The following is a 71,557-nucleotide window of genomic DNA, read 5'->3' as shown; positions in this document are numbered from 1 at the left end:
ATTTGCACTGTGCATAATTCGTGGCATGAATCGTTTATGTGTAGTGTTTGGGCGCAGCTATAATTGACCTCCCATACACTAAGGCGATGTGAGGACTGTATCTATAAAGTACTAAAATGTCACAAACTTACCACAGCCTGGTTTCTTCAATTCTCTATGAGTCCACTTGCTCTCGATCCTGGCTTGGCGAGCTCCACATTTACGATATGATTGAACAGATCCTTCCAGAATCCATTCACGTGGTTTAGATTTAGAATAATACGAATAGACACGATTCCGAACACGACAACATATGTACACGAACAAAGTTCACAAAGATCTCATCGGTCTATCCGAATCCAAATAAATCAATGAATAAAATGTTACTCACGTTCTCCGTATTGGAATAGAACGATCTAAATAATCGCGGGCGGGAGGCCTCCCTTCATGAGCCACGGCGCGAGAAAAATAGTGGCGCCAAACACGGCACAAAAACGTCCGTTTATGCTCCAAACAAAACGATTTCTCAACCCGATGTCAATATCTCCAGAATAGACGATATCCACTCTTCCCGCTCATCCAATCCAAGCCTCCTCCCTATCCACACCGACCTGCCAAAAATGCCAGATTTAAAAGTCCGAAAAAAAGTAGAAATTAGAGAAATCCCTCGTCGTTATCGTCTCTCCTCCTAAATTATGTGACCTTTTCCCCGTCAGCCGCAACCGGCTGATCGGTCTCCGCAGCGGGGTCCTGCGCCCCAACACGCTCCCCCCCGTGGTCCAACGCAAGGCCGTTGGCCACCGAATCTGCATTGTTAACGTAGAGGGGGCAAATCTTGCTGATAGGTCTCAGAAACTCCTTCCCACGCGACTCAACCCGCACGCTACGGGCATGTCCGTCTTTACACGGCAGGGTTTCCACGATTCGTCCCAGTGGCCACTTGCCCTTTGGGTTGGTCCAGTCGGCTACTAAAACTATATCTCCAACTTCTGGATCTTGCTTGATATCCAGCCATTTTCCGCGGGTTTGAAGTAAACTAAGGAACTCTCGGTTCCACCGGCGCCATATCTGGGTAACCATCTGTTGAATGTATCTCCAACGATCTCTTGGACTTGCTGCTATATCCTCCAGGACGCGGGGTGCAAGCTGGCCTCCAGCTTGGCCGATCAGAAAGTGGTTTGGTGTCAAAACAACGTCATCATTGGGATCATCACTGCAGTAGGTAAGTGGCCTAGAGTTGAGGATGCCCTCAACCTCCGCTACTACTGTAACTAGCTCCTCATCAGTGAGCTTGGCCTCGCCTACGATGGATTTTAAGGCTTTCTTCGCCGATTTTATAAGAGCTTCAAAGAACCCTCCGTGGTGGGAACCGCCTGGTGGATTGAATCGCCACTCTATCGCTCAATTGGCAGCATCCTCCACGATCTTCGTTTGGTCAAGTCCTCGGACCAACTCACCCAATTCGCGGTTTGCCCCCACGAAGTTGGTTCCGTTGTCAGATATCACAAGTTCAGGTTTTCCCCTCCTAGCAACCATGCGTGAGAAGGCGAGTAGAAAACTGTCTGTGTCCAGACCGTAAGCGATTTCCAGATGCACGGCTCTTGAGGTTGTGCACGTGAAGAGACACAACCAACGTTTGGCGTTAGTTTTTCTCGATATTTTCACTAAATACGGTCCAGCATAATCCACTCCAGTCTTCGCAAAGGCTCTAATACGAACTGTGATTCGATGAGATGGAAGCGGCGCCATCACCTGCTTATACGGCCGTTTACGTTTCATGTTGCAGACCACACATCCTCTGGCATACTTCTTTAACTCCTCCCGTCCATGCACGACCCAGTACTTCTGACGGAGGTCGGCTAAGCTTGCGTTCACACCACGGGCATGTCTACCGTTACAATGAACTCTGCGGACTAGGAGCTGGGCGACGTGACTCTGCCGTGGGACTAGATATGGGTGCCTCACGTGAAAGGGCAAATCTGAGTTTTGTAATCTCCCTCCGACACGAACAAATCCCTCATCGTCTAGGAAGGGAAGAAGCGGCTTCAAGTTTCCTGACGTGCAAGGCTTGTCGCTTCGCAGACTCTTTATGACTGGACTGAGAGTCTCTTGTTGAACCTGTCTGATCCAATATTGCTCAGCTCGGTCTAACTCCCTGAGTTCCAGAACTGGGTAAGATGGTTTCTGTCTTGTCTTCAGGACGTGAACGAATCTCAACACCCAAGCAGTCACACGCACCAATCTGGACATACTTGAGTACCGATGACAGTCGATGATCGATTCATTCACCAAGGTGTTTTCTCCATGACAAGTGGCGAAAGTCTGAACTTTGTTCTTTGGAATTTCATCTTGAGCTTGTTCGGAAAACTCTGGTTGATCAATGTTCTTTGGCGTTGGCCAATTCTTTTCTTCCAATTGGAGAAAGTCCGGTCCATAGGTCCAGAAACTGTCGTGAATCAGATCATGAACTGAGGCGCCTCTAGTCGCCAGGTCCGCTGGATTCTTCTTTCCGGGGACGTGCCTCCATTGCTGGGGACAGGTTTCCTCTTGGATCTCGGCGATTCGATGTGATATGAATGGCTTATAGCGTCTGGACTGGCCGCGAATCCAAAATACCACGTCCATGCTATCTGTCCAAAACATCAGTGTCGTCAGGCCTAACAACTCCTTGCACTTGATGGCCAGACGCAATCCTAGAACAGCACCCATTAGTTCCAAGCGAGGAATGCTCACGGATTTCAAAGGCGTAACCCTTGCCTTAGCGATAATGATACGAACTGTAATGGTACCATCAGAGTAACAATCCCTGACGTACACTACAGCAGCATACGCAAGACTAGACGCATCCGTGAATGTGTGCAACTCTGAAGTCAAGGGCTGTCCTCTGTGATAACATCTAGGAACTTCAAACGATTCGACTTGGGGTAGTTCCTCTAGCCATGTACGAACTGACTTCTCTCGCGTGGAAGGGAATGGATCGTCCCAACCTAAGCCCACTAGCCAGGGGCCTTATTCATGAAGCCTTCGTAAAATTGTTACTAATAACGATTTACGTGGCTCGTAGTAAGACTTTAGTAACTGCCAAGTAAGACACTACGTCTTATTCACAAAGCATTATCATCGATTTATTACCGTATTACTTATTAAACCCTTCGTAGGGAAATATTATCAGGTACGCACTTGAGGTGATCTGTATAGAATTGTTACGTAATCCACTTGAGCTCACCTCATTGACTGTTTGTAATAGGGGCATCGAGTATTTATACAGTAATTGGACGTGCTTACCATCATTTGATGGATATTCGCCACCCTGACAACATCATGGAGAAAACCAATAAGAAGAGGAACACCATTGTCCCACCACCCGAGGAAGGAAAGAAGACCGTTGTCCCACCACCCGAGGAAGGAAAGAGGAAACGGGGTGTGAATTTTTCCCCAAATGAAATTATAAAGTTAGTTGATCTCGTGGAATCGAAGTGGTCCGTGATCAGCAGCAAGTTTTCGGATGTCATTACGCTGAAGCGGAAGTCCGACACGTGGAAAGAAATAACCCTTAAGATCAACAGTGTGGCAAGCGTCCGGAGAACGACCGAAGCAGTTCACCATAAATGGCATGACCTGAAATCGAAGGCAAAACAGAAGGCTGCAAAAATCAATGTACTGACCAAGCGGACCGGGAACAAACCCCTTGGCGATGACGTGTCCGAGTTGACGCAACTCGAGCAAAGGATCGTAGGCCTAATCGGTGTCGAAATGATACAAGGAATCGCTACTGGTATGGACACAGAAGAGCTGGACCTACCTGAAGATGACATGAACCAGCAATACCCGTTTTCCCCGTCTGTCACAGAAGCCGATGATGACGAAATTTCTTATTTCGATCAGAATGCGTCACTCTCACTTCAAAAATCGAAGGTAGGTTGGTCGTCTGCGGGCGCTCCAGTTTCCTGCATTACATTTCGCCCGATTTGTCTACAGATTCAAAAGTGCCATCTTAGGCGCTTGGCTCTTGACGAGATATTTCATCCTTACATAGCATTCAATACTTAATTCTATCAAATGTATTTTCCAGAGAATTCGTAAGGTTACAGCAACCGTCACGCGCCCGAACGATAGCAGCTCAGAAGATGACACCCGATCCCCTTCACCGCCGCCAAGTCCTGTCCGACAACCCAAGAGCTGTCGTCCCACTGCTGGCTCTTCCAAGGCGTCTTCAACTGGTTTGTCTGTCGCAGCAAAGAAGTCATTGCATACATTCCATACCGTTGAATTGCGGAAATCACCCGAGGTAAATAGGTTTTTGATTACTGGAGGCATAAGCAGTGATAAGGGAAGATCGCAACTTTCCAGGTGGCTGCACAACGATCTGTGCAATGCTTTTTCTCATTTGCTTGTGTCGTTATTAGGAAAGAAAACGTATCTCCTGACGTGCCCGTTTCAGTACTGGCCTTCTATATGAGAAGGAAGTAAATAACAACTAAAGACATACTAAGACCTCACTCATGTTTAATGGCTTTTTGCATTTAAGTCTATCAAATGTATTTTCCAGAGAATTCGTAAGGTTAGAGCAACCGTCACGCGCCCGAACGATAGCAGCTCAGAAGATGACACCCGATCCCCTTCACCGCCGCCAAGTCCTGCCCGACAACCCAAGAGCTGTCGTCCCACTGCTGGCTCTTCCAAGGCGTCTTCAACTGGTTTGTCTCTCGCAGATAAGAAGCTTTCACATGCCGTTGAACTAATTGATGTGGAGAAGGAACGGGTCAAAATCGAGAGCAAGCGACTTGACGTGGAAGAACAACGGCTTCATCTGGAAGAAACAAAGGTTCATCTCGCAAAAAAGGCAGTATGGCTATTGGAGGTACTAGTGGATGCTGTTACGGAAACCAGCGAATCCCAGAAAACTGGCTCAAAACCAAAGGAGTACAAGTCCAGGTCATCGGCATTCTCTGTACTTGAAAAAATGGCCAAAGGAGAGTGACCTACATATATCACGCAATTTTAAAGTGATGTTGTTGCTGTATAACTGCTACATTGTTTGTTAGATAGATAGTGAAGTAAGGAATAACTGATAAGATTGTGCTTTCATCAAAATCGTGTTGGTTGTTGGTATGAATTTATACCTTGATCACAGTACATTGTTCTGTACAAACATGATGTTTATTTGTTGATGAAAGAAGATCGTTGGAATTGTAGTTTGGCAGTCTCGCCAGTAATCAAATGCTCTACAACCTTACTGTTTATCGTTGTTGATTGTAACATGATGTTGAAAACGTCTCTTGTTACATGTACCACCATTTTGGTTGTACACATCAATTAAAATGTTTGGGTTAATTGGAAATAAAGTTCTGTTTTAAATACATACTACATATTCCTGAAATGCTGATCTATCAAGCGTGCCCTTTCTCCAACACCTCTTTCTTCGACATCGACATCGAGGATTGGTCTATTGTTGACGTCATCATCGGGATTATCCACATTGGCTGGTGGGTCGTTTGGGACAGGGAGGCCGTGGTTTTCACAGATGTTATGTAGCACAGATGTTGCAATGATCACCGAGCAACACTTCTCGGGGCTTAATCGAAGAGTTCCACCTGCAAAAAAGGCATCTTATAAAAGAAATGAGAATGGGGAAAGTCAGTCGAAATCGAAATGGAACTTGTACTGCAAAGCAGTCTATGCAGCAATGTTATGGGGTGAAATGCTGCAGCACTGCCTGAGAATGGCTATAATAGCCATTTGCAGACAGGTGCTGTCGGTGTCTAGAAACTGGCGATCTCTCCTGATTCACCAATAAGGACATAATTTACCTTCTTTGTGCAAGCACCTCCATCGGTTTTTCCATCTTCCAAAGGTTCGTTCAATGATGTTTCGTACTCGCCTGTGGTGAACGTTGTATTGTCTGTCCGCTGCATCTGCTGGGCGGGAGACTGGGGTCATGAGACAGGGTCTAAGTGGGTAGGCACTGTCACCGAGCAAGTATCCTCCATCATTCAGGCCGCGTTCCATCTTCACCTTTAAATTGCAGTTGGACCAGATAAACGCATCATGGGTGGCACCTGGCCATCGGGCTACTATATTTGAAAATTTCAAATCATAAGTACAAATCCCCTGCACATTAATGGCATGCCACTGTTTCCTGCACACGTATGCATTCTCGTTTACGGATGGACATTTGATCGGAATAAGGGATCCATCTACGCAGCCAATAACGTTCGGAATCCGATGGCGTTCTGTATAAAATCCTTCCTTCTGACGTTCTTGCTCAGCAGCTGTTCGAGGAAATGACTCAAGCCATTTGACATGTCTCCATTGTCCAACTGCAAACTGCCAGTAGCAAAATATCTAAGCGCAACGCAAACTTGGAGAGTTGCTGGAACGGCGTGCGAGCGCAGCGTATACGGGGCAATGTCATCCTGCAACAGGTCGATAACTTCGAGAAGGACCGGCCGAGTCATCCGGTATCGTCTGTACAAATCTACGTCATCATAGACGTCAAGCGGTTGTAGACGATCTCTAAACACACGCTGCCGTCGTAAAGCCCGCCTTGCTTCCAAATTTTCCAACACAATCAACGCCGCAGCCATGCTCCTTGTGTAAAAATGTGTCCAACTATCTAAGCATGGACTGATAACACGCTAAGAAGCCCGAACATCTCACGTAACACTAGTAACGACTTGCGAAATAGATTGAAGTTACGGGTGCTTCGTGAATACCGCGTAATTCGCTAATAACGACCTAGTAATACGTAAGTGCTTACTAGGCCCTAAGAAGGCTTCATGAATAAGGCCCCAGGCCTCTTGTAAAACCATCTTGGCGCGGATAACATATGGCGCCAAAAGCTGCAGCGGGTCGAAAAGTCTAGCTACCAGACTAAGTGCGGTTCTTTTGGTGACGATTATCACCTCCACTGCCTTGTGTTTGTACCCGATGACATCCTTCTCGGCGTTCCACAACACTCCTAACGGCTTCTGACACGGGAGATCTGACTCCTCCAAGTCTACTATTCCCGGTGACCGACTCTCCTCTGGAACATCTTTCAAAACCTCAATGTTGTTACTCATCCATTTTCGGATTGCGAAACCGGCTTTACCAAGCAATTCTGTGAGCTCCCTCCTCATAGCTTTGGCAATTGGTACGTGGTCGACGGACGGCAATGCATCGTCCATGTTCAGACTTCTGCGACATGCTTCCGCAGCTAATGGGTACTCCGAGCTGTGTTTCTCCGCATGAGTGCGTATTACCAATTGGGCTAAAAACGGTGACGCCCGATCCCCAAATGGTAGTCTGGTGGACTCGAAGGTCTTGTCCTGCCAAAGGATCCGATGGTATCTGCAGTCCACAGGGTCTAGTAGTACCTGGCTGAACATCTCTTTGATGTCACCCATGAGCGCAATGGCTCCTTGCCTAAATGTGATCAGGATATCTAGTATTTCTTGCTGTAGCTTGGGACCCGGAAGCATCTGGTCATTGAGGCTGGTTCCAGCGTAAACCGCTTCTCCATCGTAAACAACTCTAACCTTTGTTGTCTCGCGGTCTTCCTTAACTACGCCAAAGTGAGGAAGATACCACCCTGGGGTATACTTATTCTCATCCAAGATCTCCTTGATATATCCTTTTCTTACGTTATCCTCAAACACATCCTGGTATTGGACTGCCACATTCGGCCGTCTTCTCAAACTAGCCTCAAGACTCCTTAACCTTTTCTCGGTTGCTGAGCGATTGTCAGGCAACTTAGGTCGATCCTCTTTCCAGGGGATGCTGACTTGGTATCTCCCCTCCGATCTTATAAATTTCAGTGACTCTGAGGCCTTAGCAGTCGCCAATCTCTCCTCGGGGGTTTCATCCGCTTGGGTTTTCCCTTCAAGAGCGTCGATGTTCCACAATCGGCGCATTGCCTCATCAGTTTCGATATCACTCGATGTGTCTATTGCGATGGATTGAGCACAGTAAGTTTCCGATGACGATGTCGAGAACTATGACGTCGATGTTAGCGGGCCGACGCAAGTCCAACCTAGTGGCGTTTTGCGGGCCACAGGTTGCCCTGGCTTCCCAAATCTTTCCTCCAAGGTCATGGTTAGCTCTAGATGGTTCGAACCGATGAGAATGTCGACCTTTCGCTCTCCTGCAACCTTGGGGAACTCGATCCCACTGAGATGACTCCAATTTTCCTGGATTCTGGTCCAATCGGGTGCTTTTAATCCCTCGCACACCGAGTCGAGCGTGCGAGCTCCAATCGTTGCCCTCATCTCCCTGTCTAGACTTTCTTTGTCGAACGATACAAGTCCACTTGGGATGATGCTTTCCGAATTGGTTAACGTGGATAGGATTAGATTTGCATCCTCTATTGGTAGCCCTAACGATTTGGCTACATCAGTTCTAATGTAGGACGAATCAGATCCATCGTCCAGGAACGCTTGGAGTTTTCGTTTGTGTCCTCCTTTTGAGAGTATGTATATGGGTAGAACGCGTATTCCAACCCTGGTCGGGATCACTTTACCCGAGCTATCAACTCCGAATGCGCTGTTCACCTTGTCGAAGTTGGTCGATGATGGTGCTGTTGTCGGGTGTAGGCTTCTATGGGTTTTGGTACACCCTTCCGTGTCACATTTTCTCGTCGATTTGCAGTCTCTGCCTTGGTGTCCTATGTACAGACACCTGAAGCAGATCTTGTGCTCTTTAGCCATTGCCCAACGATCTTGAACTCCTGCAGCGTGCCACTTCTCGCACTTTGCTATCCCGTGTTTACCCCGACAAAGGGGGCAGATGAATGGCGGCTTTGACGTGGACGATTCTTGTTGGTTGGCGCTGGCAGAATTGGACTTCTGGCTCTTCGATAGTTTAGTTGAGTCGTTTGAACTCGTGGCATGACCCTGACTCCTATTATGACTCCCGACGCCTTTCTTCTGGCGGAAGTCTTCTGACTTTTGACTTTTCAATGGTTCTTTTAGCTCGGCCTTCTCAAGTCGAATGGCTACTTGCTTATCTAGCCATCTCACAAAGGTATCAAGTCCATCCTCTTCTTCAGCAAGTTGGCGGCGATTCTGATACTGTATGAGCAGGGTACTGGGAATCCTCTGTAGAGTAATTGTGAATAAGGCTGATGGGCCAACTAGTTCGCGTTCCTGGCCAGCATCCTTCAACTTCGCTACTGCGTCAAATAACTGGTTTGAAAAGTCAGCAAGGCCTTTCAAATCTTCTTCTTTCAGGGGTTGTATGGCCATGATAGCTTCGATGTGTCGTTGTAATAGACGCTTTTGTCCACCATATCTGGTTTTCAGTTTTTCAAGCGCCATCTCATATTGGATATCCGAGTATCCTAGTCTCTTAACTAGATCTAGTGGGTCTCCCGACAAGTTATTCTTCAGCATAATCATTTTAAAGCGGACGGGCACTTTTGCACGATTCACAAAAATGTCAAACTGCTCCCACCAGTCATGGAATTGATCTTTAGCTCCAGAAAACTTAGGGAACGATGGCTTTGCCACTCCTTGGAAGAACTTTCTAAGCTCACCACCTTCATCAAATCTCGGTGTAAAAGGATCGGAGTGGTTAGGGAGATCCTCATCTATGGGTTGATATGAAGCATCCAAGGTCGCAGGGGTAGCCTCAACTTTAGGTCTCTGCCTTGTCATCACTTGGGTGGACGTCTTTGGCCTTGTCCCAGCCCTAGGGTTGGTCATCTCCATCTTTATCCTAGGGGTAATAGGTTCTGGCTTGACCTTCAGAGGTTTCCTAGCATCTAGCGATCGCATGACTCGGTCTTCTAGTTCTACGTCTCGCCTGACGAGGTCCTCTTCTACTGCACGTCTGATTCGGTCGGCCTTATCGGCAGCAATTTTGACTTTTTCTTCAGCTGCGATCCTGAGTCTGTTCTCCTCAGTTGTAATTTCATCAAGCACTTTCTGCCGTGCCACTTCACGTGTTCTGATGAGCGTCTCCTTTTCTATCCGTTTGAGGAGTTTCTCCTCTGCCGCGATGTCCTGTAGTGCTTGTTGTCTGGCTATTTTCCGAGCCTTTTTCTCGGCCTCTTCTTTGGCCCGCTGCTCGGTTAGTTTCTCCATCTGTTCATGCTGTCTTGTCTGCATCTCTGCGATTTTCCTCTTCATTTGAGCTTCCTCCTTCTTCATCGTTGTCTCTAAATCAGGGGTCTCGTCCTCGGATGACTCCCCCCATGCAGGAGTGTGTAGGACTCTACTTCTTATGGGGCTAAGCTCTGGCTGTTTTACCCTCGTCCGTGTTCCTAGGGTTCTGACTGGGTCAAAGGATAGACTCACTGCAATCTTATCTTGGCAGTCCTCTATCTTCTCCTTTGCTACTTCAACAGTTTCGATGGTTTCCTCCACTTCACCCGGATACAGCTTCTCTCCCTCGTCTAATATCCTTTCTTTTACTCTAAGCAGCTCTTTGAAGGATTGATCAAGATGCGCATCCAGCTTTTTTAAGATGGGCCTGCTGTTCTCATCATGAATGATCCTATCTGTCTTGTCGCAATATCTCTCAATGTCCCGCTCTATGCCCTGGCGCTCCCGCACAAGTCTATCCATTAGACACGATGAAGCAGTCGATGGTGCCGGTGGCGATCGGGTACCGCTATGAAATTGTCCCAAGACGTAATCCTTCAGGTGAGCAGGTAACTTTGGGGCCCTCTGTGACCTCCTAGTTCCTGGGAATGCATCAGCCATAACGTCTCTGTCTCGATTTCTATATTAAAACAGCAATCTAGGTTTGGGATTTATTTTTTGATGCAGGTAGTCAGTACCAATCTGACTATCTAGACAGCCTGTACTTTGATACACTGTACATATGAATAGACAGAGTTCTAGATACAAAATGAAAGTAACTAATCAACTAATATCTAACGACGATGTACATGAATGTAATTCAATGTGCCGATACGCACACGATACACTGCACTGCTCTAGGTAAATATCCTAGACTTACTGCAGGTAGAGCTCTCTGAATCTGTTTTGACCAACTGTCAAAGCTCTCCTGATGCTGAAGTGATACAGGCGCAATCCTAGTCTTGATGTAACGTGAATGTTGTCACCACTGATGAGTCCGGGCCTCACGTTTACCAGGATTGACCTATCATGGCGCATGACACATATCCGGTTGTCTCTGTGCGATGCCAGCCTCATGAGGTGATTAAAAGATCCGCCTATTCCTGTCGAACTCTGTTTTGGGGCAATTCCAATTTCGACGGCGTTCTACAACTAGAAATAACACGATTACCCCAATAGTGGTCCGATCCAATAAATCTACGCACAGGTCGCACACCAGTCTTGCTAATTGATGTGGGTCGCACCTTCCTGACAGGTCATTCGATCCCAGATCCAACAGAAGAACGTCCGGCTCTGTCCTGTTAATCTGCTGCGAAATGAAAATATTCCCTTGACGGTTAGCACTAAGTCCGCCTACACCCGCTACAAATACGTGGCTTCCTGGCTGCAGTCCAAAACTAGCGGCAAAGTCAGCCTGTCCTCTAAGAACTGTATGAAGTCATTGGGGCACTAAATACCTCTCGCAGTATCTTTGTACAAACGAGTGTCCAGTAATCAGGGTGTTCATTTCACTCTCTGCTGCAACTGAGTGTCTATACTATAACTCCAGCACACACTAAAGAGTCTATTTCTTCAATTTAGTGAACGATACAAAATGTCTATGTTTCCTAACATCTATCCAAATACTGCAAATCCTTAGATTCCACCTGCATTGGTACCAATCCAATTAGGTCTGGCAGTGATAACCGTATCAGGTCGGAGAGACCATTTTAATGTTTGGGCGCAGCTATAATTGACCTCCCATACACTAAGGCGATGTGAGGACTGTATCTATAAAGTACTAAAATGTCACAAACTTACCACAGCCTGGTTTCTTCAATTCTCTATGAGTCCACTTGCTCTCGATCCTGGCTTGGCGAGCTCCACATTTACGATATGATTGAACAGATCCTTCCAGAATCCATTCACGTGGTTTAGATTTAGAATGATACGAATATACACGATTCCGAACACGACAACATATGTACACGAACAAAGTTCACAAAGATCTCATCGGTCTATCCGAATCCAAATAAATCAATGAATAAAATGTTACTCACGTTCTCCGTATTGGAATAGAACGATCTAAATAATCGCGGGCGGGAGGCCTCCCTTCATGAGCCACGGCGCGAGAAAAATAGTGGCGCCAAACACGGCACAAAAACGTCCGTTTATGCTCCAAACAAAACGATTTCTCAACCCGATGTCAATATCTCCAGAATAGACGATATCCACTCTTCCCGCTCATCCAATCCAAGCCTCCTCCCTATCCACAACGACCTGCCAAAAATGCCAGATTTAAAAGTCCGAAAAAAAGTAGAAATTAGAGAAATCCCTCGTCGTTATCGTCTCTCCTCCTAAATTATGTGACCTTTTCCCCGTCAGCCGCAACCGGCTGATCGGTCTCCGCAGCGGGGTCCTGCGCCCCAACATGTAGCTAGGCTTTAAGTGGGGGCTACTCGCAGGAGCTTTGGGGGTCACACTGGTGGTCTTCAGGTGATAAACATGAAGTTAGGGGACGGTGTCGTGTTTATTCAGCAACATAACTGCCTGGGACAAGAGCGAACAGTAGTTGTTCTGATATACTGTTGTAACTGTGAGAAGAAGAAACCCCAAATTGGCGTCTTTGTGTAGCTTAATCAACTGACAAAGCCGACTCCCTGCACACATGTATGGAGAGCACTTCTAAAGGGGACAAGTTTACAGCAAGTGTCAAATGCCTGACCCAGGAAACTAAGTTGACACATCTACTAGTTAAAAGTGCATTTATTTGAAAAATGTACAGCTTACATGTAATGTCGTTATTAACTTTAACATTATTTAATGGAACACAATTGGACATGATAACAAAGATTGAATACATTATAGATATGTGTATAGTAAAACTAACTAAAAGAAGAAAGTAGTCCCGGCTTTTTCTTAACGGTATGTTTACATATATTTAAAGGTTTAATATGTGCACTATATAACAGCTTCACTGATTGAACTACTATTGGTGACATGCATGCTTAACTCATGGTGATAAATTATTAATGACAATTCATTTATGTTAATACTAAATACTACACCTGCATTGGTTGATTAAGACCGTACAATACTTATGTACTTTTCATAACTTCGTCGGGATGCAGTCATTGACAGTCAATATTTTAAATGACATTTATGACGTGGAAGAGCTACTTGAATAGCGCGTTTTTCGCAAGCCTTTTACTTTTTTCCATTGCGCAAATAACCTCACTATTTGCGTATCGCAAAAAACGAAGCCTCGCAAAAATGAACCACTTGACAGTGTTATCTATTGCAGTATGATCGATGTCACTTACTGCATTACTGTAACTTTTGCTGATGTCACGAATAACTGCTATTAGCGAAAATAACAATCGAAATTCGTTTTCAGAACCTTCTGTGAATCACAAAAATTAAAAAAGCGCGAACATTTTGAAAATAAGCATTCACACTTGTAATTTTTTTTAGCACCGTCGTTTTTAATTACAGTAGGACCTCTCTATTTTACGGCATTGCAACTGAGCATAACTTTTCCATTAAGCACATAATCACAATAGAATATCTGACCCTAGAGAGAGATGCCTTGGCCCTGGTTGCAGACACTGAGCCAGAAACATGATAAAGGTAGAAAAATTCTTCGAGGAAAGCGACAGTGCATTCTGTTATCCCGAACCATCAGCAACAAGTTGGTGAAGAAAGAAAAATCGGTTGGGTAAATTTTTAACAAATTGACTTTTTCGAAATTTCCACTCCAGTATTTGAGAAATTCGGTGAAAAATAGCGTTGATATTCACTTTTCAACTAAACACGTATATAATGAACATGTCTCTTCATTTTTTTGGAATTTGGGAGAATTAAATGGACTGTTGCCATGGTAACCAATTTTGATATAAAAAATTGATAATTCAAGCCCTTGCTTTATAATAATAATAATAATAATAATAATTTATTGAATTAAAAGTGCAACATTAATGAAAATACATTTTCTATGCACTGTACATAAAATATAGACACGGAGATAAAAGAGACTAATCAAAACTATTTATAAAAATATGTGTTTTCAGTTTTTTCTTAAAAATGGGTGTCTCTGTGAGGCAGCGCATTTCCGGCAGGGAGTTCCACAGTCACAGCGTTATATAACAAATGTGGAAAACATTTTGATAAAGGCCTATACTTCACGTCCTTGGCAAGGACAAAGACAATAAACTCTTTGGACAGCGCCTTAGACAAACTGTTAAGCAATATAACGCTGCTCAGCTTTAGGAGGTAAAAAATGACGTTATCATACATAAAGATTTAATTGTTCCACATGTTGTCCGGCTGATTGCAATAAATGAAATTTTACCAAAAAATCACATCTTTTCATTATTTTGAAAATTGACATTGGTTACCACGACAACAGTTCATTTTCCCCCTCCTAAGACAAAACATTGATGATATATATGTACTAGATGTTTATACCTGGTACCAGAGGAAGACAGTTGTTGAAAAGTGAATATTAACCCATTTTCACCGAATTTCTCAAATTCTGAAGTAGAAATTTCGAAAAACTTATTTTTAAAAACATTTTCCCAAGGGATTTTTTTCTTTCTTCGCTGATTTCATACTAATGGTTTGGGATAACAGAATGCACTCTCACTTTTCTTGAAGAACGTTTTTACCTTTTTCATGTTTCAGGCTAATTACCACTCTATGACCAAAATCAGTGTGAAATATTTGAGAGGTTATCCTCCTGGTAGGTGTTGGATAAGATAGGTTCCACTAAAGTTCGAGGGATTTAGGGGGTTAATGGATCCAAAATCGCAATCATTCGTCCCCAGGTGTAACTCATGCTGCCCTCTATACTGATATTTATGACTGGCGCTAGTGTCTGTCTAGTTTATGAGGCGGTTTTTAAATTTTGGGTTGGCTTCAATACCGATACATTCTCTTTAATGCACTGCTGATTGCAGTTTTTATTCCAGGGATACCGTTAGGTGAAGTTGCGGTCCTGTTGGAAGCAATTTTCCATATGAAAAAAAACAATGTATTTCACGCTTGTGCCTTTCCTCATATTTTGATGCAGATGTGACTCCAAGCCATATCATTTCACATCTTAGTTGATTTTTAGGACAGCCTGAGACGTGCCAACAATATTTTCTTCTTTTCTGGGCTGGCCATGACAATTCGCAGCTTATTCCAGTTGACATTTTCAGATTCCATATGCTGCAATGATGATAGTAGTCAGTCATGAATTTTGGGAAGAAATTTATGTTGTTCCTTAATAAGAGTTATTTACATCAGATTTATATCCTGGTGTTCAGGGCCCAGTTGTTCAAAGCAAGGTTAGTCATGTTAGTAAAGCGCCTACCGCTAAGTTTTAGTGACCGCTACTTAAAACTTAGCCGAACCCTTTGGGTGCCGCTGAAACTGGGCGGAACCCCACGGTTGCCTATAAACCTAAGACCTAAGACTCTATATTGCCCCACTTTTACGCACTTGCTTTCAGGGATCGCCCCCCCCCCCCGTCCATCTGACAAAATAGATATTTAATGGACCAATGTTCTACTTGAAAAGACAATCCTCATTAGTCCTTAACCCCCCCCCCCCCCTCACATAGTGATTGTGAAACGCATTGATGTCTATGAACGAACCATTACCGTTAATCTTCTTTTTAACTCTGTCGGTTTCCTTAATGCCTCGCCAGCAGAGTGAATGTTGTCGACGTGTTGCTTTCTCGTTGTCAACTTGAGCTAAAATGGAAATAATAACCGTTAATCTAATGACACCTTGCGATGGGCCCTACGATCAGTACATTTCTCTCCTTCCCTCGAAACTAAGCAAGCGGGTGGAAAGGGAGCCAACCTCATCGCTGATAAATGAGTCCAATGGAAGATTTGATTTATGATGATGATTCTGACGACCATAATAAGACTATTGCCCAGTTAGGGGCCCATGAATATTCTGAGCTGGCCAATTTCAACGTCACCTGAAAATCTTCATTGTAGACGATTCTTGGCTTGGTGGCCATCTGTACCAAATCGGTAAATGAGGGAGAACGTAGTTCTCTCACTGGTGATTCGTCATGGCCAGGCTCGTCATAATCCGGAACAGGCTCATCATAATCTGGAACGGGCTCGGTGACCATTGATAGAGAAGGCCTCCCCAACGAAGCAGGTGAAGATATAGAAGACATCGCTCCTGAGGTAGATGATGTTCCCTCTCCTGGGGCAGGCAAAGGCCTCAGGTCTAGGGTAGGTGAAGGCAAAGGATGGCTCCGCCCTCTGGGAGGAGAGGGCAACTCTTCGTAATCGACGGCCGGTTCGGCAGATATTGGTATTTCCACGGAGATCTGTAAGTCAAAGCAAATAGGCACTCAATGTTTGAGGAAAGCAAGCACAATCATTTTACCTCGAATCAGTATTTGGGAAGTCTTAAATAGCAGTTGCTTCTACAGTATAGCTTTAGTAAAACACCCAAGTTGTTTATATTCATATCCATCTATAAATTAGCCAAATAGAACTAAGACCAACACCGAAATATGGGGATCACTAAATTTTTTTGGTCTCTCCGAAGAAAAATATTGATTCCTAAAATTACAATGCCGAGCATTTAAAATTATCTTTGGTTTCGATACTCAGATCAATCAAGACGAAATCTAAAGGAAATCCTACCGGCATATCAAGTTTGTGCTCCAGAGCAAGTATTCATAAACGTACCTGAGAAAAACCATTAATACCCGTCTACCAACTTAAGCCAAGTGTCATGGATGACTGGAATTCAATATGCGACCTGGCAGTCAATTTCCTAATTAGATTTAAGACACCTCATTAGGTGTTTGCAATGTATGATACTCAAACCATATAAGAAAAGTGACTAGAGTTTAAGTATCTTTAAAGTAAGACCTTTTATAAATACAGGAGCCCAAACCTAGACTACCGAGGCAGTCTATTAGTCATCTTACACATAGTCTTGTAATGGGAGGGTCAAGGCTAAATCCAATGTGTCAGGAGTGTGCCCGAATCGTGAGGACAAGACTAAATGATTATTAGCTTTTAATGGGCGAGCTCACTTTTCCTTCATCCTGCTTGTGGCTGTTATTTAAACCAGCATTATCATAATTTCCCTCGTGAGTTTTGACAACGATTGCCTGCTTCTGTTCTGTGACGGTTGTATCGACCAGCACTGCATCATGTTCGGTCGGCGACTTCCCGAGACAATCAACCTCTTTTTCATCAAAACTAGGGTTGGTAATACCGAATGATGAGTCAGTTTGTGAATTGGTACCAAGGGCGAATTGCTCGGTTGGGAAAGAAACTGGAAAAAACGCAATTGTAGTAGTGAAACACTAAATGAAACGGCCAGGGGCCATTGTGCTCACCGTATAGATATTTGGTGCTTTGGAATTCATCCAGGTTAAGAAACATTGTACATGTATAGTATATAGGTCAAACCAAAGTCGGTATGACATGTGATGTATCGTTGCTTGGAGTAAGCACCATAAGAATATCATCAAAAACAAGTCACTAATAAACGAGATATTGCACTTTTTACCTATTTCAGTTTTGGCCTCCTGGTGGCCAAGTTGAGTACCATATCAGATCAGATCACCTAAATTCGGTGTCCGAGGTTACATGACGTAGGGAGTCATGTGTACGAAATTTCAAGTTCATAGCTTTAGTGGTTAAGAAACGTGCCATAGTTACAATCAAACGACCAATTTACGCCATTTGACCTCTGTGACCTTGAAAAGCAGGTCAGATCAAAAACTCATATGATATGTGATGTATCCTTGCTAGGAGAACCTACCATAAAAATGTTATTGAAAACGAATCACTAATAAGCGAGATATCACACTTTCTAGGTTTTCACTTTCGGCCCCCTGGTGGCCAAGTCGATAATCAGACCGGATTGAAATTCAGGGTCAGAGGTCAGCTGACCTAGGGGGTCCTTTGTACAAAGTCTCAAGCTCATAGCCTTAGGGGTTAACAAACGTTCCACAGTTCCGCTCAAATGGCCAATTTACGCCATTTGAACTCTGTGACCTTGACAAGTAGGTCAAATCAAAACCCGTATCATATGTGATGTATCCTTGCTAAGAGTATCTACCATAAAATTTTTACCAAAAACTAATCAGTAATAAGCGAGATATGGCACTATTCAAACTTTTGGTTTTGGCTCCCTGGTGGCCAAGTTAAGAATCAGACCGGACCGAAAATCAGTGCCACAGGTCATCTAACCTAGGGGGTTATGTATACCAAGTTTAAAGTTCATAGCTTTAGTGGTTAAGAAACGTGCCGTATTTACACACAAACGGCCAATTCACACCATTTGACCTCTGTGACCTTAAAAAGTACGCCACATCGACCTGATTTTTTGTCAACATGTAGAGCTACGTAACAGGTGTCTACATACCACATTTAAAGACTATTGGACTAATAAAGACAAAACGTGCCACTATCGGTGAAATTTTAGAGTTTGACCTCTGTGACCTTGAAAAGTAGGTCAAATCAAAAACTCGTATGATATGTGATGTATCCTTGCTAGGGGTACCCACCATAAAATTTTTGTCAAAAACAAATCAGTAATAAATGAGATATTGCACATTTTAACTTTTTGGCTTTAGCCCCCTGGTGGCAAAGTCAAGAATCAGACCGGAGCGAAATTCAGTGTCAGGGTACATATGACCTTGAGCATGATGTATACAAAGTTTCAGGTTCATAGCACAAGCGGTTAAGAAACGTGCCACAGGATACAACGGACGACGACGACGACGACAACGGACACAGAGCTATCGTATAGACTCCCCTACGGTGAGCCAAAAATGCAAGTACATCATCTATATGATGTACTTTTTCACCATATACCTGGGCCTAGAGTTTGGCGCCGCAATTTTTGTGATTTTCATGTGGCGGAATTTTACACTAGAGTTCGCTTGAAAATGGATTACAAATATTTGATATTTTGGCAATAACATCTAAACTAGCTTGATCAATTAGTTTTAGATACAGTTGGCCTAAAGGTTATAGGCATAGGGCGAATATTTGCTGAACTGGATTTGCCTTCGACATACCCTTTCTGCTGCGTTGACCGGAAGCCACTCCATACTCGTTTTGATGAACCTAAAATCAAAATATCGGAATGATTGTAACAGCATTGACACCTCACCGTGACCCCGTCCGGCCAACTTTATTTTTTAAGGTGTTTACAGTTGTTTTAAAGCCATTTTCATGGCCAAAACGCCATTGGTGGTTATGATTGATAGTTCCAAAATAAGCATCCGGCAAAATTGGGATTCGGAGAAACGTTGTGTTTTCTCCTTCTGCTTAAAACTCACCTTCAATAAATAAGCGATCTGATCTATTGTCATTTGTTCGTTATAATTACCAAAAGAAGCGATGAACGCTTGCATGTCGTCTCTCACCTTCAGAACGGTCAAAACACCGTATTTTAGGTAATAAAGACTGTTCTCACCATTAAGGGTAAACATGCTCTCATATCGCAGATCTAATACTTAACAACTAATATGTGCGTGTAATGAATGAAAAATAAGAAATATGAACAGCATGAATTTAACCCTCGAAGCTTCAAGATACTGGTAAAGAAAATGTAAAGCATAATGTTACCTGGGAGGAATGTGACTTCGATGTCTTGGACGATTTCTCCAAACGTTTCTTGCACCAGATTTTCTGAAGCTAAAATTTGAGAGAAAAAAGTACAATTAAAACGTATACATGTACAGGTACTTTCATCAATACCAACAGGTATTGTCACAATTTCAGTCCTGGCCCATTAGGGCTGCCGCTCTGAATTTCAATAATGGCTGCCATATTGCATGAATTGTTGCATTTGAGACTTGCTAGGCAGGAACAAGGGGAGCAGTACAGTCAGTCGTCTCCACTCTCTTAACATTCATTAGTAAAAAGCAACTGATGGTCTGGTAGCTATTCTTGCACCTACAGTAAAATCAGCAAAAATAACAGTAAAACCAACCCTTTATTTATTGTTTTAGGTAAAAAATGTAGTAAGAAGTAACCATTAAAATGGTTACGGATTACTTATTTCGATAGTCTTAACAACTAATTTCCCAGTCGATACAAAATGAACTACCAGAATAGTAAACAAATAGGTTAATCAATTGATATTAAGCATGTAGATGAATATTACGAACAATTAGGGATCCGGAACCGAGACCGATTTGTCTTAAAATTCAACTGACTGCAGTATAGAGCAAACACATGTATAGCTACCATGCGTTTTGGATGCAATAAGCATGTACGGCCGCCAGGATTAATCTGAAAGCTTCTGGTCGGCCGAATCAGACAGGAACAACTGACAATTGGCTTGCATCCTGGGCCCCCACTTTAAAAAAGACCGTGCGCTGATCGCTTATCATTCACTCCTTCAGGACCGTGGGTAGAGGTTATCATACTAGTCCGTCGGTTAATGTATGCCAATATACATTAGAAGGCTTCCTGGATGAGGAGTTATCACTTGGCATGCTTGGTAGGAACGATACCACAGGACAGACGTTAAGATATTCCCCTACCTGTTTGTTCATTAAGCAGTGAACAATGAAGATAAAGAGGCCCTGAAAGAAAGAAAGAATAAGCAGACTCGTCAATTTTGTTCGTGAACGTTTGATGTGATTGTTTCTCTTTATCAGTTTAATACAGGACTTTTCAGTGATAAGTTGAATTCATCGCTAAAAATATTCATGTTTCTCACATGAAAAGGTAGCTAAGCAGAATAGGCCAAGCTGTGATACTCTACACTTAGGACATACTTAAGACTTTACTGATGCGATCAGAAATGCTCACCTGAAGAGAGTTGAATATCGTGAATAAATACTGGAATATGATGGTGGAGTTGTTGACCGCGAAGACACCAAACACCCACGTCAGGCCAAGGAGAGGAACCAAAATGAACAATGCTCGTACACCCGCTCTGGAAATAAAGAAAATTACTACCATCAGAGACCGTTCATATAAATGTAGAATGTATGCATGCACAATCTTCCGATTTTCAGTACCTCCTCCCCTTGTGCGCATGAGTATACAAGGGGAAGGTCGCAAGTCTGTACTGGTGTTTATTTAATGGCACAGATGATGTCGTCATGGAAACACGAGTAGGCAAAATGTGCATCAAATTTACAAATGCCCCTACAATGTGTAGGTACAACAATAGTAGATGAACTGACCCTATCATGCCAACAAAAAACTGCTAAAACTATCTTGAAAGCCACAAGAAGTGCACAAAACTGTTTTATGCTATCATGGTCATTCCACCTCGGCATTCCTCCGTCAAATATCCGAACTTCGTCAAAATGACTGTACCACGGTATTGGCAATTGATTCAACAATCCTATTTGATATACTGAAACGAAGTACTCACTTTGCCCTCTTTGCTCTAGTTTTGTCCTCTATAACTTTCGTTTTAAACATTGCTCTCAGGGCGAGGAAAAGGAAAATGAAATTAACCTGGAATTAGAAAAAAGAAGAAATTGGAACTGAAGTCGGAAACGATACACGAATGTGCCGAGTCTATCCGGATATACGCCGATATGAATTGAAACTCTCCATTATTATGGATGGTGCCCATGCGGATATTTCGTTTTCTGCTTTCCAATGTTAAAACCAGTTTAAACGTCATTCTATCCAATCATTCACTTCTTTATTTGCAGCAAAAATCATCTACATGTAGATGATTTATGAGTAAATGGTGATTTTATTTGCAGCTTTTTCAATTTTTTCCGATGGGCTTAATCGTTTTTGCTGCAAAATGCCAGCTTGTCCTAGCAATGAGCCTTATTCACGTATTGATAAGGTTTTCTTCATTTGACTCAGTTCATTCATGGCACTCAGGCGGGATGGTAGCGAATTCCACAGCTTCGGCCCAGCCACTGAAAAGGCAAAAGAGCCCACCGCCCTCCGAGACCGGCCCTCCTGACACATGCCTTGATTGCCAGACCAATTTTAGCATTTAAAATATTTTAAACCCTATCACAATATTGACTATAGGCACCATGATTTTTGCTAGAACTTGAAATCCTAAAGCAATTAGAACTCTTTCAAAATGAAGTGAATGCCAATTTCATGTGTAGATGTCTGTACTTTGTTCTCTAGAGAACAGCCTCCAGGGTTTTAAATGGACATTTACTTCATTTTGAAGGAGTTTTAATAGCTTTAGGTTTTCGAGATACAGCCGAAATCAACCCTTAATGGCAAGAGCAAAAAGCAATAGGTTCCCATCCAATTAACCATATAAACACAACTTACTACTATGATTCCTAAGGCTGGGCCTACAAACGTCCACAGCAGGCCATCTACCAAAGATAACCAACAGCTGGAAGAAAATTACAACAATGAACAATCATGCAACACTTAAAGGTACGAACACAACAGTTAAAAATACAATGACATGATGAAGGGCCAACTTTGGCATAAGATATGTTGGTTTTTCATTTTGAGAACGGCTTCCAGCTGGACCGCAACTTCTCCAAACGGGATAGATGAAAAATCACTGGCCTGTAATGAACAATGCACTAGAACGGGGTGGAACATTAGGCCTGCCTTAAATTCGCGAATCGTGTCCAAATCCGCCTTGCGGCAACACTGGCGAAATCATTATCAAATTTCATCATTAGTGTGCCACTACAAGTGGCGGCGCATGGTGTCAAACAGTGGTATTATCCTCCAATCCTCATGCCTAAGTTGTCCCTTTAAACAATGATCGATCATGCAACATTGAGAAGAAAAACAATTTCAACGAAGACCATTAGAAGAGAATCGCTACCAGTGGACTGAGGGTCGCGTCAGCGAATGAAAAACCGCATCCCTCTATTGGACACCTGCTATTATGAAGTATATCCCGCGAGACAAGCTGCAACAAAAACATGAAAACCACAAATATATCATCGCAATCAACGGAAGTGTCGGGCTGACCAAGTGCAACTTGCTACAAATAACAATACATCATCAATGGAAATGTGCTTAGAAACGACTGAGTGCAGCTGGCGAAAAATTGCAGTGATAGATCAGCGAAAGTTCTGTATCTAGGTGCAACTGAGTACAACTTGCTACAAATTAATAATAATAATGATGTTGAGTTCTAATGTAGCACTTTTCCATGTTTCCCTGTTCAAAGCGCTTTTGGGATACCATACCCAGGTCTCCACAGAAATCAATCAGGGGCCGTTTCAAATTACAATGCATGATCAACGGAAGTTCTTTAGTGAGTTTTCGCAAATCCCCCGAAACGCCTACGTGAACGCCTATCTCATTGTTCGACCTCCTGATAACAAAGTAGAACAATGGGAGTGGCGCTCACGTGGACGTTTCGGGGGATTTGCGAAAACTCCCTAGATGATAAAGTCTGGTAAAAAGGGAACCACACTTACTAGTCTTCATTCCCATAACCATTTGTCTGCGTTATACCGAGCGAGATGCCCACCACTGCAGCTGGGACACCTGCAAATAAGAATGCATACAACGTGACGTACGGCAAGGAATGCAAATATACCCTCGTCTCATTGATATGAGACAGTTTCTAAATGTTCAAGTCAGTTCCGTAAATGAGCACATTAGGCGTTCGATTCCATTTAACATGCTCAATTCGGAGAGACAATGGGCTGGCGATACAATAAACCTTCTGATTATTAGTTCGGCAGTCAAACCACTATGCCACTGATTTCTTTTTTAACTATTTCACCTTTTATATAATTACTAATTACGTATTGAAGACATCAAGCTATTGCATGGATATGTCCATCATGATGTTTATTTTGCTGCTAGTACCTTTTACATTTCAAGGTTGCGCTTGACATCACCGACAAGATCCTGAAAACTGCATTGGAATCGATAGGCCAGCATAGTTAAGGAGATATTGAAGAAACTTGGTATTGATGTTATTACTGCATAGTCAAGACTGCATATAAAATGAAGGAAAATACCGTTTAGCTGTAATCTAAGCGTTAGGTAACTTACCCCATCCCGCAATGATGTACCACTTGGCCCTACTACTCCCGACATCAAACACCTTCACCAAGAGGATGTAGAGCTCTACACCTTCAATCAGCATGAACATGAACACGGCCAGAAAGAAGAAGTGGAGCAAGGCGGCAACCACTTTGCAGACAGCCTAAAAAGAGGTTTTGTGATAAGCAAGTCATTGCTTTTTTCTAATATGAGAAAGACTGCAATCACTTTGCAGACAACCTAAAAAGAGGTAGGCGATGAGCCAAGAGTGTTTCAATCTGAGAAAGGCGGCAACCACTTTGCAGACAACCTAAAAAGAGGTTGGCGATGAGCCAAGAGTTTTTCAATACGAGAAAGACTGCAACCACTTTGCAGACAACCTAAAAAGAGGTTGGCGATGAGCCAGGTGTTTTTCAATCTGAGAACGGCGGCAACCACTTTGCAGACGACCTAAAATGAGGTCGGCGATGAGCAAGTTATTGCTTTTCTAATATGAGAAAGACTGCAACCACTTTGCAGACAACCTAAAAATAGGTTGGCGATGAGCCAGGTGTTTTTCAACCTGAGAAAGGCGGCAACCACTTTGCAGACAACCTAAAAAAAGGTTGGCGATGAGCCAGGAGTTTTTCAATCTGAGAAAGGCGGCAATCATTTTGCAGACGACCTAAAAAAGCAGTTGGCGATGAGCCAGCAGGTATTGTTTTTTACACCTGATAACGGCTGCAAACACTTTGCACACAAACAGGTCGTCAGCAACCACTGCACGCGCACAGTCAGTGGACATAGAAGACGCTGGACTTACGGCAGTCATGTTTTATAATGCAGACGACGCATACGCACCAATTCGACTCTACTTCATGCATAGGGGAGTTGATCTGATTTGATTGACGTCACGTTAGCAACAACTAAGAATCTATTATCTTCTTAACTACCAATATTAAAACTACGAGGGTGTTTGAAAGTTGAAATCATCACCAAATGTATTCCAAAGCAACCACTGAAACCAAAGTACCCGTTGAAACCGAAGTAACCATTGAAACTTTATCAAATCATTCAGTTTTGATTTGGCTCCGTGTTTTACTGACATTTAAATGTGGCTTCTGAATGAGTAGTTGACGTATATTTCTCATTCCAGCTAAAAGAGGGCTATACATTTGTTTACTAAAAGACGAACCTGTATTTGTGTTTGCTCCACTCCAGCCAGGAAAGTCGTATCAGCTAAGATGATGGCAACGCATAGGTTCAGGTGGATGATCGACCGATCGGATTTGATTTTTCTGGAAATGTTATGATAAAAATCAATGGATCAAATCTCAAAAAAAGCATTCAAATGCTCGTTCCCACCTAAACCGTCTATGCTTTAGGAACATACCTTTAAAATAGGTTATCCAAAGGCATTTTCATAACCTCAGTTTACAGTCCATTTATTTCACACAATTTCATTTTTTGTAGTGTATGCAATGTTTTTGGCCCTCGCAATGTATTGATCCGAAACTATTGCAATTTCACAATCAGTGGTAGACTAACCAATCAAAGTTTTTCAATAAAGATTTAATGTTACTTACTTCCAATAGATGGCGTAGAGGGTGACGGTAACCACCAAACAGGCAATTGAGATGCCACATCCAATCTGTGTCAAGTAACTTAACGGCACTGTCAAAGCTTTATCCTTGAAATGATACGAAGAATATCCAGTTACGAAGAAAGCATCACTTTTGCTTGAACAATGTAAGCACATAACGTGCAATAACCATATGCATTGACCATGGAAAAATGTATTTCTTACCATGGCTAAAGGAGATTATCGTGTAAAAACGGTGGTCATAATGAATAACTACCATGGAAAACCTAATCTCGTCTAAGTTTACTGAGTACATCGATTCATGGACAATAATGGCGATTTGAAATAGACCTTTAGTAGTGAAAATAGACATGCATTTTGGAATCGTAAGTAATGATGGTCATGTATTACCAGTTGGTAAGCATCAACCAAACTATTTAGATAGCCATCCGTTAAAGAGCTGTCAATGAGTACTTACAGGTGGAAATACCTGGTTATAAATGATTTCATTTTTTAGGTAAATCATGTTTCAGGATATTTTCGTAAAATATTCCAGTGCTCAAGTAACGTCAAGGGGATATTCTGGTCTATTTCGAACAACAAGAAAATGGGATTAGGATTTGTTGGTGTTTTCACAAAACATGCACATTAGCGGAAACTGTTACTGTGTTCCTTCAGAAACTGCAAAATCCGACGTATCTCAAAGTACTTACGTACTTTGCCTGAATCCGGATCGGACAAATTATGACATAGAAAGAGTCATTTGGAGAAAAATACTTACAATATTGGTCAGACTCATTAAGATGGCAAAGTTGGTGAGATGGTTGCACTCACAGGTGGTTGAATCTGCCGTAGACGTTACTGCTACGCAGCCATCTGACGACCAAGCGCCTCCAGGTGTGCCCCTGTAATCGTAGTCCCAGTAACTGCATGTTCCGTTCGTGTAATTCACAGACTGAAAAATTGATAGCGGCAATCATGATAGATTAGAAGAAATCAAAATATCTGAGAATAGCAAAACATGAACGAAGATTCATCTTTGTGAAAGTGAGAATAATCGAAGGAAAGATATTAAACTTTTTTTGTATTGCAAACTGTGAGTTGGAGAGCATAGTGATCATCAGATTGACAAAATGTGACTCGCTCTACCAAAACTAGGCGCTTGTCGCATCTGAACTTGACAGGTTGATACGGACTTGTTGTTCATTTCCCTATTGTAGACATTTTGTGAAATCTATTACAAACTGATTTGGTTACATTTCACCAAAGGTCTACAATAGGGAAATGAACAACAAGTCCGTATCAACCTGTCAAGTTCAGATGCGACAAGCGCCTAGTTTTGGTAGAGCGGGTCACAAATTCCCAGACGGTTTTTTTTATAAACTATTAATACCTGATAACACACACGAAGCTTGCCACTGTTTTTAATGGCATTCTGACCAACAGAAATGGCATGAGGGTCGAATGAATTCTTGACTCACCGTTTTCGAGTGTTGGAAAACAAGGGTAATCGGTGGATCAAATATAGAGGCCGCTATAGCAGGTTCTATAGATAAAGCCAGGGTGTCTGAGTTCACGAATTTCCTAAATAGGAAAGATAAGTTAATTTATGGATTAACTAAGGCAGAGCAATGAAGAAAGGTGAAGTGTGTTTTCAGTGTCTAACTTACAAATAATTATTTTGAATAAAGGTATTGCAAATAATCACACTTAGAATTATAATACCCATTTCGCCTATTACCCATTTCGCCTACACCCATTTCGCCTACCCCCATTTCGCCTACACCCATTTCGCCTATTCACCATTTCGCCTACCCCCACTTCGCCTATTCACCATTACGCCTACTCACCATTTCGCCTACTAAAAAGGAAAAGAGTGGTGTGCGCTGGACATTTGAACAATTTTACGAATTGTTGAGCTTGGTTTTTTTCCTTCATATTATAGCATATTTCCCAGTTAAACTTTACCACACTTTATCATTCCAACCCGGCCTCTTGAGACAAGACCACCATTGATTTTTTAAGCCGCCTTGCATCAAAATATGCTTCGGGTTGTGAATCTGAAATTTGGATATGACATTCCAGACAGTCAGGCGAGTAAATGGTGAAATTTTATTAAAACTGGTGGTTGTCCACGAATTTTTTTTCTTCAAATTGGACAAATTTGAGAGACCATGATATTTCCACTGTTTTCAGCCAAATCATGACCCTACTCATGACCCTACTCAGTTCGTCCGATAGTATTTATTTGGTATTTAGTTGGATAAACTGCATCTTTCTAAAAGCGTTACAAAATTCTCGCACCAATAGACATTTCAAATTAGACTAGAAGGCTGAAACATCTCTTGAATTTGAAGTCACTATCATAAAACATTCGAAATGATGTAGGCAAAATGGGTAATAGGCGAAATGGTGAATAGGCGAAATGGGTGTAGGCGAAATGGTGAGTAGGCGAAATGGTGAGTAGGCGAAATGGTGAGTAGGCGAAATGGGTGTAGGCGAAATGGTGAGTAGGCGAAATGGTGAGTAGGCGAAACGGGTAAATTTTGTAGGCGAAATGGGTGTAGGCGAAATGGGGATGAACCTCAGTCATAGCAGTAAAAAAACATCAAATCTTGTTGACTGAATTAGCAATTCACGATATACATGTATATAATTGCAATTTCGAAATGAAATTCCCAGCAGAATACCAATTTGATTAAACGATTACTAAAGTATGCTACAAAAAATAAAGTTCCCTTTCGTTTATCTGAGAAACAGCTGACAAACGGTGCTTTCAAAAATACTTGAAACCAAATAGAAGCCCGAAGTTGAACCATTTTCATTTAAAAGATTTCGATGAGTTCATTCGTTCATATCCTTCCGTTTCATTTTATTCTGGTATATATCCGTACATGTAACCCCGGAAGTCATCTTCTCACGCATGACCGGAACTCTACATTGATGACGTCATTCCATCCCTGAATTGGACGTCATTGCCTCTTAATTCAATATCAGACATTTATGGTGTTTAATCGCGTGAAAGTTGGTGAAATACGGTTCAAGTAAGGCATTAAACATATTAAAACATAGTTGAAATATTATCTAAAACGACACATATTTATCATTTCATCCCCAAAATGAGTACGAATCTGTTGCCGTGGCCGTGGCCATTTTCAGTCCGATTACACTGCGCGGTTGCAATGTATCATGCAGAGTACTAATGCAACATTGAAGTTAATACTGGCAGACAAGAAAATACTTGCACTGTACGTCTGCTTTTGAGAATGCCCGACAGGCCTACCTTTTCGACTGAGTGCTGTCGGTCTCATTCGACAGGAATCGACTGATCGTTCTATATTGCAATGCGCTGAAGCTCACTTCGCTATCTGGAATGAAGAGAATCATTTGAAAAAACTTAGGATCTTTAAACTTCCGAATTACACTTTGAATCTTCGATTCCCTTATTTGCGTATACATTATTTAAAAACATAATGTTTGGAGAAAAACATGAATGAAAATGGTCCAAATAAAACGACCGGTTGTGCATTGAGCTCATACATGTACAGTTCAACAATGGTCCCTCTTTTAGGGAAATATCGACTGACAAATCACGGACATTTCAGACTTCTGGCTGACAAACGAGAGATATCTCAGAAGAATGTTCACTTTCTTCATGCCTTCAAGGTCGATCCTGAAAAAATCGGCATCGTGTATTCCTAATTCTTTCATCAACAACGCTTGATTCATAGGCATTCTATTACACAGCCTAAGATTTCCTTTATAATATATAATTTTAGAGAATAATCAGTTATATATATTGATTTTAATATCATATGCCGAAATATTTCTAGAAGTTATAATTGGAAACAACATTATTGAATCATGACGGCCTTTTAGATTCTACATTACGGATCCATTACATATTCTACTGCCATCAAAGATTCTTTAGCAGAGACCTATATTTGTGAAGGCCTAATAATTTATTTCAAGGCAACATTGAACAATTCCTATACCATAGATATTTCAAAGTAGCATCAGACAACACCTACCCCCATATATTTGAAACACAGCATCCCCTTCAAGTTTGATCTGGTTATCTGTATTTGTCCAGGTTGGCATGCCTGGCAAACTCACATCGGGAAAGATGCTGGTTGTGCCTTTCAAACGGGATGTATTCGTTTTCTCGGCTTGTAGCACTGGAAAAGGCGTCGTCGTTAGATACATTAGATGCACTAGAAACTTTAATGTTCAGCGTGCACGCCCAGTGGCGTGTGGAAACTCCTTGAATCTCACTAATCGTATCCCCAGCAATGGGCCAACAGCACGGCCGAGGTGGAAACATCTGACCGATTTGGCGCAAGACGACTAGTTCATAATATCACAGAACACCGAGGAAGATTAAGAACACGGTTCTACATGTTTTTACATCTCCATATGTTTTTCCAATGTGTTACATTGATGGCCGGGTCTATTTGGCAAGCCGCTCGCCGAACAGGCATTTTTTTGTCCTGTTTGGAGAGCCGCTTGCCAAACAGCACTAAAAAGCCACCCTGATCGGCCAGCCGGGCTTGCCAAACAGGTAAAAAATCTACCCTGTTTGGCGAGCTGGAGACTTTACTTTAATAATAATGAGTTCGGCTCTCCATTCAGGACAAGAAAAAGTCGCTGTTTGGTAAGCCGGGCTTGCCAAGTAGTCACTTCCTACATTGATATCCAAACAGATAACCAATAGACCTACCAACGTTCTTCGAGGGAATCACTTTCGGCACATCAGTTGTCAACCGCCTAGAGATGGTTTTCCCATAGTCGCCCATATCCTTCATAAGTTCTGAAGCCCCAGGTTGTAACTGTAACGAGATCAGGCGAAATTCTCTGTCGAACATCTTTCCACACCGGAATTTCAAAGAAATTTTCTTAGCAACATTAACATATATTAGTTATGGTTTCTTCTCTGGGCAGTACATCTGATATTGCACAACGAGTTGTCTGTCGATTACGTAGTGCATGGGAAATTCAAAGTTAATTATATCCTCATCTTAAAAGTAATAAAAAACAGGTTTTAAAATGATAATTTAGCATTTCCAATAACGAAAAGACGTACTGCATTCACTTATGTAGCCGGGTCATGCAGCAGTACTTAATGCCAAGTCTATAAATGTATTTGGGTGCAAAATCACTGCACTGTGTTTACAATGTACAGAGCTTAACATGTAATGTATCTTGAGAACCTTCTCAATTCTTGAACTAATTCGTTATTATGGTTGACACTTCAGATGTATAAGTGCGTAGACATCTAAACGTCACATTATACGTAAGTCTACTCAGTTGTGTAAGTCTACTGAGTTGCGAAACTCTACTCAGTTGCATTAGTCTACTGAGTTGCGAAACTCTACTCAGTTGCATTAGTCTACTCAGTTGCGAAACTCTACTCAGTTGCATTAGTCTACTCAGTTGCATTAGTCTACTCAGTTGCGTAACTCTACTCAGTTGCATTAGTCTACTCAGTTGCATTAGTCTACTCAGTTGCGAAACTCTACTCAGTTGCATTAGTCTACTCATTTGCATTAGTCTACTCAGTTGCGAAACTCTACTCAGTTGCATTAGTCTACTCAGTTGCGTAACTCTACTTAGTTGCATTAGTCTACTCAGTTGCATTAGTCTACTCAGTTGCGAAACTCTACTCAGTTGCATTAGTCTACTCAGTTGCGAAACTCTACTCAGTTGCATTAGTCTACTCAGTTGCGTAACTCTACTCAGTTGCATTAGTCTACTCAGTTGCGTAACTCTACTCAGTTGCATTAGTCTATTCAGTTGCGTAACTCTCTACTCAGTTGCATTAGTCTACTCAGTTGCATTAGTCTACTCAGTTGCGAAACTCTACTCAGTGGCATTAGTCTACTCAGTTGCGTAACTCTACTCAGTTGCATTACTAGTCTATTCAGTTGCGTAACTCTACTCAGTTGCATAACTCTACTCAGTTGCATAAGTAATTTACGATAAAACCTCTTCCTACCTTTTCTATTTCTAGCCAGGATGATTCATACTTTTCGTCTAAAATGTTGCTTGCAGATTCAATGATGTCCTGCAATGAAAAGTGATGACAAATAATCTGGGCAAAACGGGCGCGTTATGAAAACCGAAATCGGCCTACAGTGGGTCTGACCAAAGCAGTGCATTGCACGACTTGTTTCGACATACATATCAACTGATAGACAAAAGTGGATTTTTACATGATGAACATTACGTTTATTTTCAAGCATATTGCCGGTTTAGGCATATCGAGGCGTTGGTGCGAGCAGGCTTTGTTTAAAGACAATAGCCTTTGTATTTGGCTAGGTCTGAATTCTTTCAGTTGCGAGGGAATTGTAGGGGAAAAATAATTAAATGAAACCTAGTATTCTATTCTTGACGTACCTGTTCAGTGGCATCCTCCCCTTCCACTTGGCTCCCCTCTGCTGTCACCAAGTTCTCTATCGTTTTCAGTGAGGCGGCGATATCCCCCGAAACCAACTGCGTTCCCTGTGACGTGAATGTTTTGATCTCGGCTGCAGTTTGCTTGATGGTCGTTGACTGAATGCCATCAACCAAGTCCACAGACTAGAAAAAAAACTGTTATTGGCATCTTTTGGCTATTGAAACCGGGGTTTTTTGCGGGTTTGACGAATAACCTCGATTCACATTAAGGGATAAAATGTAGCAAATTTTGAAATTCTTACACTTTTCACGAATCGTAAAACGAAAGAGGAGCGATAATTTTGCGGTACACAGTTTTTTGGAAAAACTTGCGTATTAGCAGGACTTGGCTTAGTGCTTCTACGGAGCATCGTGTCTTTTATTCAATGTTGCGTATTAAAACTGTTTGTATCAAGATTTCTGTTTGTTCTTGAGGAGTGAAAAGATTGGTGACCTACAAATTGTCAATTCTTTCCCCCATACAGCAACAATTCAGTAAAAATAGACATTAATGATGATTACCTTTAACCATCTTGTTGCTTTTTTAATTTTTCAATTTGGTGTATATTTCTATTAGGTGCGTTGTCGTACAAATGAAAATGTAATTTTTCGCACACGCAACCCCTCGGGCAAAATTAAAATTATCCTAATGCTCCTTCAACTTACTCCCTCAAGAATTGCAGCCAATCGCTCACTAGTACAGGACGTCAGGTTTGGAACGCCCCAGGCAACAGAACCACCACTCAATACGCATCGGCGGTAGGCAACACCTAGGAAATTTTAGAATAAGTGAAATTGAGAAGATTTGATAAGAAGAGCACCACTTTGCAAGTTGTAAGAGATGCCAAGTGATTGACCGACTTGTAACTATAATTGGCGTCCACCCATACTAGTATTTACCTGAGTATCCCGACATACAAGGCTGTGCATCTGTAATACCTTCACGTGTAGCGGACCAAGATATGCCATTCGGACCAACCTCTGCAGGGCACGTACTCTCACTTTCTGAAACGAGGAGGATCCGCACTAGATACCTGATTCCTTGTGAGCATTTTCCGCCGCGATCACCAGCATGGAAAAATTACTTTTTGGTCCAAGTGATAATTTGGTAACAAATATAAAACAAGGTCTACTTTTCACCTGTTCGTTTCGATGACACCAGAGGCGTAGCTTGCGGGGGACCCCCCCGAATGACTAAAACAATGTGTGATGTGTTATGATTTATGTGTAATGACCTTGAATATTTACCGAAAGTTTTCAAAAAGTGTAATTTTGCCCCCCCCTCCCAAGGAAAAAACTTTGCTCCCAAGATAAAAAAAGCTATTCCTTGGAACCGGTCCCAAGGCCCCCAGAAACGTGCCTGATCACTCCACCAGGCAGCTTGGCTGCTCTATTGACTTACTATCTAAAACAGCTATCTGCGAATTGACCTTGACCTCGCCCGCCTGGTTGCTCCCGATGCACGTAAAGATGACATCAGTCCTCAAATTAGTTACTTTGAGAATCTTCCCGCTTGCGGTGTTCACTGTTTTTAAATCTGATGCTCTGGGAAGTGCTGCAGAATGGAAAATAGACATTCGAACAGGGGAAGGCCCTTATTTGACTCTTGGTCAGAACAGTATAAAGATGATAAATGCATACGTCGTTGGTTTCCTTTTTTGGTTGTTTCCATGCAAAAAGACACACGCCAATGCCGTTAGGGCATCAGCAAAAACTTGACGTTTTGGCAGAAATTAAAAAAACCTGCCGTTTTCGTAGAGTTTCGAAGGATAATGTGATACGCAACCCTAGTTTACACTTACTTATGTATATACTTAAATTAATATGCACAGATCGGAGACTTTGTACACACAACGCTTGCATGTATTGTCACTGCTGTTAATCATGACTTCTGGCGTCGCATTGTACAAAATGTATAAAATAGGCACACTGGATAGGCCTACTTGTACGCTGCACGCGGAATAATAAATATGCGGCATACTTTAGACTTCTTTAGCTGGAGCTCCAGCATCCGCTTGAAAACATAGTCTAAAGCATAACTCCCCCCCCCCCTCATTTCTTTTCCGAAAGGGAGGTAAGAGCCTGGTTAACATGTCCCGAAAAGATAGCTCCAGGTCTACTTACGGAGTTTTCGCAAAGCCACCAAAACGCCAACGGGAACGCTTGTCCCATTGTTCGACATCGTGATCAGGAGCCCCAACAATGGGATATGCGTTCGCATTGGCGTTTTGGGGGCTTTGCGAAAACTCGCTTTTCTCTCAATTCCTGAAACTCAAAACGATGACAAGACTGGATTTATTCATGAGACAACAGCTGTTAAACCTACCATCATCCTTCCCATCAGTGCTTACGACAGTGTCCTTGTCCGCAATCCATTTCGATGCCACCCAGGTCACATTAATTGGATAAATCAGTATATTTGGATAGGATGGATACCCCACCACGCATTCAATAGAGATACTCCCCCCATTGCGGACAGTCTTCGCTTTCGGTGTCACGCTTACGACTGGAAGTGGAAGTACATTTGCTTCGATTGTTGAGGAATTGGCGATGGTGTTACCAATGGAGGCGAGACAAGTAATGTTACCTGCAAAGAGAGTGTACAATTTAATCATCTCTCCCAGGACCTCTCTTCGTTCACCTAAAACAGATATTATCTGTTGTGAGTCAACTGCATGCAGTAAAGGGACATTTTCTCCAGTCTCCTGGAGAACTATTTGCCTGCCTATTTTTGGGAAATGTTTAACATTTTGTAGTGCGTCAGTGCAACATGACACTATCATTATGCCTGTTTCCATCCGGGAGGAAGTATGGAACGAGTGAAATGGCTTGATAGGTCCGCATAATTAGGTGATTGATTCGAATTCACCAACTCTGATTCAATAACCAATGTATCCTGATTGATGCGTTTTTTCCATTTTCAGCTCATGGAATAAGAACTTTTGTGCTCCGTCCTTCAAATACGAAATTAATGCAGATTTCTGATGATAGATGACAGCACTGTTCAGCGACCGCGACTCCTCCTCAACCACGCAGAAAATTAAGGAAAACCTACCCGAGTCCTTGGGCCTTAGCTTTGTCACTATGAGCCCGGATTCATAGTTTCCAAACTGGTTTCTTACAGCACCCTTAAAGAAGACTCTGGCATTTCCTGCGTTGAGTATCTTTGCCGAGCCCAAATACCAAGCAAAGACAGGTGCCGCTGGGCCGCTCACGCTGGCTTCGCACGTCACCAAATTAGTAGAATTCGCCAGGAGAGGTAAGGTGGCAAATGTTTGGCCGATGATGTCGACAGTTTCATCTGCAAACAGCGATGTTAAAACATATTCCAATATCGTAGGTTTTAGCCTTTTCCAGATAAAAACTAAATCGACTAACCTCGATTAGTAAGATAAAACATTGCAAAAATAGTTGTTTTATTGTGACAAATTTAGGGAAATCCGTAATCTGCTAAAATTAAGATAACTTTTTGCGAAGGCCACTTTAAAAAATGTCTCATCATCAGCAATTAGCCACGCTAACCCAGCGAGTAAATAGAAGGACTCACGCATGTTTCAAACAAATGAAAGCGTTTAATGGCATCTGATACAAATCGCTTCAAAATCTGCTAGCTGTAATTCTGGCAACAAGCAAGGTAAAATTTCCGAGGAGCCAGTCTGTCTATGATTCTTGATAGATCGTTCGCTAAAGAAAGCGCACCATCGCACGCTGTAAGATAATCAGTAAAATTAACTGTTCCAAGTCTTTAAAAAAATTACCCACTGATCAATTTGCGGTGGTCAAAATGTCGCCTCCAATTCGGGTGACATATTATGAAATAGCTCAATCACCCATAACGTTATTTTGCCCTTAACCTCGCAGTTAAAAGAATTCAGGCCTTGCCCAATGCACGGTCAACTATCGTTAAACAAAGCCAGCTCGCAGCTAGGCCTAAATTCCCATTGTTCTACCGTCTGATCAAAAGGTTATCAGGGCAAATCTTGATAACATCGACCACCACGAAACTGCTTCATGGGAGTCGATAGGCCTAAACGATCCAGGTCAAATGACCGTATTGGCCTACCACCACCTATCGAGGATCCTTTCCCGACTGGTGAACGGTTTACAAATCTAACTGACTCAATGAAAGCCCAAAGGCGGAAACACCAAGAACAAGCATGTAAAATGCACCTCCTTTTGCTGTCGCAAGAATTCCAGTTACATCATAATCCCCAAGCTTTCCTGACTGCTGGACATACTGGACGAAGGAGTTGACTGTGTTAGCAGAGGCAAACTGCCTCTCCGGGTTCGCTCCATTCATAATTACGTTGACAGATGCCACAAGGCTTCCAATACTGAAACCAAAATACCTCGTCAAAGGTGTACAGTATATGGCATGTTATGGCACATTTTGCATTAAAAAATATAAGAGTTGGCCGTTTTTTCTATCTGAAATGGTTTTGTTGAAATATGAAAATGTTAAAATCGCCGTCTGGTCAAACTAGTAGGAGGCTTTTTCCAACTTATTAACTGTTTCTTTAACTGATTTATCCGACAAAAGTCCGACCTTGTCCGACGTTACACTTGGGGTCACTCTGAGTGTTTGGCTCACACCCCATTAACCCCATTTAACATAGGATTTTGATCTTTATTGCCCTGTTTTGGAAGCCCTGATATTTTTCGCAGGTTTTTTAGATATCCGACCTTTCAGGAAAAAGGCGAACAATGTCGGACTTTTGTCGGATAAATCAGGAAAAAGTTAGAGAAACCGTTAAGAAGTAAAAAGCCTCCTACTAGTGTCAGCTTTCGGCCTCGTAACTATCTTGATTGGTTTGTTAAAATATGAATATATTAAGATCGCTTTGTGGCCAGCTTTCAGCCTCGTAACTACATGCATTGGTTTTGTGGAAATATGTATAGATTAAAATCGCTAACTTTCATCCTCGTAACTACATTGATTGGTTTTGTTGAAATAAAAATGTATTAAAATCGCTATGTGGTCAGCTTTCAGCCTCGTAACTACCTTGACTGGTTTGTTGAAATATGAATACATTAAAATCGCTTCCATCCTATTAATTACCCTGACTGGTTTTGTTGAAATATGAATATGTTAAAATATTAAATCTGTGGATCAAAAACGGAGATATGACGTCATTGTTGATCATTGCGCAGAGCTGCATGCTCCGTTTGTCCGTGTCACTGTTGGTAGTATTACAGTATTAGTATTCAATGTATTACAGCGCCGCCTATTGGAGACTGTTCAGCATGCAGGTTAGTTGCCTAAATCAAAAGGCCGCAAATCAACGTCTTGCGAAAGAAAAGAAAAAAAAAGAAGACCTACGCAAAGTAATTAACATAGCTTCGAACATATGTGGAATCCGTTTGATCGCTCTGAAATCTCGTTATATCAAATTCACCTCCTTGGAGTCCCAACCCCTCGTTGGTGCCGCTGATAGCCTTCAGAGACCTCTCAATCTGTGCGAAATCAAAGGAAATTACTTAAAGACATGGGAATAAAATAGAATTAAATCGCGTCATTGGTTTGAAAATTTTAAACTGAATTGGCGCTTTTCCACTTGATGTTTACAAGTTTACAAGGCGTTCTTTGTTTATCGAATCCTAATAAATGGCACTAACATCAGTTATCAAATCCGCTGAGTACGTCTTAAACATTGCACTATTCCTATCGAGGAGGTCGGCTTGGAACGTCAGGGGGAATGTCAGGCGAATCTCGTAGATTAGTTGTGCTGGAATGTACAAATTTCTTGATTTTACCAAATCTTCGGATAATCAAACAAATGATATATCTGGATTCATAACACAGGCATGACAGGCTGTAAATTAAATAAAGACCCCACCAAAAGACCAAACATGGGGTAGGCTAACTGAAATCATCCCACCAGACTAGATGATTTAGGATTGTTTGATAAAAAGCAAAAATATAATTGAATTACAAGCCAATGAAGAAGTAGAATACTAAGTAACGTTTTGATCATGTCAATGATATTTCCAGTTGATCTTGCACTTTCTCAAAGGAATTTTAGAAAAAGGGTCCAAAGGAAAAGATCCCATACATACCAATGGTGGTAACTTTCATAAGATCAGATTCTTTATCCGCATAATACGAGTCTTTTTGTACGGCAATCAGTTTAAACCAATACGTGGTATTCTGAGCCAAACTTCCCAAAATATATGTCCGCACAGTATTATTTCGGAAGGTTAGTCTATTTTCTTCAAAGTTCTCACGAGCTGTCTCCCGCACTGTTGATGTAGTTTGGTTCTTCCAAGACAAAATAAAGTGGTCTATTTGAGCAAAGTACTTCTCCTCGAAATCTGACTCCCCAAAATTCCACGATATGTGAATAGTGTTGTCAGTAACTTCTTCTCTCCTCAGAACAGGTTTAGGAATTTCCACTGAAATCGATGGGCAAACTTTGTTAAGGTTCCACTGGGCAAATGCTGGACTGAAAACGTCAGTAAGTCAGAAATTGGTTAATTGACCATTTGAAGATTGTTTAAAGTTCATATTGACATGACACGGGACAGCATTTCTGTTATGGACGCAGCCGAACAAGATAGTTGCATCCACACCATAGGCGAATTAACATAACCGCGTCATCAATGACGTCAGCTGGAGAAAAAAATGGCGGCGGCTTCACTTCAGGTTGGGGCAAAGACAAGACCACAATTGATTTTTTAAGCCTTTTAGCAGTTAAATTGTCAATGTTTGACCGCGACGCATCAAAGAACGCGTGGTGTTGTGAATCTGAAATTTAGATTATGTTATTCCGGACAGTCGGGCAAGTAAATGGTGAAAAATAAAATGGTGATTGACCACGGAATTTTTTTGATAATCGACAAATTAGACAGACTTTGATATTTCCGCTCTTTTCAGCCAACTGGCAGAAAAAACTCAAAACACGCCCCCTATTACCCAATTAGCAAAATTCGAAATTAATTTTTTCATCAAATAATTTCTTTATATCTGTAGACTTGCCACAACAAATATTTTTTCAATACCTCTCCAAATATGTACTTGAGAGTTAAAAACATGCACTCGTCTAATTGATAGGCCTCGACCCTCCAACCTATGAATATTCATTAGTGGTCTTGTCTCGGCAAAATACAGCTCATTTCGGTCGGTCCAACAAGCTCTTTCTGACTATCGCCACTCGAGGACCATAAATACTAGAGCAAAAATGCTATCGACTTTTCCGGGTCGCATCTCGCTAGCGTTCTGAAAATTAACATTCTAAAACACATTGGTTTCAAAATAACACTGTTAACACTGTATAAAGCACTGTGCCTCGATTTCGGGCAGCGGTTATGACTACGTTACCAGAACCACTTGCGTTGGTGCCAAATATGGAAGTAGTAAAAAAGCAGTCAAGATTACGTTTGAGGTGTTTTAGATTAGAAATTGACATCTTACTGTCGATATTTGTTGGCTCCCCCAAACACCGCGAGGTCGGAGCTGTTTATTCCGCCATTTATTCTGTCTCGCAAATGTATAATAAACTCCCACTGGTAGGAGGCTTTTCCGACTTCTTAACGGTTTCTGAATTTTTTTCCTGATTTATCCGACAAAAGTCCGACACTGTCTGACTTTTCCATCTTGATTCTTCCCTTAACCGTTTGATATAGTTGACATGTTTGTCTAAAACAGAGTTTGTGTAAAAAGAGTTGTATGAAAGAGATATTCAGAGTCTGGTACGCACCTGAGACAGAATAGCTGATCGGATATATCTCTGATGATGAGGGATCTTCCCTCCCTCTAATTACCTTTACGGAGGTAGAGAAATTGTTTCTTGCGAGGATAGGAGTTTTGTAGAAGAAGATGTCTAAGAAAACACTGGTTGTATTCCAAGTCCTTTCCGTGATGTCTCTTCCGATGTCGAATGATAGGTAGGGGTCTAAAATCATAGGAAAAGGGGAAATTGAGTCATGACGACAACTGTAGAGTTGGCTGCTGACAACCCTACTGCGCACGCCTTTGAAGGAAAAAAAATAGTGCAAGGTAGTGATGGTCACGATATCATACCATCAACTGCCATTGCAGTCGTTAGTCAAGCTTAAAACCTTAATTAACCGAGAGAGACAAGCACAGCGCGAAGCCAGGAGGCCAACAGTGGCCAATGGGATTCTAGACTTGTTGATTTATTTATTGTTTAGTCATGGTCAAACGATAGGAAATAACAAATCTTGACTGGACTAGTGAATCTGCCTGGAAACCTCTTGCGTAACCAAAGTTATAGGTGGAAAAGGGGATACAATTACCTCATTTTACCTTACACCTATAGTCACTGTGATAGTCATGGAAAATAGATATATTATAAGACGCTTATCAAAGGCCATGAATCCGTGTACAATAATAGAACAATAGGGCATGACTTGTTCTCAATGGGTACAGAATTGCTTTCACACTCTGGTGTCATGCTGTACCTATCAGTTGAGCTGTTTTTCTTCTTGTCTGAAGTCCGGGATCCACGCAGACGAGGGTCGCCACTAGTTCACTCACAAGTGTTGTGATGTCGAACTCTGACACATGTTGCCTCATTGTACAGTTAAGAGATGCCATCAATACCCTGATCTCTACCTCAGCTCTGTCTGTATCACTATTCGGATCAGACGCCTGGAAATAAATCGTATGCCATGTAACATAGACTCTTGGCGACACTACTGCCGTCCAACAGGAATTCGGCATGGATGATCTACAATAAATTCAACTGCCCAACAAAGAGAAACCCGAATAGCATCCTCTCATAGCATCAAAAGTGTGTGTGTGTGGGGGGGGGGGGGGGGACCAGCTTTAATCAGTCCTACAGTTTTATACTCAATTAAAACTGATCTACATTTTCTGAAAATACTATCACCCTTCGGGTAAGACAAGAAGTCTAAACATAATTTGGAGTTAAACCTGGCTGAGGTCTGAATGAGCTACAGGTCCGAATCCTGAGAATATCCGTGGGCGTTTGTTGATTTCTGGTTTTACAATGCTGCTCTCCCCCCCCCCCCCCGCCGCCAGCCTGCCAGGGAAGTAAAGTATACTTACAACGACTTCAAAATTGTAAACTGCTGGTGCGAGTTGGTCAGCTAAAGCAATGGTCCCATTTCCATCAATGGTGAAATAGTTATCTTGAATAAAAGAGCAAAATAAGGGATAATTCATTCAGAACCTCGTTCAAGGGCAAATCATTGCATTAGGCATTTTTGTTCTGGTGTTGCCTCCAGAATATCTGACAATAATACCAGTCAAAAATTGCTTAGGAGTTTGTACAGTTGGGAGATAATAGGCAGGTTTCGCAACCCTTACGAAGAGCTACGAACAACGAAGTAGGAAGTACATGTATGTAAATGTACTTTATTATTGACGAGTTTTTTCGAAAGATTCCCCGATTCCTCGTACAAATTAGTACAGAAGATGATTTACGAGTGTCGCGTAAACGAATTAGCACATGGCTTGATGACACGACAGACCTTCGTCGTTCGTACTTCGTCGCGAAACCTGCCTATTGTCCAAACTACACCAACTACCCTCAAAAAGCTTTGAAACCCCTACGTCAAGTGTACACCGTACCATTCTACACGTTTTGTCTCCTACACGCATGTGAGGAAGCCTGTCAAAATTTTCTGAGGGTAGTAGTGTAGCTGTTAATAAGAGTACGACCTTGTCCAAGTGCTCGGAGTGCCGGTGTAACATCTGTGGTTGTTCCCCATGTTTCAGTGTTTCCAAACAATAGGCAGCTAGAGAGACCATGACTTTTCAATAGGGGGGATACACAGAAAAACTCGTCAATCTATTTTTGAGCGTTCCTAAACAATGAGGGGAAACACTCAAAAACAGAAACACTCAAAAACATTACACCGGATTCGGCTTTGCCTTTGTCACAACTAATCAATCTCTATCAAGTATAAAATATGTTCGTGTCAATACAACTTACCCATCTCTTTCGCAATCGCAAATGTCAAAAGGGCCGAGTCAATAAAACTAAGAGACACAACCTCGGTTCCTGGGATGGCATCAACTTCGTCTATGAGCGTGGAGTAAGATTTCTCAAGGAATAGTGTGACATTTCGGAGAGTAAAGACGAAGTTCACGTCAATCAGTTGACTTTCGTTGAATCTAGAGTCGTGGTGTGCCTCCAAGTGGAATGTCGTTTCGATCTAAAATAAAAGATAAATGCATTCTTTTACAGCCCTTGCGTGAAATATAAAATTGTGAGTGTTAAGCAAATTACATGATTGAAATAAAGAGATTAGATTTTCTCGGGATTTGGCACTCTTGTTTTGAACACAAAATGACCACCTTCCCCTGGAAAAGTGGAACGTGAACGCTGCTCCCTGACAATGCCTGAGCTGTCTGACGGGGGGGGGGGGGGGGGGCAGAAATCGTACACTTACACTTTCGCCAAGATCACCGCTCTTGTTCAGGCAGATTTTTATATCATTCACCCCATTGGAGACGTCAAGGTACTGGTCGGTCGAGGCATTCGCAATCAACTGGTATGTGATGATGCTCATATGGCTTTCCCCGGATCCAGCTAAACGAATTTGAATATGTATTAACATATATGATACATCCACGAGGTGTGATTGAGAGTTAATGCCCAGCTCCACATAAGCATGTTACGCCGCGAATCACGCAAAAGGCCTTTATTCCATACCGCGCTGAACATGACTAAGTTGGTGACACACGGCGTAAAATGCATATGTGCAGGCCTTCATGTCATTCTCTTGTCTTAATCAAATGTCCAAAAGTAGAGGACTTTACAGGACCCACTTTTACACTTATCGTCAGAAGTACACAACATTTGTATGTTTCAACGTCGTCTTGGACTGTTGCGCGAGAAGTCGGCCTGCATATAGCCAGTTGATTTAATTAGAGTTGAGTTTTCATGCTGCTTATTAGGCCGAAGTTACATAGACCTCATTCGTTCATTTCCCAGGACTCATTTTCCCCTTTTGCTTTCGTTCCCCTGTAAAAGCACGGCCTTGTGGCGTGCATTCACCGAGGTATGAAAGAAAAACCCGGAAAGTGACTCGTGGTAAATGAACGAATGAGGTCTATGTAACTTCGGCCTTACGTGTAATTTGGAATCGAGCTGTCCTTAGCTAAAAAATGTTTTGAATGCGCTGATGTCGGATTAATGAATGAGGAAACGGTGACTGTAAGATTTCTATCAAAATCCGAGGTGGCCTTCAAATTAAGGTGAAAGAGAACTAGGTAAAAAAATAAAGCTTCTCTACCGTCATTTTCAGTATCCCCCGCGCCATCCATTGGTGCAGATCCTAGAAACATTTGGATGAGTTGCTGCTCGTATGGGCTTTGGCAGGGTCTAACGATCTGGCAATTTAATCCTTCGGCATTTGTTAGCCTCACGCTTACATTAGGTTGACAGCTCATTGGTAGATCTAAAGAAAATGTCACCATATATGTAACATCTATGGTTGTTCCAACATTTCAGCGTTTCCATACAACAGAGGGGCTATGACATTTTGATGGGGGAAACTCATAACAACGTGTCAATCTATCTGTCAGCGTCACCAAACAATGAGGGGAGCACTCAAAAACGGAAACACTCAAATTCACCTGTGTTGACAGCTCGAGGGACGACTGGTGACTTAATTGTTTAGGTAGTATGGTATTTTCGAAACTTAACACGAAATCATCAGGGTAATGCAATGTGTACAATGGGTGATTTCAAAGTTGGTTTTGGTTTTAGTGTTGGGTGTTAGTGTCAGTTTTACTCTTAATTTCTACCCCTAAAAACCCATGTCTGGATAAGACCAATTCGAGGTTTCAGTTTAACACCAACACCTGGTTTTGTCTTAACTCCTAAAACCTGGGCTGAAACTAAGAAGAGGTTTTATTCTGCAGGTAAAACTAACACCAAGATGGGCAGAGATAAAACCTTGGAAAAACCAAACATGCATGCTGTTGTCGTTGTTACTGTTGTTTCCCTATTGTAACCGCTTCCGATCTATATAAATTTGTTCGTCTTCTTTCACGTCCATCATCATTCCCATCAGCGTTCAAAATACCAGTAACTACTTCTTGAAATGGTACAAACAACATGATTTTTTTTTTAACACCAACACCAACTTTGAAATCCACTCGGTGTTAATGCCTAAGGTGTTAGTTTTATTGGTAATACAAAATGCACTACAAATCTTCCAAATATAACACCGAGCTGGGATTAAGATCAGACCTTGGTGTTCCAATTTGTTTCAGTGTGAAACTAAAACCTAATTTGAAATAGGATAATGCTAAAACTGAGTGTCAAAACTAACACCAGAACTGACTTCATTTCTGGTGTTGTGGAGAGTTTTAGTTTTAGTCCCGGTGTTGGTTTTTGACACTAAAACCATCCCTTAGTTTTTAGCTCAAACCGGACATAATGCTAAAACCAACAAACACCAACTTTGAAATAGGATGAAACTAAAACCAAATTCATTTCAATACTGGTTTAATCAAGGGTTTTAGTGTTCCATTTAGTTTTAAAACTAAATCTAAAAACTGACTTTGAAATCACCCATTAAGATGATCTTTGCAGAAAGATAAACTAACTTTCGATGAACTAATTTTGGAATGCGAGGTTGGAATATTAATACGACAATGAAATACATGCATCAAGTCATTGCTTACAAATGGAATCATCGGGCTTATGATTTAGTTCGCTCTGTGTTATCAAAATAATCTATCTAAAAAGATGCGTTATCCTCTTACCTTTGATTAAAATACCAACTGTACCAGACGCCCGCAATGGCCGAGGAAAGCCTTCAATGTCACCAGCTGTATAGGTAACCAGAAAGAGGGACTTGTTGGTGGTCAGCCCTCGGGTATCAAACTCAATTACTCCCAATGGGTCGATGGAGAAGAACTTTGAGTCTGAAATAAAGTATATAAACGATCGGAAGGTTTCGCTGCTCTACGAATCCCGCACACGATTTGTGAGTGAAACATACTCGTCAAGTCTCTAATTGTAGAATATGAGAGAGATCGACAGGTTTGGTCGGTTGAATATATCGGGTGGCCCAATACAACGCATCGTTGTATTTTTCTAATCTTAAATACAGGTTATCATTGCCCATAACGTCTTCTATACCTTCTTGTACAACTAAAGATGTACCGTGCATTTAATTAGGTCCACAAATGGGTATTACCAGGAGTGGGTGTGAATACTCAAGAAATCTTTGTAGTAAACTCCGCCCTCTCGACCTTGTCTTGCCCGGTTACATAGGATTATTCACGAACCACGATTCATTCCTATTTAGTATCATTGGGCCTCGGACCCAAAGACGTTATAGGCAAGGATAACCTGTATCTCAAGAACAAATGGATTGTCTTAGAACTGAAGAAATTCAATGAAATGGAATTGTCAGAGCTAGAATATTCCATATATGATAGTCGACAAAATCCATACATCCGTCCCTCATACGATTGCACCAATTGGGTTTGGCACTAGTTGAATATGTTTCTTTCCGCATTGCCTGGAAGCAAATACTTGTATTGCCTTCTCTGATTTGGTGGTAGCCGTGGAGCCGGAATTGCTTCCCCTGCTTGAATGGTTCAGTCTTGGTTACCCGGTTACGAGGAGGGCTCGGGTCATATGCGGTTGTAACAGAACTCGGTACACACGCTAGCACTGCATAATTCTCAGCTGGGCAAATACAGATGCAACTAAAATGAGGAAAAGTACTTACCGCCGCTGCCTGGTAACGTGTCCTTTAGATCATACACGATCATGGCATTCTCGATAGTATTATCAGTATCATTGCAGTTGGCCTTGTTTAAAAAAAATAATCCACTGTCTGGTGGGATAATAGTCGGCAGTTGCTTATCATAAATTGGCCCTTGGCTGGAAGCCATGTCCGAAGGGGGTATCGATGATTCTGTTTCCCAAGGCATATCGGTCCAACTGGGACTGTCTGTTGTTCCCCAACTGCCCAGGTCACCTTTTGAAAAACCACTGCCGTAATCCCATGTGACAGAGGAGCTGCCGACATCTCCAGGAAATGCCGTTGCTGGATCCCCTTTCACGAAATCACCACCAATATTTCCTTTGGCGAAGGTGCTTTCACTGTTTCCAGGAGGCAACGTTGAAAAGCCGCTAGTCGTGTCGCCCCAATCCCCTTTCAAAGACAGGCTGTCACCTTTGGCAAAGGTGCTGTGGATGGTCACACTATCGCCGATGCTGCGCTTGTCGAAGTTCTTTTGACCAGTAAAACTACCGGCATCACTGGTAGTAGTAACAGTGAAACTACCAGAATCACCACTTCCTCCTCTGAAACTACCAGAATCACCACTTCCTCCAGTGAAACTACCAATGAATCCAAAATCTGTTTCAGATTCGCCCACCAGTATGAAGACATTGCCACGAGAACCTTCATGGTATCGCAATGTAACAACGTTTCCTCTTGTCAATGCACACGATGGGGGTGTGTTGATATTCAAAATGTTAACCACGACGGTGGCTGTTGTCTTCCATTTCGAAGTGGGCGTAACACTAGCCTGCAAATGCGAAGAACATTATTTATACGAGACAACCAGTGACAATGACTAAAAAAAGGGGCCAGGATTTTCTTAACTCATTGAACCATGTTGCAATATGCAGTGCATCTTCGCCGTTTAAAGCTTTCTGGACACGGCTGTACAAAACTAAGAATCTGATCACTAACTCGATATGTGAAGGTTTTGTTTGACTTAGTGACAAAAGGCGTGCTGGTGTTGTAGAGATAGTAATGACACATGCAGTGCATGTCACTTTGCAAACACTAATCTAGTTCCTGGTTCCTCCCTACAGATTTCTTGTGTCGGTAAGTCGAGTAGACTAAACCAAAAGTTAAAGTTCATTATCAACCTCGAGGGAACTTGGACAGAGTCAGACCACATACTTACTGCTATGTTAATCGTAAAAGTTTCCGATGGGTAGCCAGTTAGTGGGCGGGCGACGCGAATTGTACTTCCAATTGGAGAAAAGAAGTCCCTGAAGTCATCGGGAATACCTGAAATGAATTGCGTAATCATCTGTTTTACAGTTAGAAGTGGAGCTCTTCTTTCACTTATTCGGTCATGTAACTTTATCGTGCGATGTCACCTAATCCGTTGTGACAGGCTCCTCTTCTAACATAAAAGTCAGAACCGTTTTCCTCTCTCTGTGTAGTTAACGCTACGGCCCATAACCATGAAATGATGTTGGATATGCCATGGAGACGAGCGAGGAAGTCAGGTTTAACCTCAACCAGGGATCGTGCCGAGTCAAATGCAGTTGAGGTTCGGGAGACTGGAAGGATTAACAGCCTGGACGAAATAGTCGTTGCCCGGCCGGAAGTTACTCATCTTCAGAGGTGTAGAAGCAGCCCAATAGCAACAGGCGGTACGTTTCCATAAGTATATTCCTCAGGGGTCAGCCCGTGGCACAACAGGCGTGAACTAAGACAAGCTTCGCGGAGTCATCATTCCCATTGGCCCTATGTTGCGGGGGGGGGGGGGGTAATGTTATACGAGTGTATACATAACACCGTCTTTGAAATTATGTTAGAAATTCAAAACGTATTTAAAACAGAATGAGAAATCTAAATATCATTGCGAGACAAGGTTTCACAACCCGGACTGCAAAGCAATACTTCGAACTACAAACGACGAAATAAATGTACATTGTAATCCTATTTTTTTAGGAATACCGTACCGTGAGATCGCGTATGGTTTGATGCTTCTTTCAGTATTAACTTTGTCAAGAAAGACAGAACAAATAACGATACAACACTTAGGGCTTCTTTAGAGTGTACTTGCATTACTTAAAAGTGGAACGTGCTGGGTAGGCTAGTCAATGGGCAGGGCTGAGCAGACTGTATGAGTTAGGGGTCATCACTCCTTCCTAATCGGTAAAGCGAGCGATGCCCCACCCTCATGCAGGGCGGTCTGGGGAGCACTCAGCAGAGAACAAAGCTCACGCTGCCTTTTACGCAAGCGTGCTCAGCACACGTCATCAGTGATGGAGCGAATACATGTACGTGACAACATGTAACAATACTTTAATACCTTGCGAATAAGAACCAGCGGCCATTTTTGTCTGGGCAGATCCACCAATGTCATAATGCATACGACAGCCGCCCTTGCCATTCATGTGCATATAGGCGAGACCAGGCCTAGCACCAGTTATTGCGTGACACAATCTGTGGTTTCTTCTGTGATGCAATGAGACATGTTAGTTACTGAAATGCTGAAATGGTTATGTGGACCAGGATGAGAATAAAAGGGAGGGTAATTCTGGGATTGTCTGTCTGCACTATGGCTGAACATCCTAGAAGACGCAGGCGCTACACTCTGCGCGAAAAAGTAAAGCTTCTCGCTGACTTCCATGCCGGTAATGAAACCGTGGGAGCGTTTGCCATCACAAACCGTTTGCCAAAATCTACAATGATGAAATGGTTAATGAGTGAGGATGACATTCATCATCATAGAGCATCGTCAAAAGCCAAGGGTTCAGAATTAGCGTGGAGAGAACGTGGCACTGGTAAGTCTAGGGAACCATGGCAAAGCCCCCTGAACATTAAGGGTACAGCTAAAGTGAAGGGAAACTGAAGGATGCATTTTTGCATGGAATGTGGCAAAGAACAAATTTAGTGATTTGCTGACAGAGTAAAATGAACTGTTATCTTTTAGGCCTATACGAAGAGATGGAGGCAGACCTAGCTGATTGGCTCGATAAGAGGCGTGCCCTGGGAATGGCGATATCACATCACAACATCAAAGATGCATCGAGGGAACTGTATCAACAGTGGTGGGTTGGATTGGCTATTGCAGAACAGACCCGTATATTGAACGATTACCCACGGAAATCTCACTTTACAGCATCAAATGGCTGGTTATCAGGGTTTAAGAAAAGGTACAGCATCTCCCTTAGAAGGAAGACCAAGGACAGCCGACAGGTGCCAGATAATGCTGACGCCCTAGTAGCTGCATTTAGGGAAAGCGTGCATGAACAGCATGAACATTATGAAGATTATCAAGTGGCAAATGTAGACGAGGTTTTCACCCTTTTTGACAACCATGGCAGTTATACCTACAACCGAACAGGGGCAACGCAGATTGATATCAAATCTTCGTGGGGCAATCCTAGGCTGGGATGTACCGTCACTTTAGCAGTCACAATGGCAGGGGGAAAATTACCCCCGCACATCACCTTCAGACGTCCAACTGCAGCCGCATGGCAAGAGCTTCAAGACAATCTGCCTGAAGATGTAGTCGTGGCACAATCACCAACGGGGTGGATGAGAGCAAATGTTATGTTAGATTACCTCGGAGAGGTGTTCATCCCCTTCATGCATCAGGACCAGGACGACCAGGAAGACGGGTATCTACCTTTCCTTCTCATATGGGATCGCTGCCGTGTGCATCTTACAGAAGAAGTTGCCCTTCTCATCATTGAGAATGGCGGTGTTATTGAGTTTATTCCACCAGGTTGTACCCCCATTGCGCAGCCCTTGGATGTTTCTGTCATCCACAGCTTCAAAGTCCGTCTTCGGCTGCTATGGAGATTGTGGAAACAGGAACACACGACGCCGGATGGAAATTGTCCAAGGATTTCAATTTTAGAAGTGACACGCCTTGTCCGAGACGCATGGCAGGAAGTACCCGAACAGGTGGTGCAAAATTCATTTCATGCTGCTGGTATTGGGCGTGGGGTTCCACTGGTTGGGGCAGAAGATCTCGAACAACCTGCTGGGGACGTCGATGAGGGACTAGAATTTTTTAACCTGCCAGAGGAAGACCTTGTCGAGGACCCTGATGAATAACAGGACCTGCAGGCTTCTTGAAGCCGTCTCATGCCATTACCTTTTTTGGGCTACCCTGTAGAAGTGTTCATTTTGCCATTAAATGACCACATCAAATCTTGTTTCTTGCAGGCATCCGCAAAACTTGCTTTTTTCTTAGAGGTTAAAATGCATTCAAAATTCCTTCACCGACGTCACCCTGCCGAGCATAAAATTGAAACAGTGTGTAACCATCTTTCCCATTATGGTATACTAAGGGTTAACATGGTGGGATTTGACCACAAGTCAACGACATCGATAAAGAATTCCCCTTTATGTCAATTCCCGAAGCCTATTCATGTAGTCAAATCAAGCACGCCTACTCACATGTCGTGGGCGGGACAAGTTAGGCCTCACTGGTGGCCAGGATCGGTTCTTATTCGCAAGGAATTAAAGTATTTTATCGACTGTGAATTGGTGTCGATGAATAAACACATGCCGACACAATAGACCTTCGTAAGGTTTGCAAAACTTGCATGTCGGTGTAACAGTAACAAATGCCCCCCTGGAAAAATTGTCCGGCCCTATTGTATTCTGCAATATGGTTCTATAGAGACCCTGACCGTCAATAGCTCAGAGATTGAAGCGCATAAATAGAATCCTTTGTTTCCCGGGCATTCTATCCTAGGACATATTAAACTTCTACCCTGGCCTTATTTCCAAGTCACGTTCGCCAGAATTTCACGAACTTATCAACGAAACCTGCTGGCAAAAGGTGTTCAACTTACCGATGGATAGATAAGCATATACTTCCGTATAGATCCGCAGGATTGGTGTCTTGACACTTATGTCATCGCGGATAGTGATGTTCTTGGGCAGGCCAATGAATCTGGGCCTTGGGGACAGAGTAACGTTCAGATTCAGAGCAAATCGCGTAGGAGTCGCCAAGTCTGGGACCTCACTTAAGAGGTAGAGTTGCAGAGGTCCCTGAATAATTGAAGTATAAAACATACAGAATGATGACAAGGCTCAACTCGAGGCGGGCAGAACGACATATGGAAAAAAATGTATTTTTCCCCATCAGTGATTCTATACAATAGACAGCTTTAAAGACCATCAATTATGAACTTTCAGGGGGAACGCAGAAAAGCGCGTCAATCCACATCTTCTAGCGTTCTCAAACAATGAGGAGAAACACTCAACACGGAAATGCTTGATAAAACGTTACACCAGCATAGTCAAGTTTTGCTGGGCGTTTGCAATTCCCCAAACATTTCTTCTCAGCCCTGCAGGCAGCAAAACCGGCCTTCTTGGCCTCAAGATAACCATTCACGCAACCTGGTAGTTTTCGCTTTACTTCAGCATCCTATAATATTCTAAGGGTGTTGAGCAGCAATATACGACTTGAGTTTCGAACTGTATCGTGGAAAACACTGGTAGTTCGGAAACGTTTGGTTTGACACTTTATTACTACGTAACTGTTTCTTGCAATGAGGTGAGGGTATAATCCAATTGTCTCCGGTATCGAAACTGACCTCATCATTGACAGTGAACTCATCATTCAGACACAGCGCTCTGTCCCCGTGACTCAAGAATGGAGGTATCTTCTCCAGCCGGTATTCCAGTGGGGTATCGTACGGGGTCTCGCAGGCACCACCGAACGTTACGCAACTAATGTCAGGATCGATACGGCGGGAGATGGACTGCGGGCAGACGGGTGAAAGACCTGGTGGAAGGAACGAATACCAGCTGGTCATAATCACATTTGGCACTGAGAATTTAGGCGCAAGCAAGTTTTATCTTCAAGGCAGATTGGAGCCCAATAGGAGTGTGAAGTAGAAGTGTGGAGGTCCCTGAGCCTCCATGTAATCCCCAGATATGGGTGTGGAAATAGCATGCAATCATGCTCAAGACGGAAGAATCTACTATTATAATTGACGAGTTGCACTTAGCGTTGAACGCCTTAATAAGCCTGGTTTTACCTCTACTGCCATCCATTAATATCAACTGACATGATGTAGTTTTACACAAGTGAGGTTAATAGGTATGTTTGAGTACTTTGAATAAAGTCATTGCGACAATATCGTGCATTTTGTAGTCCAGTTTTCATGATCACGGTAGGCATTTTTTCCTGCACCTTAGAGGCATAGTCACGTGACATCACTATTGACGAGTTGCACTGAACGCGTTGAACGCCTTAATAAGCCTGGTTTTACCTCTACTGTCATCCATTTTCAACTGACATGATGTAGTTTTACACAAGGGAAGTTAATAGGTATGTTTGAGTAAAGAGGGGTGTGCCCCCCCCCCCCCTCATCATCACCCTGGACCAATGGACCATGATATACGGACCATAATATACAATCCAAAACATTCATTTTGTTACATTCATTATGGTTTACCCTGTACTAAATGTTTCTGAACTGTCATTGCGCTAAGCACGTGTTTTTGTTGCCGGAAGACTTATCATCGATGCTCATTCGTCGAGCCTTATTTGGAAGAACCAATGAAAATTGAGAATGACGTCATGAATATAAATTAGTGTGAATATTAATCGACTATGCCTCTAAGGTGCAGGAAAAAATGTCTTCCAGTTGGTAGTTGCAGTAGTTGTGTGTTGTTGTTGTTAGAAGTATAAGTAAGTAGGGGATTCCAGTAAGGCCGCATCATAGTTTACTGTTGCACAACAACAACAACACTGGAGACATTTTACACAGAAAAAAAGTGGAAATTTTATGACTCTGAGTAACATATCATCTATCAATATCAATATACCACTGTCGCCATTGACGTAAATATAGATAACGCCCGGAGATTTTACTCACAAACCAGCACCCCATTTACACCAAACCCACAACATACCAGCACCCACACAATCCGATTTTTATACCTCGAACAGCCCGCGCCACGGGATAATTGGCCGAATGGCTCGCGTAACTGACCGCGATATAGTATAACGCATTGTCTGAGAACGCATTTCTTGGGCAGTACCAAGTTCTAAAAACAAAAAGATAGATAAAGGACATTTAATACGATATACGCTCACCTATAATTTCCAAGATGACTGTGAACTGTGTCGCTTTATCCCAATCAGTGTCGCCGGCAGTGACCGTGAGGTTGTAGATGTACCTGTTCTGAGGTAGAGCTCTGACAATTCGGAGACTTCCAGTTTTTGCATCGGGCATCGTAAAATACTTTGAATCGCCTGTAAGTCAAAAGAGCTAGAAAAAGTAAGCTAACCGCGATCTCATGGGACGAGAAAAATACTCTGGTGGTATCGTCGTTTAGACTATAGGCCTAAGGTCGCTTTTTTTTGAAATTATTGCTTTTCTTCAAAGAGGCCCGATAAACTAGCCTGTCTTGGCCAGCCTGTCTTTTCAAGAATGCGAGGTCGCAAGCCTTTTCGCTTGGGCTTAAGGGGCAAAATTACACTTCTTCGCCCAAAATCATGGTCATTTTGATGAGTTCTGGGAGGACATTTGCACCCAAGCCCCCCCCCCTCCACCTCAGCTAATTACGCCCCTAAAAAATCTCTCGGCTCGCTTGCGGCGCCATGCTTGTTCTTAGTGGCTTAATGTTACCTTCAGCTTCCAATCGATAAACCACCGTCCTAAACTCAGCATCCCTGTCTGAATCAAAACAAAATGCTGTTGGGAAGGATTTGCCGGTAAGAGCACTTGCCACGCCATCCATAGTAGTTAGGTTCACGTAAACGGACCGCGCGGCGCCTGTCCGGCACTGGGGAGGTTCATTCTTGTCCTCGACATTAATGGTAACCCTGGTCGCAGCTGTCATATTGGAAGCGGGATCGAGCCCGGATATCGCCTGAAGATAGAATTTTTTCAGTACAACACGCTCCCTCTGAGACCGTTGGCTTCCGATTCTGACTTACGACGCTTCGGAACTTTGGTCCCGGATGTGGCACGGTTTGCGCATAAATGTAACATCGTCATATCCGGTACCAAAGTTCCGATGTCTCGTATTAACATCGGATGGGCCACAAAAAATGCGAATAGGAATAAGAAACTGTGTCGTGAGAAAGTAAGTGAACTGCAATTTATGCATTTCTCACACTGCGGACCAAAGGTTTTAGTGAATGTGGCAAAGATCTCTGTGATAATGTGTGTGCTATATGACAAGTAAATTCCGTGTCCCTGTACGATTTGACAGTTAGTAGCGCGATCGGGTATTTTTGTGGCCCACCCGATATATTGCCCTTTCGTTAAACTGAAAGTATCAAGATTAGGCCAAGTAGTATATCAGAATCTTTGATATTTTTATAGTCATTGATATGTCGCTTCGTTACTTGCACGGCAAGTGATTAGAGTTAGTTTTTTACTACGAGGCTTCAGGCCGGATATGAAGTTATCGAGTTGTACTAATAGCAGGACGGACGTTTTTCAGCAATGAAATTCAGTTATTTTTATTCAGTTTAGGACAATTCCGAACACTTCAGAGTTTGATTAGATCATATATTTTACAAAACAATTTCAGGTGAGTTGGAAAGGTGGGAGCAATTCCAGCATAGACTTACCTCGATATCTAGACTGATTGCACTCCAACTTTCCGTGGCATTGAGTCCTTGGATGGTGAGGAGTCCCGACATTTCATTGATGACTATGCCTGGGACTGAAGAAAAAACAATACAGTGTGCGTACTGAAACGTTGCCAAAATTGACGAGGACTGACGAATGCCTATAAGTATCATACCGCCAAAAAGGAACGACTGTTTGCAGAGAAACATTTTTGTGCCGTCATAACAACGAGCCAAAGAAAATCATTTTCCTGACCTGATTGTTCAAACCATTTTTTTGTCACTTACTTGAAGAGCTGTATGCCTTCACCTTATGCGGGCATTGATTGGGTCTAATATCCCTTCATCATTGTTTATTCGTGGCTAGGTAACACACAGCGCCTGCAACAACCGATTATGTGACTACCGCCCGAATAAGTGACACAAAATCAACCGATAAAGTGACCTCATCTTCCAAGGGGGGGGGGGGGGTACACACGAGTTGCCGTGCACCGCGCGCTTCTTCTGTCGTCTCATAGTACGGTAAGCATGGAGGACGTTAAGTCGTACTCGCTAGGGCTAGATTCGATTGTATTACAACATACCAACTCACTTAATCGGTCGATGTCAGCTAATCGGTTGTAACAGCGCTTACCAATTGGTCTAGAGACAATTTTATACGTCACAGCAGCATTGTCACCGATATCCGCATCCGTCGCAACAAGCTTGATTCTATAGACGGAGAACTCCCTGACTGTTATGTTGTAACTCCCGTTGGTGAAAACCGGTTTGTTGTCATCCGCATCACCGACGGATACGTACACAGAGATAGATTCTATATGATCGACCCCATTCTCGTTGCTGGCACTGCATTTTATTTTGAACTGAAATACAAGTAATGCATGTACAAAGTGCAAGGAGTGCAAGTAGTGCAATGGGTCTGCAAATAAACGGGTAGATTGCCCTTTTCAAATCCGTTTAAACCATAACTATACAATCCTGTTATATTGCAGAATTGAGTCTGGGACAACCACAGTCACAATTTAGTAAAAAAAAGAGTTAAGTGCATGTCGCAACCACTGTCCTGAGTAATATTTTCTGCCGGAGGCTCCACTTTCTTTTTCAATGAAATATCGAAAGTTAGAGGACCCAGAACCGATCCTTTTTCTCAAAAATTGAATGGCACTTTAATAAACTCAAATTCCCACCGCTTCAATTGTCAATCCTGTGACCAACGGAATCGCACACATTTAAGTTATTCTTAAATTATAAGATATCAAGTTGCTCGGCATCTGCATTTTGATAGACGGCAACATTCAAAATTTAAGCTTACTTAAGCACAATAATACGTGAAGAAAAAAATATATGCCAGCGAGACATCACTTTTAGCCACTCGCCCCCTTTTGACACCCCATGGCTTCACCTACCGTGCCAATGACTGCGACCATTTCCCTGTCAACCGGGATCATCTGAGGCGTGGGGCCGAAGCACACCGCCCCGCCATCTGAACTAGACACGACCCCAAACAGTGCGCCGTACTGATTTTGCTCCTCTTGGGAAACTACACAATTCAAGCGCCTTCCCTTGGTCTGGCAAATCTGCTTGAACGCATCGTATTCTTCAGGACAGACATACTTTCGCGGATACTGGTTTTCCATGAGTTGGAGGGTGAGATTTCGAGTACATAAACGTTCAGCTGGAAATATAAACATTTTGTATCTGATGACACCAGACTGGGCCTGGTCACATAGGCACATGAAAATGAGAGCTCAATAGACCCATCCCCACTCGACAGAAAACAGCATCAACCCAACCCAACCCTCGTCCCCAATTGACTGAAAAACACACCCTTACTGACAACACACACAACAGAATATCTTTTCATGCGTGGTGTCAGTAAATGGTGTGTTTGTCATTCTATGATTGGGCTATTAGTGGTGGAATTTTCACGTACCTATTGTTACACTATTTTGGGAGTCAAAATTATATCGTCGATTACGTCAAATGAAATTAACGTCGGGACGAGACAAATTCGACTCTGACAGCGCAACCCGAAAGAGCATTTAATTTCTATACCTTGAGTACAAACTTAATGTATACTCGGGACAAATACCCCCCCCCCCCCTCCATTCAACAACAATATATGTTGCAAGGTGTAATGTAAACCAATAACCTGTTCATAGGAAGCAACTGGTGTCAAGAAGGGGAACATACTCTGCCAGTTTCAGATCGTTCGTACCGAGTCCCTTACACTTAATCCTTTATGGTATCACTAGGTGTTTTTGAATATCTTATTATCATCTTATCGTATGACTTTCGCCAACAATTGTTCAACAAACCTTCTGACGTCACTGGGGGCGATACCGATGTGAAATTCGTTTCTGGCGTCAATTGCGTCCCGGTAGGTGGAGCCCTTGAGAATTGGAAGGCACCAAGTGTCACGTGACAAGCCAGGATGATAATGACTGAAACAGGAGAGCAGGATGAAAACAAGAAAATATTTTAGTTAGTCTACTGTCACCGGTCTATGACCGCTTCATTACCGAGAAATCGAGACAAAAGGACAAACTGGAGCCTGTCGTCGACCGTCGGACAAATCGGTGTCGCCAACCAACTGTCTAATTAAATCTAAACATAGATAGGCTCAAACGGCCATGTGCATATTTCACCGCTTCTTGAATATTCAGAAATAGTCTTAGATCAGTAAAACTAGAGTTTTTCACAATAGCACCCTTTGTGAGGACAAGAGTACAAAAGGCGTATTTTGTATTCTATACGATCCGTTTCAACCGTATTCACAGGCGAGTTTGAATGAGAGCGAACTGACCGGCTGAGAAGTTGGAAATGTCCTATGATAGAATGTCCGGGGAACAAATGAATAGACTTCCTATTCCTGTTTCGCCTAATTCCTTTAATAGTATAGAACGGATAGGCTACCGGTATTCACGAGGACATCCCGTATATAGGGGTATACTCCCTTCGATTAGCTTTTGATATTTTATGGGTTTTGACGTTATGATCGACTTCAACCTGTGTTTGAACCTACCTTGTGACAACATGGTCAAGTTTTTTGTGGGTAGATTTCTCCTCCAATATTGCCAGCAGTTCTAAAAATAAAGATAGGTTTTGAGGTTGAGGTCATCTCTCCAACAACATTGAAAGATGTTGAGAAAGTTCGGTTTCGAAATCGCAATATGTTACAGGCAGTTTTAGATCGAACATAAAAATTGAAATTGTGTCAGGACGACTCGGCCTCAAGGGTTTACCACCATTTTAGCGAGTGCATAAATTCCTAAAGCAACAAAAACTCTTTTACAACAAAGTGAATGCCAATATCAAGGGAGGGAGTCTGTTCTTTGTTTTCCAGAGAACAGCCTCCCAGGTTTTACCTGGGCATTCACTTCATTTTAAAAGAGTTCCAATTGTTTAAAGATTTCAATTCAACTCAGTCAAGCAGAAATGGTGGTACCTGTGGTCAACGTAGACGGAGTATGGAGTCCGACTATCCGAGTCTTAGGTCAATAGCATGAGTCATCCTTACATGATTTTAGCCCATGTGGGGTCACACGTTGGTAACAGAAAACGTGACAGATGGTTTAAGCCCAAAATATGCTCTCATAGTCCGCGTGTTTGTGAACATCCCTAATGTTCATGATCATGATAAGCGTAAGTTGAGTCGTTCCACCGATAACAATCGTTCTGTAATTCCTCCCACTCCGAGTAAAGTTTAACTTTGACCGCAATTAGTGACCATGAATTCCCGGCTGAAAATCCAGGATGTGACACCAAATCCAGAAACAGAAGTTGAATGATCGAACGTAAAACAATCCTTGTCCTGAATTAAATGTTTGATCTTCACATATCGGCAAGTACTCAGAACTTGCAATAAGCGAGCGCCGTGGTGGGACATCAAAATAGGCGTGGATTTTTATTTATATAACATGGTCTTGGCAGGATTGGGGCATGAATATCTTATCTAACATAGATAGCGTGGTGCAGTGTTAAAAAGAGCAGGACAAGATAAAACAACATGTTGAGCGGTCGAATCAAGATTCAGAAATGATGGGACGAGTTAATATGCATACTATAGCTATTGTTTAGGCTAGGAAACTGAACACACCGAGGCCCTTTCAAATAGGAATGTCACGTCGCAATGACGTTACTTTATTATTTGCCTTGACCATTTATAAATAAAAATCCAGGCCTATTCTGATTTCCCGCGGCGCTCGCTTATTCCAAGTTTTGCAGTAGGTGTAGTATATCCTTACATGGCATTCCAAAATTCAGACGAACACAGAAAGACATACATAAGACCGAACACGTTACACCCAATGTGGTATTTGTTCCGTGTATGTGTATAAAAGGTCCGAAACGAGTCCAAAAGGGGCTTTGTATGGGGAAATTCTATTGAATAAGTCACCGCTCGTTGATCACAATACATATGTCATTGAGGCAATTTGTGCGTAACATTATTACCGAAAAGTTTGGAGCGTTCGTGATTCACAAAGTGATCCATTAAATTCGTACAAGATAAAAATTTGTAGAGGCAATTGCTCAGCGATGGCAAAACGAACTGTCGTGCAAGGGGTATCAATGTGTTTCTAGTGATGGCTGGTTGTGTCTAGTGAATGGATTAGTGAACATAAGTGTCCACAAATGTTTTGGCACTTTTTTTGAAAGCGGACCTTGAATCAGGTTGCCATCTTGGATGTCTGCATCCTTAGATTCAGGGTTTTGACAATCCTACGTCATAAACTGTGTTGCTAGTTCAGACTGTAAATCTTATTCAGGTCAAATTAGTGCCACTTTCTCTCATAAAACGTTTTTATTTTATTGATAAATAACGAAATATGATCTTTATGGATAAAATCTGACACTTACTAGTGGATTTTATGATGATTGTACGGAGAACTACAAACGCAGCATAGGGCATCGCGGGCTTTGTGGTGATGCGATAGCCTCACAGCAATAAGAAAGATTCATTCCTGATCTACATCCGCGGTACTGCTTTTCAAAATGGTGGCAACTGACTAGTTCCAGAGGCGTTGTAAGGAACGAAATCAGCGCCTCTAGTGTCAAGATTACGACATTCTTAGAAATATGGGACTATGAGCTTCTGAAAAACGGACCATTAAAAGGGGGCACTGTTCGAAAATGCCGCAGTGCAGTTATGCGTACTGTATTTATAGTGTTTGTATACATGGGCTGAGTTGTTCAAAACAACGTTAGCTTTAACGGGGACATGAAATCCTTACGTGAAAATCTAGTGGTTTTAACTGAAAGAGATAACGTCCTTAAGGACACTTCAACGTAACCGTTAGGGACTTGTGACTTTTGTGCTTTTGAACAATTGGACCCTGTACAAGTAACCATAGCGGACAGTTATGTAAATGCACATTCTGAACCATCAAAGTTAATCGGCCCGTTACCTCCCCTCATACCTCTGTTGGTGTAACGGAGTCCGGATCGGCGGAGTGGATCCAAGGCTTGAGGGTCGAGCTGGGCCGTGCAAGAAAGTAACCATACCGGACAGTCTGCCGTCTTATATTGGATTTAAGTCACTTGAACACTTATAAGCCTAGTGCTTGTAATCGGCAGTGTCTAAAACCACATACCACATACCACATACCACATACCACATACCCACATACCCCACATGCCAATTTAGGTGGGGCAATCCAATGACGGTTGAAGCTAAGATTGAAATATCGACAGACTTCCCTTTAACACTAGGAAGTGACGGCGGCGCCCTCTGGGGTTCAAATATCACCATATCCCCTTTTATATCGACAGATATTCCCATTTGGCAGAGTACCACATCCGGTGGAAATATCGACAAATTTCCCCTTTAACAACAGACTTCCCCTTTAAAATAAGTTACTGGCGGTGGCGCCCTCTAAGGTCGAAAGAGCGACAGATTTTCCTTTAACAACAGTTGTGAAGAAAAAGCTTCAACTGTCATTGGATTGCCCCACCTGGAAAACATTAAAACATTGGCATGTAGGTATGTGGGCATGGTGTATGTGGTATGTGGTTTTAGATACTGTCGCTTGTGATCTGGTGTACGTGCTACTCAACACAGCACCTGCAATAATCTTCGCAACTTATGCAGATGTGCCCTGAATTAGGCATAGGACTACAAAAACACGGTTTTTCTTAATTTGTTCAGGACAGCTACCGATACAAACGTGTTAACCGATGTGTTAAAGTTATCATCAAGAAATATCCACAGGAGCGTGAAGTTTAAAAGTGGAATAAATGCTTTTACGAATAGGAGCACAAAGTCGAAAAAACATTTATTTTGACTTTTAAACTTCACGCTCAGGACTGTGGAAATATCTACCAAGAAATCCTCCTCGAGCGCCAAAGAACAGGAATTATTCGCCGTTGAATCTTTACCAGCGACCTGGTTGTCTAAGGTTGGATCGGCCAGAGTTTTCAAGTTTGTTATTCACTCACACAACGTAGTGAGTGTAATGGTTACGTATGTATACACTGTATGTAAAGTGTAAACAAAATTCATATATCCATCATGTCCATCGAATCTGAAAAAGATTTGTGCAGACACATGACAATTCTGGTTCCGGTACAGTTTTGTCGCATTCCATATGGGCCGCGCGTTGGCTGATGAATTCTTTTATGAATTATTGACAGACGTGAAGCATAATATCTATTGAATACCTCTTCGTATAACGCACGTCCCTTTCGTTTTGTCTTGTTAAAATAGGTATCTGTCATCAGTGTTCGGTTTGTTGTGCGGATATGTATTTACTATGAACTCAATGCATGCCAACTGGTTGCTAACTGGGAATGTCCCCGTTTACGGAAGGGGGGGCTGGTTATGCTTTTAGTGTATGTAGGCCACAAACGAAAACACCCTACGCTTGCAATAGCCTATACATGTATGAACAGTTTGTCTTTACTTTGACGACTACCATTAACTTGGATTAGTTAACTTCCTACGTCAAACACTGCAGCAGCAATCTGTTTGAGTCTTAAAGGGACAATATAGGCAGCAGGTAGGCAGGCAAAATAAAGTTACACAAAGTCGCCAATAGGGGTCTCTCACATCTCACAGTACGTCGAAATGATTCACCTTTGTACGAGGAATATATTTAGTGCTGAATCTGACATGACGGCCCTCACTGTGTATATTAGTCACCTGAAGATGGCCAAATTAGCCCCTCTGCTCCTGCCTATATATAGTCCCCCTTTAATGACAAGATGCATTTGATTTAAGGAACATACACAAATAGGCCTATCTAGGCTAGCAGGTGGAAAATTCAATCATTATTTCACCACAAAGAGCTGCTTCTGTCGGCAGATATGAGACAGCTACCGGGGCGGGCGGGGACTATTTCTTTGTGGGGCCTTGTGGTTCAGTGTCTCGAAGGAATTCTATTTCTAGAGTCCAATGGGGGGGGGGGCTTCCCCCAATGTACTGGCTAAAACCTGTCACTTTCAGAGAACGGGGAGGGGGTTTGGGGGACTCATCCCCCAATGTACTGGCTAAATATGTCAGAAGGACGGGGGTTTGGGGGAGCTCCCCCATGTCAAACAGTTGTGTGAGTTCACTAGAGCTTGCTCTTAACATATTATCGTCTGCTAGCGCTGCGGTAACCACAGTGGACAGTGACTTGCTGACACTGTCCGAATACCAACAGTACACTGAGCATGCATCTGGATGATGCCTTGTGTGTCACACCAGGCACTGGTTTGACGTCACGTCTGATGGATTTTATGAAACTGTGGAATGAGACCTCAGGTTCCAAGCCACGGCCCATTCAGATTTAATCTAAGAGGTTTACCAGCCAATAAAAGTATCATGCACTTCCGGTTAAAAGTCCCGACCCGAGTTTTCCTTTATTTTCGACTCCCAAAAGATACATTTCAAATGAGAACAATTGATAGTCATCTCGGTAGTTGACTGTTGAATGAAAGGAGAATGCGTTTGGGTATTTAGAATATAGTTATGATGAGACTGATCGGTAGTTGACTTTGAATGAAACTGAAAGGAGATCGCGTTTGGGTACTATTAATTTAGAATATGATGAGACTGATGATTAATTGGTAATAACATTCTATTTTGATTGATGTAGGTCTAGGTGTAGACAGATCCACACAAATACTTCCAAAAAAGGGGCGAGGTGCCTATTGCGAAAATGATTGGTTGACGAAACAATGGCCTTGGCTGGCCTTGTGTTGTGACGTCAAAATATTATTTTTTTTTACACCGAGGGGTTTTCCTGTTTATCTTCATGGCTTAGGCCTAAAGGGGGACTATAGCCTGGAGGAGAGGGGCTAATGTGGCCATCTTCAACTCAAGTGACTAGTATAGTAAGATCCCTTGGTCATGTCAGACTTAACACTAAATGTATCCCTCGTACAAGCGTGAATCATTTCGACCTATTGTGAGATTTGAGACACCCCTATTTGCGGCTTTGTGTAATGTTATCTTGCCTGCCTAGCTGCTGCCTATATTGTCCCTTTAAGCTTAAATGCGTTTGGGCTTGAATAAGTATTATTCAACTTCGATGATCCTCTTGTTTTACACTGTAGGATATCTACGAAGGTGACCCTTATCATGTTATACTCCGTCTGTATTGAAGTACTGTACTTTAAAGCATTGTGCATTGTCCTTTCAGGTTGACCATCAAGTCTTTCGTGCTAGAACTTCGTTGGTGATCTGAATCTGTGATCATCGTAAAGAAGATCACGTGGAACATGGACAAAAACAAGAATACCGTGCATCACCAGATCCAAACTGACTATGATGTTGGCCTAAGTATAGAGTGTACCGAAGAGATTGATGACTGTCAGCCTGTTCAAGTTAAATGTGAGCCTGTCAATAATGAAGAAGTGGATTCATCTGATCAGGTCATGGATGATAAACATGTAGGGTGTCGTATCAAAACAGAACCATGTGATGATGCAGAAAATGAAGAGGCTGGATATACTGCGAAAAGAAATCTTGGTCACGTAGACTCAAATCTCGCTGCTGAGGGGGGTATGGAACAGTGTGTTTCTGTTAAGACTGAACCTTATGATCAGATAGAACCTTGTGATGATCTTGTTATATTTGAACCAAGTAGGTCTGATAACATGGTGTCAACATTTCAATATGAAAAATCTTCCACCAACTATCCAGATCAAATGCAAACTGACCCAGATTGTAGCATTCCATTTGAAGTGGATGAATATGAATGTACAGAATTACAAGATTTGGGATCAAAACAAGTTTGTATCAAAACCGAAAACTTGGTTGAAAACAATAAAAGTGTCAAAAAGGAACTAAATTCTAGTAGCAGTGGTAGCACTGCCTTCTCTGACGGTCCGACAAATATGTATGTATTCCCTCAAGCTACTGCAACTTCTGACTCCAAGCATGTAAAACAGAGGTTGTCGGGGCTGGCTAGCTTAGATGGTACGGGTGATGAGGAGAGCGTAGGGTCTCCGTCTTATTGCCAACCAAACTTTTCTGCTGCACCTCGGCCAGGACAGCTTCCGATTCATGTTGTTGATTCGTTACACCGTGATAAGATGAAAATGGAGGAGGAGACTGGAGTTACTTGTACATGTATACCCAATTTACATATGCAGGTAATCATTTTTAAAATGTTATTAGTAATGACTAAATGAGTCTTTTATATTGTCCAATTCTGTGAACCTTCTCTCCAGTACTGCAGTAGCATTAATTCGTTTGAATAAGTGCTTTTTAGCAGCCTTTCAAAATGTCATTGTTTTGTTTTAAATTGAGCATGTTGTTGTGAAGTTTGGATATATTGGCACCTATACCAAACCACCTAATGGTGCCAACGCATGTTACATGTATCATATTATTCATGCATTCATTCTGTCCTCAATTTCAGCCAACAGCAACCCAGCATGAGCCCGAAACTGAAGCTTTAGATCTCAGCCAGACTGCTGGTCAGTCCACTGGTGGTGAGTACACAATGTCCTGTCTCGAACACAAGAATGAAGGAAATAATGTATAAGACAGAATATACACTGGAGATTCGGTGGATTTTGTGTAAGAATGGCTCCCAACAGGACCGCAACAACATGAGGGGTTTAACCTGACGCAAATTGTCTTCAAAGTATATTTAAGATATATGCCGTGTATGTTGTATTCCTACTCGGTATCTGACCTGTGAAGTAAAATGTATCGTACAACCATTGGAAACTCTTTCATCAAGTATGAATCAGGCTTCACAAAATATTGAGCATGTTGTCGTTTCAGAACAGGTCCTTCGTACGGATTGCCGCGAATGGATTCGCTGCAGGTGGTGCTATCTGGTTTTTTTTCAAAAGTTAACCTTAACTTGCCAGGCGACGGCACGGTTTGTCAATGCCTATGCTTCTACTTAAATGTTATGAAGTCACATCTGGACACACATGTAATGGAGTGTTTAATCACTTCGTTCTCTCGTTGCAGAACCTTCCCCAGTGTGTGTCATCATCAGAAACGCTCAGGGCTCCAAAAGCAAGCAAGCAACAACGATCTGCAAATCTTCAGTTTTGTTTTATTCACAGGCAGATCCATTCAATTGGGACGAGTCTTCAAATTCTCAAAGTTCAGAAAATGTTATGTCTCCATTGCTTCTGCAAGGTGGTGCAGAGTTTGACATTGCAAAACAACATGGCAAACACCTCGAATCTCATTCGTGCAAATTTTGCGACGTACAATTTGCAAACTTTGGATTCCTTCAAGATCATGAATCTGTCTGTGTAAAGAGAAAACAACACAAATGCAGTTATTGTCGAAAAGAGTTTGCGCTGAAAAAATATGTTATTCGACATGAACGCATTCACACAGGAGAAAAGCCATTCGGATGTGCGCATTGTGAGATGAGGTTTACTCAGAAACCAAGTCTAATAGTACACCTGCGTACTCACACCGGAGAAAGACCATTCAAGTGCGAATATTGTGAGATGTGTTTCACCGACAAGAAGAATCTCAAGCGCCATGAACGTATTCACACTGGTGAAAAACCATTCGGTTGCAGCCTTTGTGAGAGGCGATTTACCCAGAAGCAGCACCTTTTAGTCCACGAGCGTACTCACACTGGTGAAAAACCTTTCAGTTGTGAACTTTGTGAAAAGACATTTTCAGTTCGAGGTAACCTTTTGCTTCATCAGCGTGTTCACACTGGTGAAAAACCATTTCGTTGCGGCTTTTGTGACGAGAGTTTCACTGTGAAGAGTCGTTGTACAGAACATGAGCGTATTCACACGGGTGAGACACCATTTGAATGTACGCATTGTGGCAAGGCTTTCATTGGTAGACGTAATCTTACACAGCACGAACGTTCTCACACTGGGGAAAAGCCATTCGCTTGTGATTATTGTGATATGTCATTTCCAAACAAGAGTCGCCTTTCCCTGCATGAAAGTATTCATACAGGTGATAGACGATTCAAATGTCCACATTGTGAGAGAACCTTTAACACAAAGGGTCGTTGTGCAGAACATGAGCGTGGTCACACTGGTGAGAAGCCATTTCAATGCAACCATTGTGAAAAGGCCTTTGGTAGTAAACGCCATCTTACACAACATCAACTCATTCACATTCACACCGAGGAGAGACCATTCAAATGTGGACACTGCGAGAGGGGGTTTACTTATAAGAGCGTCCTTGTGCAACATGAGCGTATTCACACTGGAGAAAAGCCTTTTAGGTGTGGACATTGTGAGAAAGGGTTTACAAGTAACGCAAAGCTCGAACGACACGAACGTATTCACACTGGAGAGAAACCATTCCCGTGTACTCAGTGTGAGATGAGGTTTACTGAGAAGGGTCAACTCACGCGACACTGGCGTATTCACACTGGAGAAAAACAATGCAAATGTTCGCAGTGCGGGAAAGGGTTCGCCAGTAAAGCAAAGCTTGACCAACACGAACGAGTTCACGATTGCTTATATGTTGATGAATTGCCCATGTCGCTTTCAGATTATACAGTTAATAAGGCCAAAAAAAGTTAATGATATGTTTCTGGTATCATGGTCAACTGAAAATGGATGCGGTCATGCGGGGTTTTTTTCTGTGATAATTTTGATTATTTTAGTTAGCTATAAATTTGGCGATATCCAATCTACTATTACACAGAGGTAAAATGGAAGGAACAAATGCATTTAGCAAATGCAGGCGCATGTCGCTCTGAGCTTGGCAGGTTGAGATGGACGGTTTGTTCATTTCTCTCTTGTCTGCCTTTTGTGAGTAAGAGCATATCAATTTCTTCCATTATTTCCTGGTGTCATTTAGGCTCATCTTCTGTGTGACATGCACCTGGTTTTGCTGTGACTGGTCACATATGTGTTAACATGATTCTTACTTCGTACACAGCAAATAAACTTCGTGTTTTTTTACAATTTAGACCAGTTTTACTTATTTAAAAAAAATCCTACCAAGACACCATCATTCTGTCACTGTATTCACTAGGAAACCGATGGTCACAGGAGAGAAATCCTACAATAGGAAGGCTGTTGGCTGCAGCTATGTTTTCATAAGATGTGCCAGAAGAAGTTAAGAAAACATCTCTGACAGATGTTTCTCCAATCCACAACAGTATGTAGAAACTAAGAGGTTGTCCCATCACAGCCATGACAACAGGCTCAGCTTGAACAAATGATTATTGTCCTGTCACAACCTGAACCATGAAAATGGGTTTTGCTTAAAACTAACTGTGGTTCTGTCGCAACCTGGAGCATAAAAATGGGCTTTGCTTAAAACTAACTCTGGTTCTATCACAACCGGAAGCATGAAAATGGGCTTTGCTTAAAACTAACTGTGGTTATCCTATCACTACCATGAGAACATTCCTGTCACAACCATAAAAACACGCTTGGGTTGAACGGAGGTTTGCCTGTGACAACTATGAAAATGGGCTTGGCTTGAACTAACAGGTTTTTCAATCAAAATAAATAAAGAGATCCTGTCGCGACACATATCTTTGTTTAGACTAACTGAACGTAGTAAAAATAACTAAATTACTTGAGTCGGTTATGTTATGCAACTTTATGCATTGTTAACCAGATGCCCAGCTCGCATAAACAACTACCTTAGGGGACTCGAAACTGCTAAGATTTATCAATGGAAGCTTAATCCTTCCTCAGGTTTTAACTGGGCCGTTCAAAACTCCCCATTTTCATAAGCGTTGAGTGATATGTTTCCTTTAAAACGGGGTTGGCTTGAACTAACCAAAGTTGTCCTGTCTCAACCAGTCCTGGCTTGAACTGACTATTATTCATCGTCCTGTTATAACCAAGAAAACGGGCTTGTCCTGAACTAACTGAGGTAGTCACAACTTTACTATTAAAAGTGGCTTTGTTTAAAATTAACTGTGGTTATCCTATCACAACCATGAAAAATAGTCTTGCATTGCACTAACTGAGGTTGTCCGGTCACAACCATGACAAGATCAAAGGCTCGGCTTGGAATTAACTGAGGTTGTCCTGTCACAATCATAACAATAGTCTTGCATTGCACTAACTGAGGTTGTCCGGTCACAACCATGACAAGATCAAAGGCTTGACTTGGAACTAACTGAGACTGTCCTGTCACAACCATGAAAACGGGCTTGGCTTGAACGAACTGAGGTTGTCCAGTCACAACCATGACAACATGCTTGGCTTGGAACTAACTGAGACTGTCCTGTCACAACCATGAAAACGGGCTTGGTTTGAACTAACTGAGGTTGTCCTATCACAAACATAACAATAGTCTTGTACTGCACTACTTCAAGCATCTTGACCCTCGAGCCTTGGATCTACTCCGCCGACCCGGATTCCGTTACACAGGGAGGTAACTGACCGATGAACTCCGGATTGAACTTGAACGGAGTACTTGAACTTGATTGAACTGAGGATATCCTATCACAACCATGATAATAGGCTAGTGATGAACCGAGGTTGTCCTATCACAACTCTGACAGCAGACTTGGCTTGAATTAGCTGAGGATGTCCTATCACAGTCATAACAATAGGCTTGTATTCAACTAACTGAGGTTGTCCACTCACAACCATGAAAAACTGGCTTGGCCTAAGGACTAACTGATATTGTCCAATCACAACCGTGACAACAGCACTGACTCGAACTAACTCGCATTGTCCTGTCAGAACCATGCATGACAGCACTCTAGAAGCTTTAACTAACTCACGGTGTCCTGTCACGACCATGACAACAGGCTTCAACTATCTCTCGTTGTTCGCCCATTATAACAGTCTGGCCTTGAATCAACTGTATGGTGTATTATCCTGTCACAAACATGGCTTTGTTTGAACTATTGAGGTTGTCCTTTCTCGGACATGACAATCTCAGCACGAACTAACTGAGGTTGTCATGTGACAACGAAAATGTTTGGCTTCAACTAGGTTAGATTATCCTGTCACAAATACCGTTAGTCACTCGGCTTGGTCATGATAAACCTTTGCTCTCCATCTATTTCAAATCCCTGTCCAAGTAAGCCCCGTCTTTCTCACGTTCAGCTTGCCCTTTTTGCCTTGTGATCAAGGAAAGGATATATATTCAAAGGCCCAACATGGAGACAAGACATCGTCACAACTTACCTGTCTTGCACCACTAGACATACAATCCGCATGACTATACAGGATGTGTCGAAAAATGATATATAGGCCTCGTAAACTGAAGGCCTCAAGTAGAGACATCGTCACAAACAATTTTTCTCGCACCAGTTGGCCATACCTTTGCGATAGTATTCGGTAAAGAGTATGGAAAGCGCAAAGGGCCTGACGTGAAAACATTGTCACAATCTCTTTCACACTAGTTGGACACACTGCTGGAATATTGAGATTGTCTCCTGGAGAAATCCATAAAGCCCTATAGGCTTTAACCAAGAAGAACAAGACAATGAAGACATTGTCACAACCTAACTTCGATTACTTGGACAAACTATAACATACTATAACATTAAATATGTATAATCGTCCTCCTATAGCACAAGATCTTGTTCCAAACGCTGCGACCTAGAACAAGATCGCTGTACGGTCACCGTGTCCTGGAACAAGATTTTCTTGTTCCGTGACGCCAGTCTTTTCTTGGGTTTTTGTCAGCTTGGCGACCTGGAACAACCGACATGGAGACGTTGTCACAACCAGGAGGATGTATCGGAATAGAACTGCAAAGTCATGCCGCAAAAACACCGTCTCAACCGAGTTCTTTCACATCGCTGTCAGACACATTAGTGTAAACTGCAATAGGCTTTCTTATACAGGATGTATCAGAAACCGATCTATAGAGCCTTTTAAACCAAGGGCCCGACACTGATCGTCACAACCGAAATCTCTCGAACCAGTTGGACATACAGTTTTGCCTTGCTATACAGGATGTCTCAGAAAAGGATCTATGAGGCCTTCTGGACCAAAGGCCCGGCATGCGCATGGAGACTTCTTCACAACCTATTTTTTTCGTCCCCGTTAGACTTAATAATTCCTTACTCTACAGAATGGGAAAATAATCTATATCAGGCCCTCTAAAGCAAGTAGTTCTAGTAGATATTGGGTACAACCCTGTCTCTGAGCATTTCTTCGTATTGTCTATGTTTTCTTTATGAAACAGACACATTTTGAATGGTCAGATAGGACAAGAGCTGTCTCAAGTGTTTTGATTGTGACACACTACTTGGGAGGTACCTGGGTGCTACTTCGTATTGTCCTTCTTCTCTTTATGAGATCTGACCCTTGTTCGTGCTACCTGAGGGGTACTTTTTATATTCTGTTCTTCTCTCACAAGACTGCCTCACAGCATCTGTACTTTTTTCACTCAAGAACGTGCCTCCGACATTCATTCTCGTGTGATGAGTCCAATACATACCCGAGATAGGGTACTGGTGGGGTACGACCATATCTCTGAGCACTACTTCCTATTAACCTTATTCTCTTTATGAGATCAGACACATTTGGAATGATCAGATGGGGCAATTCTAACTTCATAGCTGGTGTCCTTGCCGGGATCGGATATTGCAGATAGGTAAGATAGGGCATAGCTGTCTCAGGTGTTCTTATTGCTACTTGGTATTGTCCTCGTTCCGTATCTGAAACTTGTGAATTTGTCAGAATGAGCAATAGCTGTACCTCTTAATAATTGGTATCGTCCTTGTTTTCATTTTGAAAATTGTCGAATTGTCAGATAGGACATATAACCAGTCTCAAATGTATGTGTTGTATAGCACTACTTGGGAGGTACCTAGGTGTGACCTTGTATTGTCCCGACACTTTTGAAATAGTCAGATTGAGGAATAACTGTCTCCAGGCTTCTGGTTGTGAAACACTGCTGATGAGATTTCCTGCATTGTCCTTGTTCATCACTTCATGAGATCCGACACTTGTATGGAATGGTCAGATAGGACAATAGCGGTCTCAGAGGCTGTGAAGCACTTCGTCTTAGCTACCGAGCTACTTTAAGTAGACCTTGTTTTCTGTATGTGATCAGACATATAAGAAATGGTCAGACAGAGCAAAAAGCTGCCTCCAGTTTTCTCCCTTAGGCATGTTAGGAAAATGTGTTTCATTTGCACCATGGTAAATCCACAATTCCCCATGGTAAACTGACAGCATTTCACCATGATGAATGGGGACGGTGAACTATTTCAGCATGGTGAGCATGGTAAATTCTACATTCACCATGGTGATCATGGTAAACTTCAACTTCACCATGGTGAATCTGAGATCTTTTTCGCCAGGGCTGTCGTTCTGTGAAAGACTACTTTAAAACTACTCCTTATTGTTCTTTATTGCTTGACCAGATCTGACCAATTTGGAATGGTCAGATAGAGCAAAAGCTGTCTCCTGTGTTCTGGCTGTGAAGCACTTGCAGGGAGCTATCGGAGTGTTAGCAGGCCATATCCTCTTCATGAGATCTGACACTTGTGAAATGGTCAGAAGGAGGGATAGCTGTGTCAAGTGTTTTGGTAGTAAAGCACTACCTGCGTGCAATCTAGATGTATAATCTCAATACAAAAATGAGAAGAGAATATTAACAACAAAAACCTTTATCATAATATAATTTATTTCTTCATCTTAAAATTAAACAGTTCAATATTTTTAGTGCATGCACTTTTTAAGGCACTTTTGACATAACATGTGATCAAGAATTTATAAAGATGATACCAATTCTTGATATGACATTCAACATGTACATGTACAAGCAGGGAATACATTTGACACATATGTAGGGGTAAATCATACAAACAAGTAGGGAGCAATAAAAGAAAGCTACATGTAGAAGCTAAAAAGGTTTGAACCCTGCAGTTCAACGAGTATTGGAAATGTTATTTCTTGACTCAGAAAATACACATTTTAACCTTGATTGAAA

The 71,557-nt window shown here is 42.3% G+C and overlaps 4 protein-coding genes and 1 long non-coding RNA gene across 9 annotated transcripts; 1 reads left to right on the top strand and 4 right to left on the bottom strand.

Moving 5' to 3' along the window:
- Positions 1-672: 672 nt before the first annotated feature.
- LOC135499401 (uncharacterized) lies at positions 673-2,688 on the bottom strand. Its single transcript, XM_064790145.1, has 2 exons — positions 1,437-2,688; positions 673-1,280 (listed from the first exon to the last, which is right to left on the bottom strand). The coding sequence occupies exons 1-2, from the start codon at positions 2,686-2,688 to the stop codon at positions 673-675; spliced, it is 1,860 nt and encodes a 619-aa protein (XP_064646215.1).
- Positions 2,689-4,553: 1,865 nt separating this feature from the next.
- LOC135499646 (uncharacterized) lies at positions 4,554-6,616 on the bottom strand. Its single transcript, XR_010449322.1, has 3 exons — positions 5,790-6,616; positions 5,345-5,573; positions 4,554-4,789 (listed from the first exon to the last, which is right to left on the bottom strand). It is a non-coding gene; the product is annotated as an uncharacterized LOC135499646 (long non-coding RNA).
- Positions 6,617-6,674: 58 nt separating this feature from the next.
- Positions 6,675-7,874, bottom strand: LOC135499400 (uncharacterized). The gene has a single exon (XM_064790144.1). The coding sequence runs from the start codon at positions 7,872-7,874 to the stop codon at positions 6,675-6,677; it is 1,200 nt and encodes a 399-aa protein (XP_064646214.1).
- Positions 7,875-12,773: 4,899 nt separating this feature from the next.
- Positions 12,774-58,547, bottom strand: LOC135499704 (uncharacterized). 2 transcript variants are annotated; one of them, XM_064790631.1, is made up of 50 exons: positions 58,497-58,547; positions 57,698-58,063; positions 57,275-57,335; positions 56,568-56,693; positions 55,656-55,924; positions 54,884-55,112; positions 54,250-54,344; positions 53,297-53,540; positions 52,762-52,920; positions 51,251-51,441; positions 50,504-50,702; positions 46,858-46,964; positions 45,663-46,470; positions 44,686-44,847; positions 43,206-43,370; positions 42,360-42,499; positions 41,900-42,122; positions 41,011-41,093; positions 40,401-40,590; positions 39,677-39,871; positions 38,037-38,372; positions 37,596-37,705; positions 37,300-37,433; positions 36,150-36,313; positions 35,035-35,280; positions 34,306-34,566; positions 33,382-33,534; positions 32,880-32,984; positions 32,646-32,749; positions 31,941-32,123; positions 31,540-31,608; positions 30,265-30,373; positions 29,576-29,722; positions 28,828-28,912; positions 27,026-27,128; positions 26,326-26,499; positions 25,549-25,652; positions 25,158-25,260; positions 23,993-24,146; positions 23,407-23,476; positions 22,286-22,352; positions 21,402-21,487; positions 20,828-20,954; positions 20,557-20,598; positions 19,634-19,702; positions 19,081-19,129; positions 17,080-17,324; positions 15,997-16,359; positions 15,668-15,760; positions 12,774-15,233 (listed from the first exon to the last, which is right to left on the bottom strand). In XM_064790631.1, the coding sequence occupies exons 3-50, from the start codon at positions 57,285-57,287 to the stop codon at positions 15,135-15,137; spliced, it is 7,752 nt and encodes a 2,583-aa protein (XP_064646701.1). In that variant the 5' UTR covers positions 57,288-57,335; positions 57,698-58,063; positions 58,497-58,547; the 3' UTR covers positions 12,774-15,134. The 2 variants fall into 2 exon arrangements, with proteins under 2 accessions (XP_064646701.1, XP_064646702.1); XM_064790632.1 differs by having other exon boundaries at positions 57,770-58,063.
- Positions 58,548-62,068: 3,521 nt separating this feature from the next.
- LOC135499560 (zinc finger protein 271-like) lies at positions 62,069-66,579 on the top strand. Of its 4 annotated transcripts, none has more exons than XM_064790411.1 (4): positions 62,069-62,147; positions 62,874-63,828; positions 64,098-64,170; positions 64,664-66,579. In XM_064790411.1, the coding sequence occupies exons 2-4, from the start codon at positions 62,953-62,955 to the stop codon at positions 66,208-66,210; spliced, it is 2,496 nt and encodes an 831-aa protein (XP_064646481.1). In that variant the 5' UTR covers positions 62,069-62,147; positions 62,874-62,952; the 3' UTR covers positions 66,211-66,579. The 4 variants fall into 4 exon arrangements, with proteins under 4 accessions (XP_064646481.1, XP_064646480.1, XP_064646483.1 ...); XM_064790410.1 differs by having other exon boundaries at positions 62,075-62,183; XM_064790413.1 differs by lacking the exon at positions 62,069-62,147 and adding an exon at positions 62,229-62,298.
- Positions 66,580-71,557: the final 4,978 nt, after the last annotated feature.

This window comes from Lineus longissimus, chromosome 15, assembly GCF_910592395.1.
Source record: "Lineus longissimus chromosome 15, tnLinLong1.2, whole genome shotgun sequence".
In the NCBI taxonomy this organism is placed as follows: Eukaryota; Metazoa; Nemertea; class Pilidiophora; order Heteronemertea; family Lineidae; genus Lineus; species Lineus longissimus.
This window is presented reverse-complemented; position numbering and strand designations above follow the sequence as displayed.

What these genes read in the sequence shown, in the direction of transcription:
- LOC135499560 (XM_064790411.1), top strand. Translation starts at nt 62,953, where the DNA reads ATGGACAAAAACAAGAATACCGTGCATCACCAGATCCAAACTGACTAT. An exon ending in TACCCAATTTACATATGCAG is followed by an intron (nt 63,829 to 64,097) that starts GTAATCATTTTT and finishes CCTCAATTTCAG; the next exon opens with CCAACAGCAACCCAGCATGA. An exon ending in TGCTGGTCAGTCCACTGGTG is followed by an intron (nt 64,171 to 64,663) that starts GTGAGTACACAA and finishes CTCTCGTTGCAG; the next exon opens with AACCTTCCCCAGTGTGTGTC.
- LOC135499401 (XM_064790145.1), bottom strand. Translation starts at nt 2,688, where the DNA reads ATGGGTGCTGTTCTAGGATTGCGTCTGGCCATCAAGTGCAAGGAGTTG. An exon ending in GGGGGCAAACCGCGAATTGG is followed by an intron (nt 1,281 to 1,436) that starts GTGAGTTGGTCC and finishes AATCCATCGTAG; the next exon opens with GCGAGGCCAAGCTCACTGAT.
- LOC135499704 (XM_064790631.1), bottom strand. An exon ending in TTTACAATTTTGAAGTCGTT is followed by an intron (nt 40,591 to 41,010) that starts GTAAGTATACTT and finishes ATTTATTTCCAG; the next exon opens with GCGTCTGATCCGAATAGTGA. An exon ending in ACTAGAGCAAAGAGGGCAAA is followed by an intron (nt 20,955 to 21,401) that starts GTGAGTACTTCG and finishes CTTTATTTCCAG; the next exon opens with AGCGGGTGTACGAGCATTGT.
- LOC135499400 (XM_064790144.1), bottom strand. Translation starts at nt 7,874, where the DNA reads ATGCGCCGATTGTGGAACATCGACGCTCTTGAAGGGAAAACCCAAGCG.